This window comes from Taudactylus pleione, unplaced genomic scaffold (genome assembly GCF_031769625.1).
Source record: "Taudactylus pleione unplaced genomic scaffold, aTauple2 ptg000199l, whole genome shotgun sequence".
NCBI classification, from domain to species: Eukaryota; Metazoa; Chordata; class Amphibia; order Anura; family Myobatrachidae; genus Taudactylus; species Taudactylus pleione.
The window spans coordinates 9,132,011-9,204,099 of record NW_028284601.1 but is presented as its reverse complement, the minus strand read 5'-3'; the positions used below and the strand labels follow the sequence as shown (position 1 = coordinate 9,204,099).

At 44.0% G+C, this 72,089-nt stretch overlaps 2 protein-coding genes and 1 pseudogene across 2 annotated transcripts; 2 read left to right on the top strand and 1 right to left on the bottom strand.

The window, feature by feature from the left end:
• The first annotated feature begins 1,823 nt into the window (after window positions 1–1,823).
• On the top strand, window positions 1,824–12,605 carry LOC148518769 (protein kinase C delta type-like). The gene is made up of 9 exons (XM_088477141.1): window positions 1,824–2,304; window positions 3,414–3,520; window positions 4,871–5,041; window positions 6,332–6,423; window positions 7,079–7,141; window positions 7,880–8,018; window positions 8,504–8,695; window positions 10,514–10,642; window positions 12,456–12,605. Exons 1-9 carry the CDS (start codon window positions 1,824–1,826, stop codon window positions 12,603–12,605), a joined length of 1,524 nt encoding a protein of 507 aa, XP_088333267.1.
• A 15,068-nt stretch (window positions 12,606–27,673) lies between these two features.
• Window positions 27,674–49,850, top strand: LOC148518767 (olfactomedin-4-like). The gene is made up of 7 exons (XM_088477140.1): window positions 27,674–27,826; window positions 38,720–38,766; window positions 39,182–39,212; window positions 42,176–42,325; window positions 44,437–44,649; window positions 45,799–45,961; window positions 49,018–49,850. Exons 1-7 carry the CDS (start codon window positions 27,674–27,676, stop codon window positions 49,848–49,850), a joined length of 1,590 nt encoding a protein of 529 aa, XP_088333266.1.
• Window positions 29,702–29,824, bottom strand: LOC148518768 (5S ribosomal RNA; annotated as a pseudogene).
• Window positions 49,851–72,089: the final 22,239 nt, after the last annotated feature.

Below are 72,089 nucleotides of genomic sequence, written 5' to 3'. Positions count from 1 at the left end.
TGGGTCAAGATGATGCTATTGCACGGTCACGCCCCCGCTCTAGCCCCAGTTCAGCAACATGTCCCCTGCCACACACCCCTATGCTACATCACGCCCCCCGCTATGCCGACCCACACTTCCCCTCTATCCCAACCCAGAGGGGGCAGCCAGAATGTCAGCAAGTATGGCCAGCTCTGAGGTTCATCACACTTTGATAAATAACCCCCATAATATTTGTTTTAACATAGTTTATATACTGCATTGTTTTAAGGGGCCCATTTTAATTTTTCATTTGGGGCCCTCTCAAAAATTAAGGTTCACCCCTGGATGAAGGTCCTGGGCTTTTCCCTGCTGCATGACTAGAGTTTATAATGGAGTGGTGCAGTTGATGTAGTGTCCCTCCCTTTATTGTACATTATTATTGTGCAGCAATTTGTATCGTTGTATTGTGCTGGGTGGGGAAGGGGGGTGGGGTCACTGATTTATAGTATGGTGATTGGGCCAGAATATTATCCCGCTAGAGAACAAAGTGTCCCTTAGTCACCAGCAGATGCAACATGTACAGGGAGGTGATGAATCTGTCATTGAATCAGCCACACAATGAGGGATCGGGAAGCAGGGCAGGCTCGAGGAATGTTCGACTAGTGCGGTCGAACAGGGGCGCCACCCCATAGGGGGCACACCCCTCTCAACATCCTGATTTCAGCACTGTCCCGCTGTTCCACCCGTGGGCCGAAGTGTCCCACGGGTGGCCTGCTCGGGAGGTTGGGCAGCCCCACCGCCGCAGCAGTGTGGCAACGCAGGACCCTGGAGTAGCTGAATGGAAGCTGCGCGCATGCGCATGGAATCCATTCTGTGCAGGGAGAGGGCTGTGGGAAGTGCTGGGCTCTCCCCCAGCCTGACGTTACACCGGAGGCATGCCATGCGGGCAAGTCCACAAATATCATAATTTAGGGGCGTGGTCTATGGTAATTAGGCCACACCCCATTTTCGGTTGCGCTTGGCGAAGCCGTGCACGACTAGGTGCGACGATAACCAATGCTGCACAGGGCGTGGCTACCCCTGTCGGGAAGGGAGAGAGAATGGATACTTTTAAGCTACTCCCTGGTACCAATATGCAGATATGCAGCTCTGTTACTGGGCCAGTCGCATTCGGGAACACCATTCACATGGCAGTCCATTGGGTCAATTCTTCATTCACATTATTTATTATAAATAACAGCAGCCAGTAGACACAGACAGATATCACCTTATTTTTGGGTGATTTGGTGAAGGGTTATACTTTCAGATTGTATGGGATGCACAATACACTATTGGGATACCAATGAGAACAAGCCAAACGAGCCTGGTTAATCACTCTAGACTGACACTGTTTCAAAAGAACACTTTTATTCTAGTACACTTATGATATCACATATGACAGATGTTCCCAAACTCTGCCATTACAGTACAGGTTTTAAGGATATCCATGCTTTAGCACAGGTGACCTAATTAGCACCTCAGTCAATTTGATTTAACCTGCTGGGCTCAACCATGGATATCCTCAAACCAGGACTATAGTGGCAAGTTTGGGGAACATCTGACATATAGCATTTTTTCATTTGTTGTATGTGAGTGTGTGTGTATATAATATATATACATATATTAGACACAGCCCCAAGGATTCTCAACCCTTAGAACCAAGAGTGTTAGGGACAGTGATGTCACAAACTGCTTTGTGATGTCACCTGGCTGCTGGCTCAGTGACTTATCAACATAATTTCCCTCTTTGTACCTTCACCATTTCCAGTGGTAAGGTGCTTTTCTTGTGCTTAGCGAGCTTGTGTTTATATATAATATATAACATGAGAACAAAAAAGAGAAAGCGCCCAAAGAAGAACAGGTGCGCTGCAGAGGAGCTAGGAGCTCCTAGCGGGAGGAATAAGGAGGATATACGTGAGGTGAGAGGAGACCTTCCCAATATCCTAGAGGAAGGAGGCACTCAGGTGAGCGAGGAGAACCGGGCAGCGGAGACGGCCTCAAAGACTCTCCAAAAGAAGAGCAAAAAGGGTCAGACTAGATCTAAGAAGCCGTCAGATGAGGCCCCAAATAAGAGGAGGAAGGTGGATAAGACCAGCAGTAACAGAGCGGCCATTAAGAGGCCCCTAGACAAGATGGGGGACAGCGGGAGGAATAAAAAAAAGAAAAAAGAGGAGCCAGAAGATCCAGGTGAAGGACCCAGCGCACCCATCAGTACAGCCATAGCTGTGTCACACCGGAGGGGCAATAAGCGGTCTCACACAACTGAGGGCAATGTCGGTAAAAAGAAATTTAAGACAACAGCAGGTAAATTCTTTTTTTTAAAAATATGAAATGTATTCTAAATTTTAATGTAGAAGTAAGTGAGGTGTCAGGTACAGTACCTCTTTATTATATAATAATTACTATTCTATAGCACCTGTCACTTTGTTGTTCTATTGTCCTATCCAATATTGTAGTCAGGATGATGTACCCCTTATTAATCTGTCGCACTCCAAGAACATATGATACAGCCACGTAATAATATACTGACTGGGTACTACAGAAAACCAGCATTAATACTGTACCTAATGGTTCATAACACATTACCCCAGTTTTATACTTCTCTCTTTCTGGGCAGGATATATCATGCATCGCATTTTGGATGTCATACATTGCACCACTAGTCACATACAGTAGTGCGGTATGCATGTACAACTGCGATTATAAATGTAAAGGACAGTTCTTCCAATAAGAACCGGTGTGCAGACTTCCAGGTTTATGACCCAGGAGTCCTTCTGCGCATGCGAGTCTGTTGGCCAGCACAAGTTATGGGGGACACTGGGAAGGATCCTATTGGATCCCTGTCGGGGAATTATGCGGTAAGAAGACAATAAGCTTCTATTAGGCTATGGGGTACAAGCTCCACAAAGTTTTGCTTTTCTGAGCTTGGGGCATATGGGGAATGTGATCAAACCTCAGAAAACAGCAGTTGTCGGGGTTTTGACCGCATTTTGGGCTTGATGAATCCTGCCCCCTATGCTATAATTATCTGTAACATTTAAAAAGTTACATTGGCAGAAAAAAACTCAGAGCTGTAACTAGACTTTTTGGTGCCCTGTGCCAGAAAATCATAGGCGTCCCCCCCCCTTCATTTTTCAAATTGGGACATAAGAAAGTGTACCCAAAAAAGGGCCATGGCCTCATGGGAATGGGTCAGGAAAGAGATAGGGGAGGCCAGGAGATGCTGGGGATAAAAGAAGAGGAAGCTACAAGTGAGAATTATAAATAAATAGGGAAATTGACAGGCCCAAACAGCGCCCCCTGTCCTGCGGTGCCCTGTGCCATGGCATTGGTCACACTACCCTAGTTACAGCCCTGAAAAAAACACAAAGTTAATTTCAATAAAAAATGCTTATTTCTATTTATATCACAAGGTGGAAGTAAGAACCCCCCAGCCAGCTCCCCTGAGACATCGGCTGCCTCTCACCTGATGGAAAGTTTAACCTTCCATGCCAAGATCGGAGAGGGCAGTTTCGGGAAGGTAAGTGATCAGTACGGATTTTCCTGACTTCCCTGTAAACACTGCAGCAAACAGAACAGACCGTCTGGTGACATAAGAACCTTACTTGCTGCATCATATTATTTATCAGCCATTATATACACAATGGGCGCTCTCCATTAAAAATACAATGGGGTCCATTTGAAAACGCAACTCTGAAGGAAACAGCAGCGTATTCCTTGTTCTTCCTCCATATTTGCTTTTGGACTGCTCCTGCTTGGCTGGATTAAGATTTGTAGGGGCCTCAGGGCAGCTAACTTGTGGGGGCCCCTACCCAATAAAATGATGAATAAAATATGTTGGCGATGTTATTAAAAAGTATAATGTGAAAATATTCACAGCACCACAAATGTGTTAAGTCCACTGTAATGCCCCAGTTCCCATTATGCCACACAGAAACCTCAGTTCACATATGCCATAGTGCTCCCCCATGCTATCGCTATGTGTAGGGGGTCCCCAGTGTGGGGGAGTGGTCTCTTGCAGTGACAGGCAGCACTTTCTGATGTTAGTGTATGTGGGGTGCGATGACTGACAGTCAGATTACAGATGGCACAGGGGGGGTGGGGGGGCGCTTTCTCACCTTGTTCTGAAGAACGCTGTGGTCACTTTGTCTTGTCACCTTCTGTTTGTACAATGATCTCTGGGAGTGTTGGCTCTGCAGGCTCCGCAGCTGAGGTCTCTGAGCCTGATTCAGGTTGGATTGCAGTGCTGCCATTGTACGCAGCCGGCTGATGTTTGCATTCTGCGCATGTGTATAAGACACAGTGCGCGTGCGCGAACCAGGCGCTGTGATCTGGAAGCGATCACAGTTAGCACGCAGTCCCATCGCACATTGATCAACAGGAAGTGACTGTATGGGGGTGGTCGGCGGAAAGCAGGCATGCCTGTGCGTTTGAATGGCATTACAGGGGCATGCATAATGAAGCCACTGCAATAGCATACGCTGGCAGAGATCTAGATGGCGACAGGAAGTTTAGCAGTCTGTGAGGTAGGGTCAGGTCAACTACAACTGTGCGTATGGGTTCAATGTTACTCGATGTTACCGATGTTTGCGCTGAATTGTGGATTTATGTAATGGGAAGTGGGCGGCTTAATACAGCGGTTGCCGTCTTGGTATAGTGTTGCAGTTGCCGTGTGATCGCATTCATTAGTATATTTTCGAAGCGAACGGGCACGTGTGTATGCAGCCTTGCGTTCTGTGCTAAATCAGGCCCACTGTGCATTGCTTCTGTCCCTTAGTAGTTAGTACCAGTGTTGTAACGTCGCCCCCGGCCTGCATTACATACTACACCGTTCCCTGGGGTCCCAGTCCTCACTCTCTGTCTCATCCAGGTGTTGCTGGCTTCCCATACCATCACCAGACAGCGGCTGGCTGTGAAAATGGTACAAAAGAGGACATTAGTGAGCAGCTTTAGGAACTCCATGTTCATAGAGAGAGACATCCTGGAAATAACTGGGGAGAGCGCGTTCTTCACGCATGGATATGCCGCGCTGCAGACACCGGTAAGAGTCTCTGTCACAATGACGACTAACGTCTTATTACACCGAGTAACAGCTTTGCTTAATAAAAATAAAATATTTATTGTATCTCATCGGTTCCTTATAACAGTTCTTGTTCTCAGACACTTGTATGTATCACCTTCCTCCTATAGGTCACAGCCAGACTATCCAATGCCATAGCTTGCTGGCTATGTTATTGCAAATATATATTATGTAAATGAACTGAATAATGTGTATGAGGAACAAGGTAATAACACATAACACAACCGTTCTTGCTGTGGTAACGGTAACACTTTTCCTATCAGGTTACCGTTCCACCAGAGTACACTATGCCCCTCCCCCTTTACCTGTCAGCAGCAGCAGTCTGTGTCTCCCCAGCCCAGCAGACCCTGATGTATGCTGGGCTGCGGTGGGACCAGGGAGGCTGACCAGCAGCAGCAGTCTTCTCTGGATCAGTGGAGGGAAGAGGAGCGATTACACTGATTGTATGCCCCCCTGGAGTTGCCTGGCTAAGGGGCACACGACTTTGCCCTGTGCCACAAATACAATTTTTTTCTTTTCATTTTTTTTGTTAGGATGTGTGGCCATGGTCGGCATAGCGGGGGGCATGGTGCGGCATAGGAAAAGGAGTGGCTGGGACATGATGCGGCATTGGAGTGAAGACGTGATCACATCATCATGACCCGGCCCTTCGCTACACAATGCTGGAGATTACATGAATTGCCAGCCCCCCCCTCCCCCAGACCAACCTCAAGTAGACGGTTGCAGATAGAGTGCAGTGGGGTGCAGGGGTGTTGGGTTGGCATCTGGCCCTGGAATCTCACCCACTTTTTCAGGTGGACGGGAGCTCCACCCGATTTCTTAAGTCTGCCTTCCATTTTGGGATAGTAGGCAAGCATGGTGACATACCTCCCAACTGTCCCGCATTCAGCGGGAACAGTCTCATTTTTCTGGGACTGTCCCGCTGTCCTACCCACGGGCCGCAGTGTCCCGCGGTGGGGGGGAAGTTGGGGGGAAGCATACACTCAGAGCAGAGCAGAGGGTATGCAAAGCGAGAATAGTTGATGTGCGCATGCGCACAGCATCTATTCACAGTACGGGGGGAATCCCGGGGGCAGCCCAGTATCTCGGAGATGCTGGGCACGCCCCTTAGTGATGCAAATGGGGGCGTGCCATTTGGCCACACCCACTTCAGCACACAGAAGTCCCGATTTGCCTAAGACAAATTGTCTGCTGTGTGTCAGAGTAATGCCCATAATGTAACTGATGCCATGTTCTCTGTCTCTTACACAGGACCATGTAGTTTTCATCATGGAGTACCTGAATGGGGGAGACCTGACCCAATTCATAGATTCCAGAGCCCCTTTTGACATCAGTACTACAAGGTAAGAGTGACAATGGGTACATTCGGTGCTGAGGCCGGTGTCTGGCTGTGGTGTACGATTAGCCCAAATTTCCACTGTTTCTCCCACTAGGCTCCTTTCATTGTTGCCCCATAGCCGCTCCCCTATCTCCACATCTTGGTGCCCATCCCCCATAGCATCCTTTCAGTATAACAGCAATACATGGAAATAATTCAGCCTATCTGGCCCAACGTTTATAATATGTAAATATCATTATTAATATGAGAGATAGTAACAGCACCTCTGTACATCTAATGCAGTAGGGCTCGGCCCATGCAGCCTAAAGCTGGGTACACACTTGCCAATGTGTACCCGGACGATATGTCGGCCGACCAGATGATATCTCTAACTGTTATTCCGTTTTGTGTCGTAACAATAGAGCATTCAATAGATCTCATAGTGTGCACCCAGCATAACAAATCCAGGCCGGACCATTATAGGTTTCCATGGTGACAGGTCTGTGTATAATAAAGAGTCTCCTGGACTTAGGGCTCCAGTGTGTTACTTAGCCATATAGGAAGCCTGTGTGACAATGTTACCCGCGACGATATCAGGGGGAATGTGTCATCTCATTATTATCAGTCATCTCACTTTCACAATATTTCTACTGATAATTATTTTCTTTCTTCCCCATCAGATTTATAGCAGCAGAACTTGTATGTGGGCTGCGCTTCCTGCACACGAGGGGAATCATTCACAGGTAACGTATTATTTCTAATGATCACATATAGTAACCCCCTCATAGAGTTACAGTGTAGCTGTTATGTCCTTGTCATTCATTTCTGGGTACCATCATGATATTTGGGGTAAGACTGTTATGACCGCTCCACGCACCATCTTATCTCCCCCTTCATCCCACCCCATGGATAGTAACTGTATGCAGCTGTTCTCCGCAGCGACTGTCATCCTAGTGACCACATCTCATGTTACAGGTCCCTTCATCGCACTGTGGGCGGGATGCAGGACGCAGTGCATGCAATGCATCCCGCCACTCACCGCAAGCATAACATTATTTATTAACGCCGTATGCTTGAAAAAAATCAAAGGACAGCTCTCCCAGTAAGGGCTGTCTTTTGCGATAGTAGAACCCCAGGTTTATTACCCAGAAGTCCTTCTGCGCATGCGTTGAGTGACGCACGCACCTCGGGGAGTGAAGGGAGGTATCCCTCTCAGGGGGAGTTCCGAATACAAACCCATAGGCTTCTATTGGACAAAGCCATCTAAACATGGCATTACCCACTACATTCAAGCCCCGGAATGTATGGAATTCCGGAGCTTGGAGCATACACGGTGAGCTGCATTCTGCATTGCTGCATCCAGTACTGTGACACTCTAATGGTTTTTAAGATGTCACTCTGGGGACCTTTCTCCACAACAATCCAAGTTCTACAGCTGGTAGTTCTCTGACAAACAGAACTTACACTCACTCTCCTCACAGGGACATGAAACCAGACAACATTCTCCTGGATGCAGCCGGCCATGTGAAGATTGCCGATTTCGGCCTGGCAGTGAAGGATATCCAAGGCCATAAAATGATCAGCGAGTGTGTGGGGACCCCAGGTTACATGGCCCCAGAGGTAAGTAACACAGTCTTCCCCTACAGGCTTCTCATGTCGTCATTTTCATATTTATCCCACCATATCCTGGTCCCAGTGACGTCACAAGGGGGTGCAGGGGGTGTGGGCCGCACCCGGGTGTCACCTGCCAAGGCGTCTTTAGAGAGGAGGGGGCCCATGTGCATCCCCCGTCAAAGGCCCCCTCCTCTCACTTCGGCGGCCGGCCACTAACTGATTTGGCTGGCCGGCCACCGCAGAATCAATAGACTCTGGGCACTAGCGTGTGCCTGGAGTCTATTGCGCATGCGCAGATCACTGAGGAAATGGCGCGGCTGCCATTTTTCCAATGATTTTCTCACAGCGTATGCGCAAAACACCAGAAAAATGGCTGCGGCTTTCGTAGCAGCGTGCACGTTAGGACCAGTATGTACAAATAACAGCCTAACTCGGTGCCTCCTGCCAGGATGGACAATGTACTAACTGTTTGTTTCTCCGTGTTGTCACAGATACTTTGTGATTTACCATATAACAGCATGGTGGACATCTTCTCATTTGGGGTAATTTTCTATCAGATGGCCACTGGGTCCTACCCATTTTATGCCGGTGAGGAGTCCATCAAGATTGAGTATTCTGTTATGTATGACGCCCCGACATATCCAAAGAACCTCGATCCAGAGATCCGGAACATCCTTCATAGAGTGAGTATAAACACGTGTATAACTGGGTTCGGAGAACATGGAGTCACAGAGGAAATAAGACCTAGATTATAACTAAGCACACACTAAATCAGGGGTGGGGAACCTTTTTGCTGCCGAGGGCCATTTTGATATATATAACATTATTTGCGGGCCTGGTGCAGGCCACGCCCCCTCCGTGTGAAGTCACACGGGGGCGCGGGTCACAATTGCCGGTGATTACAGCAGCGAGGAGCTGTAAGGGCAGTGGTGTGACTGTCTGAAGTGTCCTAAGGATGTTCCAGGTGGCACTGCTGCATAGATTATGTCTGCAGGGTGCCATTCTAGGCACACTGATAGCCAGATGAGGCTAGCAGAAAAAAGCTACGAGGGGCAGACCAAATGATTCCGCGGGCCTTATATGGCCCCCGGGCCTGAGGTTCCCCATCCCTGCACTAAATGCATAGGCTGTAAGAGGTATAATAATTACTAAAGTGCAGGGTTTTAGAAGTGGAGATGTTGTCCATAGCCACCAATCAGAATTTAGCTATTATTTTCTATAGGGTGCTAGATAAATGTTAAATAGGATCTGATTGGTTGCTGTGGGCAACATTTCCACTTCTAAAAACCCGCACCTTAGTAAATATACCCCTAAGTGTCTACAGTCACAGCATTCCCACCTAGTTATAGGCATACCCCTCAAATGTAACTGCAGCAGCAAGGCAGCAATGTGTAATACCACTTTTCCACCAAAAACCCGTCTCCAACCTGTGACACTGAGCACGGCTCGCAGCCAGGTTTTACCCCTTTTACACTGGCAGCTGGACCTGGGTTATTTTCTGGGTCTAGCTGTTCACAACGGACTTGGCTCTTCCGTGACCCAGGTCTTCCAATGTTACAGTGGATGATTGTAGATGATGTCAACTCCAGACGCTACTGAAGCCAACCAATTCGTTGGTTTGAGGCATGCCCCTGGTCACCGTGACCCGAGTCAAGCTGTTTACACTGCACCAAAACCCCGGTCCTTCAGTGACCAGGGTTGGATTCCCGGGTCACAAGACCTGGGTTATTTTTCAAGGACCCTTTTACACCGAGCCGTGACCCGGATACATCCGGCAATAACCCGGGTTATTGTGCCAGTGGCGAAAGGGTATTCGAGGGCTGGGTGAGGTTTGCTCTGAGAAGACTGCCCCATTTACAGGGCAGCTATCATGAAGCTTCAGTTGGAATAGGCTTTGGATAATATTATTACATACCTTCTATTTGTCACTATTAGCTAGGCATAAAGTAAGGCATACAGGAGACCTGGCTGCATTGGCGTCGGATCAGCAGTGGCAGGAAAAGGGTCAGATCTTTAGTTATACATATTACTTGCCATATTGTGTCCTCTTTTGGAGGACTCACTTTCTGATAAATACTAGTAAATACAATATAGAATAATGATACAGTCACGGCCATAACAGGGCAAGAATTCGCACTTTGCCAGCCCTGACCCCCAAACATGTGCTGTCATGACATCGTGAAGAGGTGGCAGGACAACTGGTACCAGGATAAAGCTAAATGCCGGGAATGTCCTAACTAAGGAAGATCCAGGCGGCTCGGTAGCAGCTCTACGGCTGCTGGGTGCTGTTCCACAGACAATTAACGTCACAAATATTATTTTACTAGAAGAACAGCATTTACATTGAATAAGCCTCCAGCAACTGTAGTTGAATAACAAAGGTAAAGGATTTATACATGTCATCCTGAGAATAAAGTGCCATAAGGAATAAGGATGAAATTGGTCTAATGGTGCTTGTCTGCCATTAACAGCCTATACGTTTCTGTTTATCTCTACGATAGCTCCTAAGCAAGTCCCCAAAGAAGAGACAGGTGATGTGCAGCAATCTGAGAGGTCATCCATTTTTCTGCCCAATCAACTGGGAGGAATTGGAGGCTGGAAGAACAACTCCCCCATTTACATTGCAGCCTGTAAGTATATGAATAAGATGGGCGTTTATGCCATGTGTGCACTATCATGCAGTCACATTATCCCATAGACTACTGGGTGCAGTGATGGATGATGATGTGGAGAGATAAGTGACCTTGTAGGAAATTGTCACACAAAAGCGAATCTTCTGGCAGAATATTCTGTGTCACAGATTTGCGAAGTCCTGCTGATACAATGGCGTTCCTCACTTTATTGGTAAATTCAGATTAGATGAATACCTAGGAGCATATTTATCAATTATCGGTTATCAGCAAAAAAAGATTAACATTCCCTGCGATGTGTTATGAGTGAAGTGCATACACGGGGGGGTGATTTGATGCATTGTGATGTTGAATAGCGCTGGAAGGGAGCTCCTGGAGCTATTTAATACACAGCAATATTTAACTTTGTTGGGAAGCAGTTAAGACGGAGAATGCCAGTTTCCACGACTTAACCTGGGTGTTTAGCCGCGAGAACCATCATTCTCCGACTAATGTGCCGGCCATGAGGCTGTTAGCGCTGTGCTAAGCCGGATAACAGCCTTGCGGCTGGCACTTTTAGTCGGATGTCTCCTCGCACCCTCCTGGGGCTGTTCAGCATCGTGCTGAATTGAATCCCTGAGATGGGGTACAGCACCCGATACCACACACAATGTGCCATTTACATGCCAGCTTGTGCAGCAAAGGGGTCTATTCAGATGCCTTCAGCTTGTTACTTACCTCCGGTGGCTCCGGGCTGTCACAGGCTTCCTCCTCAGGTCCTCTTGTGCTCGCCTGCAGGGGGAAGCTTGTGCAGCTACAGAACAGCAGCGGCCACGGGGGAGCCGGATCGCACATGGGATGGGGGTGGAGAGGGGGCCAGCAGGATAAGATTCTAACGGCCATGGTGGTGGGAGGGGTGAACCGCTGTGAGGGGAGAGCCGGATCAGACACTGGCAGGGGGTGGAAGTGTGCAAGACCACTGTCTCAGCTCACCGTACTGACTGGGATGGGCAGGGGGGGACATTCAGCAGTGAGGAAATCCTTCTGGATACTTCAGCTGCCGGGGAAAAGTATAACTTTTCCGAAAAGCTGACTTCGCAGAAAGCGCAGCTTTTCAGAAGTGATACTTTTGTTACGGAGGCATGATGAATGCCTCCAAAATATTTTTTAAACTTGCATCAAGTTTAAAACAGAGTTGTCACTAGTGATAATTATGTAATGATGAATAGGCCCCTTAGTCTTTTGTGGCCAAATGCAAATTGAGGAGAATATTTTATGGAATGTTTTTGAAATTCCATTAAACTCTAACGATTGGGCATTCGCTCTTCCTCCTCACCCCTGCTGGCCAACATGAGGAATTGCAGAGCCGTGACAGGCTGCAAGCACACTGGTTTTTTCAATGATTCTTAGAGCACTTATATAACCTCTCATAGTTAGTACTTCAATTGCAAAAAAACAGACAAAATATCACTTTATTTGTTTATGTTACTTTCTACAAATTTACTGTCATTTTTTCCTTTCAAATGTTTTCATAATGTATAAAGGAAAACCAGCCCTACAATGTAATAACTCGAAAATCAGCCAGGTATCTTGTCAATTCGGTTACATATCTCTGTCACGTCATTTTCTCATTTCTGGTAGTAGCTCTGCATTAATATATTGATGTGTTATGTTATCATGCAGCATATAGAATAGCATAACATAGAATAGCGGGAAGAGCTTGAACAGTATCTAGTTATTATTCTCCGTTATGACACATACAGTGACAAATTGCCCAATTAGCTCGGCATTTACCTGTCTATTATGTGACCAATCTGATTCATCTTCTTTGTAGACCCCAGTTACAATCAGGGAAAATGTACCCCTGGATGAGCTGCTGTCACCACCAGAAGCAAAGGAGCCACCGATGTCTATGAAGGAGAACCGCCTGTTCCGTGGGTTCTCATTTACAAGTGACAGGTGGAAGACAATGCAGACTCCATAATGCACTGCAGATAACATCTCACCCAGTACATCACATCAGAGGACACTGGCTCCATCCTCATTCTGCTACCAACTATCTCAGCTGTAACATCTGCTGTGTCCTCCACATGTCATCAGTGTGTCATCTGCTGTGTCCTCCATGTGTCATCTGCTGTGCCCTCCACATGTCATCTGCTGTGCCCTCCACATGTCATCTACTGTCATCTGCTGTGCCCCCAAGTGTGTCATCTTCTATGTCCTCCACATCATCGGTGTGTCATCTGCTGTGCCCTCCATATCATCAGTGTGTCATCTTCTTTGCCCTCCACATGGCATCAGTGTGTCATCTGCTGTGCCCACCAGTGTGTCATCTGCTGTGTCCTCCACATCATCAGTGTGTCATCTGCTGTGCCCTCCACATGGCATCAGTGTGTCATCTGCTGTACCCTCCACAAGTCATCTGCTGTCATCTGCTGTGCCCTCCAGTGTGTCATCTGCTGTGTCCTCCACATCATCAGTGTGTCATCTGCTGTGCCCTCCACATCATCAGTGTGTCATCTGCTGTGCCCTCCATATGGCATCAGTGTGTCATCTGCTGTGCCCTCCACAAGTCATCTGCTGTCATCTGCTGTGTCCTCCACATCAGTGTGTCATCTGCTGTGCCCTCCACATCATCAGTGTGTCATCTGCTGTGCCCTCCATATGGCATCAGTGTGTCATCTCATGTGCCCTCCAGTGTGTCATCTTCTGTGCCCTCCTCATCATCAGTTTGTCATCTGCTGTGCCCTCCACATCAGTGTGTCATCTGCTGTGCCCTCCACATCATCAGTGTGTCATCTGCTGTGCCCTCCACATCATCAGTGTGTCATCTGCTGTGCCCTCCACATCATCAGTGTGTCATCTGCTGTGCCCTCCATATGGCATCAGTGTGTCATCTGCTGTGCCCTCCACAAGTCATCTACTGTCATCTGCTGTGTCCTCCACATCAGTGTGTCATCTGCTGTGCCCTCCACATCATCAGTGTGTCATCTGCTGTGCCCTCCACATCATCAGTGTGTCATCTGCTGTGCCTTCCACATCATCAGTGTGTCATCTGCTGTGCCTTCCATATGGCATCAGTGTGTCATCTCATGTGCCCTCCAGTGTGTCATCTTCTGTGCCCTCCACATCATCAGTTTGTCATCTGCTGTGCCCTCCACATCAGTGTGTCATCTTCTGTGCCCTTCACATCATCAGTGTGTCATCTGCTGTGCCCTCCACATCATCAGTGTGTCATCTGCTGTGCCCTCCACATGTCATCAGCTGTGTCCTCCACATGTCATCTGCTGTGCCCTCCACATGTCATCTACTGTGTTATCTGCTGAGCCCTCCACATGTCATCTACTGTGTTATCCGATGTGCCCTCCACATGTTATTACTGTCCTCCAAGTGTCAGTAATAACATCTTCTGGATCCTCAAGTCAGCAATATCATCAGTAAAGTGCTGCAGAATGTGTATGAGGTGTAACTATTAATAAAATAATATATTTTTCTACCTCTATGTATGAGAAACATGATTGACTCACCTATTCCTTTAATGCATATAAGAAACCCATCCACTCATTATGCTCTATACCATACAGCGTGATTTATACTACACGGAATGCTGTATGTCAGCAAGCATTACCTCCTGCACGCCCCACGGATAGGGCCTGATTCACAGATGTATGCTGATGCTGAACTGAGACACCGGAGACATTATTATTACTTACGGGATCGCAGTTGCAGGCAGAGACATGCCCCCGGTAAAGGTCACGACACGCCTGCATTTGAGTCACCACCTCCCTTATTGCCGCCCACAAACTGTCCCTGCCTGTCAGTCACTTTGAGAATAGATTCTCACTGCGAGTGACAATGAAAATTGCGCACGTGCAGTGTGACTCAGACACATGCACAGATTACTGATAATCATTAAAACTATGGAAGCAGCGGCGTTGCGTCCATCTCTAAATCAGGCCCATGGTCTCATCACCATTCCACCCTGATGGCATTTTAGATGGGGCAGCCGGCTCCTCTACAAACTCATGGGTCACCAAAGTTACTATTTGTTCCCATGATCTGTAGCCTCTTACAGTATATGCTGAATAATAACTGTAATTTACATTAACATTGTAGAATCATTTGCTGGGCACACAATTCTTATTTGCTGGGGTCAGGGCCGGTGCAAGGTTTCTTGGCACCCTAGGCATAGCTTCAGCCTAGCGCCACCCCCTTCCCTCAGATAGCTACACAAGCCTTTATACAGTGCCCCCAGTAGTGGTCCCCCCTATGTAGTGCCCCCCATTAGTGGTCTCCCCTAATCAGTGCCCCCAGTAGTGGTACCCCTATGCCATGCCCCTTATACAGTGCCCCCCAGTAGTGGTCCCCCTATGCAGTGTCCCTTATACAGTGCCCCCAGTAGTGCCCCTTATACAGTGCCCTCAGTAGTGCCCTTTATACAATGCCCCCAGTGGTGGTCCCCCTATGCTGTGCCCCCCAGTAGTGGTTTCCCTATGCAGTACCCCTTATACAGTGCCACCAGTAGTGTCCCTTATACAGTTCCCTCAGTAGTGCCTCTTATACAGTGCCCTTAGTATTGCCCCTTATAAAGTGACCTCAGTAGTGCACAGTGCCCCCAGTAGTGGTCCCCCTATACAGTGGCCCCAAGTAGTGCCCCTTATACAGTACACTTAGTAGTGCCCCTTATACAGTGCTTCTTATACAGTGCTCCCCAGTAGTGCCCCTTATACAGTGCCCCCAGTAGTGGCCCTCCCTATGCAGTGTCCCCAGTAGTGGCCCTCCTTATGGAGTGCCCCCAGTAGTTGGCACCACCTATGCAGTGTCCCTTATACAGTCCCCTTCCAGTAGTGGTCCCCCCTATGCAGTGCCCCGTACACATAAAACAGACAGACATTAAACATTATACTTACCTGAATCCCCGCTCCTGTGACCGCCGCCATCAGCTCCTCTGTTCTCCTGCTCTGCACAGTGGGAGAGACGTCATGACATCTCTCCCTTCACCCACTGTGGGAGCCGGTTGGCGGAGCTCATGAGTGAGCTCCAGCCGGCTCCGGCAGTGGGCGCAGCAGCCAATAAGAGTCTGTCTGACTCTCACCGGCTGCTAAAACAAAAACACAGCCGGCGGCGGTGTGTTTGTTACTGTTAGTGTGGACCGCACTACACTTAATGAAGCCAGCGGTGCTCTCCAGTGGCCAGCGCTCCAGGCAGCTGCCTAATGGTAGCGCCGGCCCTGGTTGGGGTCCCCCACTCCCCACCTCTCCAGTGCCCCATACCGCCTGCACATCCGTTATCACACCCTCTGGTTCTACCACCATTACCATGTAATTTATGTGTGTAATGTGTAGGAATGTGCTCTGGACCCCATTTTTCCTGGATTTGGATTTGGCTCTGATCGTCGTCTGGTTTTGGATTTGCCAAACCTGCCGTGACTGGCATTGGATTTGGATTTTTTACAAAAATGAACAAGAAAAGCTAAAATCTCATAATTTGGGCTTTTTAATTAATTCATTTCCAGTCATTTACAGTCAATTTAGACCACCTCACAGCTTATAATATTGTTTTCACCATTATTGGCCAAAGGTTGCAGTGAGCTGACTGGTTACTAAGCGACAGAGCAGCGCAGCGGCACCACAGTTTAAAGCACATCTATGAAACTTTGCTACACAGCAATGGCAGAAATGAAAGGTAGTGCAAGATGGAATTGTCCTTGGGAAGTGGGGTACGGCCAGCAGAGTCACATTGCTTATATACACAGTGAGCTATGGCCCAAGTATTCATAGTACTTGTATAGACAGAGGGGTACTGCCCTAGGAGTCACGGTGCTTGTATACACAGTGAGCTAAGGCCCAAGGAGTTATGGTGCTTTTATACACAGAGGGCTACTGTCTAAGGAGTCATGGTACTTTTATACACAGAGGGTTACTGCCCAAGGAGTCATAGTACTTTTATAGACAGAGGGCTACTGTCTAAGGAGTCATGGTACTTTTATACACAGAGGGCTACTGTCTAAGGAGTCACGGTACTTTTATACACAGAGAGCTACTGTCTAAGGAGTCACGGTACTTTTATACACAGAGGGCTACTGTCTAAGGAGTCACAGTACTTTTATACACAGAGGGCTACTGTCTAAGGAGTCACGGTACTTTTATACACAGAGGGCTACTGCCCAAGGAATCACAGTGCTTGTATACACAGTGGGCTAAGGCCCAAGAAGTTACGGTGCTTGTATACACAGAGGGCTACGGTCCAAGGAGTCACGGTGCTTTTATACACAGAGGGCTAAGGCCCAAGGAGTCACGGTGCTTGTATACATAGAGGGCTAAGGCCCAAGGAGTCATGGTGATTTTATACACAGAGGGCTAAGGCCCAAGTAGTCATGGTGCCTGTATACACCACCAGCACCAAAAAATAAGTTTTTTTTTTTTTTTTTACTTCCTTGAAAGTTTAGTTTACTTTTTTAAATTTTTTTTTGTACACACTTGTGAGTCTCGACACTTTGATCAGCAGAGAATAGTGCAGCATACATTAGCGTGCAGTGTGCTCCCTATACAGTCACTTTACAAGCACAGCTATTTGTGAGTCTCTGGACACAGCCACTTAATCAGCAGAGTATAGCGCAGCATACATCAGCGTGCAGTATGCCCCCTATACACAGTTACATTGCCAGCAGAGCCACTTATGAGTGCCAGTACATAGCCAGTATCAGAAGATAATATTATTATTATTAATATTATTATTAATAATAATACGTTAATAATAATAATAATAATAATAATAATAATACCTTAACAATCAAAAATTACTATGATAACTGTCTAGCTTCCCCACCAGGGCTGTGAAATTTTTGCATCAGGGAAGGCTTATCTAACACTCAAAAAGGTTTTACAAGCTATTTTTCACAAGAGTTCTCTGCCTGGCTGATTGCAATTCAGTCCTGATGAAACACAATAAATAAAGTATTTTTTACCATCTGGAAATGTAAGTTATTTTATTTAAAAAAAAATGCCTTTCTTATAGAGGACTGAAATGATTTTGCTTCGTACTAACAGATGCCTGAATTTGCTAATGCAGAATGATTGAAAGGAAAAGTCAAATTTAAGGGCTATAGACTATAACACAGACTATAACCTGTGCTGAGGGCCGCAACTAGGGGGGGGCTGGAGGTGCACGTGCACCGGGTGAGCCGCTGTACCTGGTGCCAGTGACCTCCAGCCCGGCGCTGCAGAGAGGCTCCAAGCCGGACGTCCGCTGGTAATATTTATTACCAGCGGGCGCCCGGCTCCTTCTCTGCAGCGACGTGGTGTAGCCGGAGCCGGAGGCTGGAGTTCTCTCCCGAACTCCAGCTTCCGGCTCTCCCCACGGGCACTATGGGGGAGACGTCATGACATCTCCCCCATAGTTCCAAGGAGCAGCCGGCGGACCAGACGCGACGCTGGATGCAGGAGCGGGGTTCAAGGTAAGTATTTTTTTTTTTAATAAGCTGCACTACAGGGGCATTATTATGGGGGCAGGGGCATTACCACAGGGGCATTACTATGGGGGCATAGGCAATAAGGGGCATTAATAATGGGGCATGAGCACTACAGGGGCATTACTATTGGGGCATGGGCACTACAGAGGCATTACCACAGCTGCATTACTGTGGGGGCATGAGCACTACAGGGGCATTACTGTAAGGGCACTACAGGGATATTACTATGGGGGCATGGGCAATACAGGGGCATTACTATGAGAGCATGGGCACTACAGGGGCATTACTATGAAAGCATGGGCACTACAGGGGCATTAATATGGGAGCATGGGCACTACAGGGGCATTACTGTATGGTGGGCACTACAGGGGCATTACTACATTACTATGGGGGTATTAACATATGGGCATTACTATGGGGGCATTACAATATGGGCACTACTGCAGGGGGAATTACATGGGGGGCGCCAAATTACTGTCTTGCCCCTGGTGACAAAAATCCTAGTTTCGGCCCTGCTGTGCTAATATATTTCCATTAAAATTCATAGACAGTATATGGCAGTCAAGGAAATGGATGGAATCACAAAATGACTAGTAAGTTACATGTTGACTAATGCCTGTTAAGCGGCCTTGATTCCGATGTATCAGGACTGACGCCAGCTGGATTTGACAAATGGGAGTTTCCTGAATGCTTAAAACCGAAACTTTAAATGTACAGTTTTATAGATGACATCGTATTGCTTTTGAATTTTGCTGAATTATGTGAATAATACATTTTTAAAAAGTGTATAAACAAGATATGATTAGGTTATTGCTTAAACACTGGCCACCCCTAATATAATGGAAACAATATATATACTGTATATATATATATATATATATAATTATATATATATGTATACATATACTGTATATATATATATATATATATATATATATATATGAATAACAGTCCGGCACTCTCCTACATAGTATCAACAGCCCTGGTGCCACAGTCAACCAAGGGTTCAATATATAAAAAACAAAGAAAAGGGCACTCAATATGGACTTGCGCAGCAAATATAAATGAATTAGGCAGAGCTAGAAATAGCTGTCAACGTTTCAGCAAATTGATGCTTTTATCAAGACATACACATAGTGAAGAAACAGTACAATATATAGCAGATAACTCACCCATGTGCTGTCACCTCCACGATCCCCAGCCGCGGCTCAAGCTGATGACGTCATCAGAGAGGACACCAGCGCGCGTGTTGGCCTGGGGGGCGTGGTCAGAAAACATCCAGTACCATCACCATAGCAACCTGATAACAGAGCAGGGAAAATGACTCACAGGATTAGCTAAGCGGTGTAAAGTTACCGCAATAATGCTGATAAAACCTAAGTATAAACAATGTACAGCTGAAAGTAAACTGGAGTGGAGTATCTATAGGCAACCAACCCACAGCTGCATGTATACAATAGTGCAGGCATAACAAAGCACAACGGATACTAGCCAGAGCATATAGAATACAGTAAGAGCATCCTTTAAAGTAGACACAGCATGGTTACATAAAACATGTCAGGGATAGATTTTCATTCAGACCAAAAGGCTGTACGGTCTGCAGAATATGGATCCATTTCGCCTCTTTCTGTAGCAAAATGCGACCCCTATCTCCACCCCTAATGCTAGGGGGCACCCAATCAATCATTTTATATCTGATGCTAGACAGATTATGTTTGAACTGTAGAAAGTGGCGTGCGACCGGCTGGTCACAAATCTTGCCATCCAATGCCGCCCTGATATTGGAGCGGTGCAACGCCATGCGTTCTATTAACTGGCGTGTCGTCTTCCCTATATAAAGCAAACTGCAAGGGCACTTAATGTAATATATTACATATGTACTCGAGCAAGTCAGTGCATATTTAATTTGAAATACTTTACCTGATCTAGGGTGGGTGAATTTGTCACCTATTTCTAAAAAGCTGCACGTCGTGCAACCTGTGCATCTATAGTTGCCTGGCTTGCGAGTAAGAAAGTGGCTCGGCTGGTTGACTGAAAAATGACTAATGTCATAATGTACCACCCTATCTCTAATGCTTCTCCCCCGTTTGAAGGACGGCAAGATGGAGCATCCCATTACCGAAGGGATCTGTTTATCAGTGGCTACTATTGGCCACATAGCCTTAGCTGTTTGCATAAGGGGTTAACTATCATCCATATACGTTTGTGTCCAAACTATGCTGTTCTCTAATTTTTTTGCTAAAACGGGTACCAGTGCATCTTTACGACTGACTGTCAGTCATAAAGATGCACTGGTACCCGTTTTAGCAAAAAAATTTGTTATGCCTGCACTACTGTATACATGCAGCTGTGGGTTGGTTGCCTATAGATACTCCACTCCAGTTTACTTTCGGATGTACATTGTTTATACTTAGGTTTTATCAGCATTATTGCGGTAACTTTACACCGCTTAGCTAATCCTGTGAGTCATTTTCCCTGCTCTGTTATCAGGTTGCTATGGTGATGGTACTGGATGTTTTCTGACCACGCCCCCCAGGCCAACACGCGCGCTGGTGTCCTCTCTGATGACGTCATCAGCTTGAGCCGCGGCTGGGGATCGTGGAGGTGACAGCACATGGGTGTGTTATCTGCTATATATTGTACTGTTTCTTCATATGTCTTGATAAAAGCATCAATTTGCTGAAACGTTGACAGCTATTTCTGGCTCTGCCTAATTCATTTATATTTGCTGCACAAGTCCCATTGAGTGCCCTTTTCTTTGTTTCATATTTATATAAATATATATATATATATATATATATATATATATATATATATATATATGTTAGGGGTGTGCACCGGCCACTTTTCGTGTTTTGTGTTTTGGTTTTGGATCTGGATCTTTCTTCGTGTTTTGGATCTGGATTGGTTTTGCCAAAACCACCCTTCCGTATTTTGGGTTCTGGGTTTTGTGTTTTGGATCTGTATTTTTTTTTTAAAAAGCATAAAAACAGCTAAAATCACAGAATTTTGTGTGTTTTTCTGCTCCTATGCTATTATTAACCTCAATAACCTTAATTTCCACTCATTTCCAGTCTATTCTGAACACCTCACACCTCACAATAGTGTTTTTATGTCCAAAAGGTTGCACCGAGGTAGCTGGATGACTATGCTAAGAGATACGAGTGGGCGGCACAAACACGTGGCCCATCTAGGAGTGACACTGCAGTGGCAGACAGGATGGCAGTTTGAAAAACTAGGCCCCAAACAGTACATAATGCAAAGAAAAAAAAGAGGTGCAAGATGGAATTGTCCTTGGGCCCTCCCACCCACCCTGGCAATTAATCTGTCCCTGCACAAACTGGCTATACGGAGGCAAGATGTCGTCCTTATCCTCCTCATCCACCGATTCCTCACCCTCTTTAGTGTTGTGTACATCCTCATCCTCACAGAGTATTAATTCTTCCCCGCTGTAATCCACAACCACAGGTCCCTCTGTACGTTCTGGAGGCTGGTCTCCCTGGAAGAGTTGATAATTCATTTTATGAACATCATCTTCTCCACATTTTGTGGAAGCAACCTCCTACGCCTTTCGCTGACAAGGTTCCCGGCTGCACTAAACACTCTTTCGGAGTACACACTGGAGGGGGGGCAACTCAGGTAAAATAGAGCCAGTTTGTACAGGGACCTCCAAATTGCCTCTTTTTCCTGCCAGTACAGGTACGGACTGTCTGACATGCCTACTTGGATGCTGTCACCGATGTAATCCTTTAACAGACAGACGCATGCTTGTCGCTGCTGCTTTGAGGATGCAGGTGCGGCTACTCCGCATACATTTCACACACAAACACAGAAAAAATGAAGATTATTTTATTTTGTTGGAGCGCACTTTGGGGGTAACACCACCCTTTAACAGACAGACGCACGCTTGTCGCTGCTGCTTTGAGGATGCTGGTGCGGCTACAGCCCACACAATTCACAAAGACAGAAAAAAAAAGAAGATTTTTTTATTTTTTGTGGAGCGCACTTTGAGGGTTACACCACCCTTTAACAGACAGACGCACGCTTGTCACTGCTGCTTTGAGGATGCAGGTGGAATCTAGACGGGATTTGGAACCGGGGACACACTACCTCCATCAATTGTCTAAATCCCACTGCACTAATGGCGGATACCGGATGCACGTCTAACACCAACATAGCAGTCAAGGCCTCAGTTATACGTTTTGCTTCAGGATGACTGCTGTCGTACTTCATCCTCCTCGCTAGGGACTGTTGGAGGGTCAATTGTTTAGTAAAAGTAGTGGTGTTCCTACTTCCTCTCTGGGATGATGAACAACTCCCAGCAGCAGCAACAGCACTAGGAGGAAGTGGTTCTTGATCTTTCCCTATTTTATTTTTATCGGAGAAAGTTTGGTCCTCCATTTATGTTATATTGATATATACGTGCGGCTAAGGCGTACACAAATGCAGAAAATATTCTTTTATTTTTGCTGGAGAGTAGTGCACTTTGTGGGTTACACCACCCTTTAAGAAATGAGCCAGCCGGCCCTTTACTTATGGGACACAGGCGCAAGCTTGGCGCTGCTCCTTTGTTGATGCACGTGCAGCCACAGTGCACACAATTCACAAACACAGAAAAAAATTTTTTATTTTGTTTGGAGTGCCCTTTGGGGGTTACAGCACCCTTTAGCGGTCAATCCAGCTGGCCCTTTATTTATGGGACACAGGCGCACGCTTGGCACTACTTTGTTGATGCACGTGCGGCTACTGCGCACACAATTCACAAACACAAAAAAATAATTTTTTTTATTTAGTTTGAAGTGCCCTTTGGGGGTTACAGCACCCTTTAGCGGTCAATCCAGCTGGCCCTTTATTTAAGGGACACAGGCGCACGCTTGGCACTACTTTGTTGATGCACGTGCGGCTACTGTGCACACAATTCACAAACACAAAAAAATATATTTTTAATTTTGTTTGGAGTGACCTTTGGGGGTTACAGCACCCTTTAGTGGTCAATCCAGCCGGCCCTTTATTTATGGGACACAGGCCCACGCTTGGCACTACTTTGTTGATGCACGTGCGGCTACTGCGCACACAATTCACAAACACAAAAAAATATTTTTTTTTATTTTGTTTGGAGTGCCCTTTGGGGGTTACAGCACCCTTTAACGGTCAAGCCAGCCGGGCCTTTACTTATGACACAGGCGCATGCTTGGCACTACTTTGTTGATGCACGTGCGGCTACTGTGCACACAATTCACAAACACAGAAAATATTTTATTTTTTTGCACTTGGGGGGAGCACCCCTGATGGACAGAGCACCCCCTGGACAACACTACTGCACCCCTTTAGGACAGGGACTGCACAGGACTTTGGAGTGGACACAGCCCCTATGGACAACTGACTGCACAACACAGTCCAGCCAGCCCCTATGGACTTTGGAGGAGTGGACACAGCCCCTATGGACAACAGCAGCACAGCACAACACAGCCAGCCCCTATGGACTTTGGAGGAGTGGACACAGCCCCTATGGACAACAGCAGCACAGCACAACACAGCCAGCCCCTATGGACTTTGGAGGAGTGGACACAGCCCCTATGGACAACAGCAGCACAGCACAACACAGCCAGCCCCTATGGACTTTGGAGGAGTGGACACAGCCCCTATGGACAACAGCAGCACAGCACAACACAGCCAGCCCCTATGGACTTTGGAGGAGTGGACACAGCCCCTATGGACAACAGCAGCACAGCACAACACAGCCAGCCCCTATGGACTTTGGAGGAGTGGACACAGCCCCTATGGACAACAGCAGCACAGCACAACACAGCCAGCCCCTATGGACTTTGGAGGAGTGGACACAGCCCCTATGGACAACAGCAGCACAGCACAACACAGCCAGCCCCTATGGACTTTGTAGGAGTGGACACAGCCCTTACGGACAACAGCAGCACAGCGCAGCACAGCACAACACTACACTGCACTGCACTACACTACACTACACAGCCCAGCCAGCCCTAACTCCCACCCTCCCTCTTCACTGTCCACAGCCGAGTGAGAAAATGGCGCCGACGCGGGTACCTTATATAGGATCCAAAACCCGCGAGACCCGGAAGGCGGGATGATGACGTTTTGCCTCGATTTCAGATCCGAGTCAGGCGGGAAAAGTCGAGCCTGACTCGGATCTGCCTCGGATCGGGGGGGCTCGGGGGGGTTCTGATTTCAGAAATCCGAACCCGCTCACCCCTAGTTTCAACCCAGGTCAGCCACAGGTCAGACCCCGTTTACACTGGACCTTCGATCCAGGTTATTCCTGCAATAACCACGTTCACACTGAACCCTGGTCTGCCCTGCTAAACTTGTGAGGTCACAAAAAGTAGGAGGTGACTGGTCCACAGCCACCAGTCAGCTAATTTTAGGCATAACCCGGGTCGCACCATTTATATTGCACCATTACCCTGGGTTGGGTTCCCAGGTCACTTGACCAGGGTTATTTTTCAGGGAAGACCCAGCAATAACCTGGGTTGTTGCAACAGTGAAAAACTGCTCTTCTATCGACTGATCCATATCAACTCACAGCGCTCCTAGTATAAGGGTAGTACCCTAATTAAATTATATTTTTAGCACACAAGTTTTATCATTTAATTTTTTTATAACCGTGCCTAAACACACAACACAGTGCCTAACAGCACCGCTAGTAATAGAGGCACCCTAATAACATTTTATTTTTTAGCACATAAGTGTTATCATTTTAATTTTTGATAACAGTACTTGAACACACAACACAGTACCTTACAGCGCCACTTTTAATGGTGACACTCTAATGATGTTATATGTTTTTAGCACACAAGTTTTATACTGCATTATTAAAATGTTTTAAAAGTGCCTGAAGGCCCTGAGCACACAACAAACTGCCTCACAGCACCCTAGTATAAGCCGGGTATAAGCCGGGTGACACCCTAATGACAAATAATTTTTTAACACACAAGTTTTATATTATTAAAAAATGTTAACTGTGCACCTGAACACACAACAAACTGGCTCACAGCGCCCCTAGTATAAGCCGGGTGCCACCCTAATAAAATAAAATAATAAAAAAGTTCCCCAGTATTAAGTTTTTTAAGTAACACAGTGCTGCATTCCACTCCTATGGAGATATTTGTGCCTCACAGTGCTGCGGCAGAACACAGTGGGCATGATTCAGCTGGGATCGCAGTTGCTAATAGGCACACAATCGGCCGATTGTTGTGTTCTGCGCATGTGTACGTATCGCGGGGTGCATGCGCAAACCAGCCACTGCGATCGGGACTGCGATTGCAGAGGCTACACAGACCCATTACAGAGTGATTGACAGGAAGTGCCATTTGTTGGTGGTTACAGGGGGGTGGTCGGCCGAACGCAGGCGTGCCAGTGCGTTCGCATGCTGGTTCAGGGGTGTGCATAAATTATCCACTGTGTGGTCATACGCAGCCCGAGGTCTCACAGCGTGACCTGCAGTTAGCAATTTCTGAGTGAGGTCTGACCTTGTGTAAGTGTGCTTGAGGCTGCAATGGTACTCGATTGTACCGATGGTTTCGCTATTCTGTTAAGTATTACGGATGTGCGTATGGTGAAGTTGGCGTCTTTATGTAGTACTAAGTTTGCATTACGATTGCAGTGGTTTGGTTTGCTATCACAGTTGAACTGCGTGCGTATGCAATGTAGCGATCCGTAGTAAATCAGGCCCAGTGCCTCCACAGCGCCCATTAAACACAGTGCTCCTAATCTTTTTATTTTTATTTTTAGAAAATAAGGTTCCCAGTAGGCTTTTTTTTAGTAACAAACAACAGCACAGTGCTGGAGTATACTCCTATGGCATTTTCTTTTGTGCCTCACAGAGTTCTGCAGCCAGCCTCTGCCTTTAGTGCTCTTAATCATTTTTTATTTAGTACAAACTAAGTACCCCTATACTACCCACTCCTTCTGCCTCCTGTCTCCAGTGTGAAATGACACTAAATCACGAGGGAGGAACTGTAATATTCAATCCAAAACATGCATGATCTGGTGCCGCAGAGATGACGTTTTGCCTTGTTTTGTGATCCAAATTTGGTGGGTAGACCCAATCTCGGGGCTTAGGGCCTGATTCAGAGCCGCTCGTAAGCGGCCGCTCGTTCGTTCTGAGCGATGTTTGCCCAACTGCGCATGCGTACGGATCCTAATACGCATGCGCGAACCAGTCAGTGCGGCCGAAAATCGTTTGTTCGCTAAATACCAAATGCCTGCTATTTTGAGTGACGGGAGGAGGCGTATGTGGGTGGTAACAGGGGAAGGTGCTTGAAAACGGGGAGTGAAGATCAGAACGCAGGCGTGCTTAAAGGTCAAAACGGGCGTTTTATGGCTGTGCATAATTAATACAGCAGCGTCATTGACCACGTCACTGGGTTATTTTATAACCAGAACTGCTCGCAAAATTGTGGTAGCAAAAACCAACCACAAGAATAGCGAGCAGTTCATACGCTGGTCGATGTACTCGATTAATCTAATAAATAGGGGACATGACGTAGGATGCGAGCAGCCAGGGGGCGTATTTTTCCAAAAAACGACCGCAAGTTTTGTTCGCTCGTTCAGACCTAGAGGCGTGAACAGACCGCAAAGAGCGAACGGTTCATTTGAATAGCCACCCCTATTTTCTGGACGAGCGAGCGGTAATTGCGTCCGCCTCTGAATCAGGCCCATAGTTTGACTCGTAACCCCTATGTTCGGGTGTGTTCGTATTCCAGGAATGCAAACCCGCACATCTCTAGTATAGACGATAATAATTTATAATTACAGTTCTATCTTCATACACTGTTCCTCAAGTTGTGGCAAACAGCCCCTCTCTGAGTACCAGATCCCAGGTGAACCGGCCACACTGAGCATCATTCAGTGTGCATCTTATTTGCATAAATAAAACAACTGGAAGCGACTAAACTATTTAGCTTGATTCCACGGATCATTTTGATGTGCAACATTTGTACATCTGTCTGCGACCGAGTCTGATTCTTTATACAGGCCGAGACTTGTTCTCCTGGCAAAGTTTCTTTGTGCTTCATCTGCGACTTTGCTAACCTGTATTTATACCTATATAATTCTCACAGTAATATTCTAGAGGTGTGCGGTTCGGTTCTCCGAATCCACGCGAATTTCGTGAATCCGAGTAAATCTGAGTCACGGTTCTAATCTCCTGAGGAGATCCAGGTAAATCCAGGTCGCGGTTCTGATCGTTTTGCGGTTCGGAATTCGGATATTAAATCCGAATTTCAGGTTTTGGATTGCATAAATTACATTTTAGCTGTTTTGAAAACTTTTTATCTATTTTTTATTTAGAAAATCCAGATCCAAAACCAAAACCAAAACACTTGAGGGTGTTTTGCAAAACCAAATGCAGATCCAAAATCTTGAAGGAGATACAGATCCAAAACCAAAACCAAAACACGGGGGTCGGTGCACATCCCTATAATATTCCCACAATTAGCTAGATATAATTGTGCAGATAACTTGTGTCAATTTTCACTGGACTTCAACAGGTTTTACAACCATTGTCTTTCAAATTTTGGTAGTGCACCAAGAGATTATTGATATCGATGCGAGGTGATGGTAAAGTGGGCGTGGCAACAGGTGGCCTACTGTATAAAATAGATCGTTGTGAGGCTTCAGGTACAGAAGAAAAGAAGGGCATCATGTTCACCTTACTCATTTTGCTTCTGGTCATCTGCCAGTATCAGGCCATCAGTCTGGTAAGTTATTTTCTAAATTCCAAATTACTATAAGGGAATTTGCAGCAAAATTAGCTTATTATTTCTGGCCACAGTCTAATATGTTTTCCTTTTGGAAATAGTTATACATATATGGAATGTGACCAGAGTCATTACCAGATCAATAACCCATTGACCAAATATGATGCAATATAACGTGCATGCATAATAAATATTTAATAGTAAATAAGGAGATCTAGTGTCAGGGGCACCCGGGCTACTGCCCTTTGTCCTTATGTGCCTCTGTAACTGCTCGCTCTTTGTAATTTCATCATTCCTGGCAGTCATGCGCCAATCAATGCAACAAAGCGGTACCTCCCACCACCAGCTATCTAAGCCAATCACACTGCGATCTTACAGTGGACTGAGGGCCTGATTCAGAGCCGGACGCTCTGACAAGAGCGCTCGCTCTGAATCAAGGCCGTCCTAACTATTATTGGAGCAGCCTCCTGTCCGCTCGCATAGCTGTGGGTGTCCACATAAAGTGCCATTAAAAGAAAGGTCTCTGGTTGTCACAAGTCCCATATGATTACAGGTTAAAAATAGATGACAAACGGCCAAAAAGAAAAAAAAATATATAAAAAAAGGGGGGGAAAATATAAAAGAAAAAATGAAAAAAGGGTTTAAAAATGGAAACAGCAAAATGGTTTAGTAACAAAACAATGTCCTGGGGTGCGCGCTCCTTGCTCCGTATCTACTTATCCAGCAGGTAATGGGGATGCTTTCAATAGTCAGATGTAGACCCGATCGTCACACCGCTGCTGCAGTTGATTCTCATGCTGCATCTCCCATGCTGGTGAGTTCCTGTGTTCAGTGAATGACATCCATGTCTGAAGTGCAGGCAGCATGTAACGGCAGGGAGTTGGTATCGGCGGCTAAGCGGTAGAGGCAGTCCCGTCTGGCAGAGCTCTTGCCTTACGGCTGTCCTCTCTGCTTCCGCAATTACTGGTATGGTCTCTAGTTCAGTGGTGAAGTGAGGACAAATGCTGAGTAAGTGTGTGGTGGGTGTGACCAACACGTTTCTCCCGGTCGGGTTTCGTCAGGGACAGTGATTCATGCTGTAGATATTCTTCAATTAAATGGTTGTCTTAAATTGCGTCCAGCTGGTAATCCTTGGCTCCTAATTAAGAGAGCCTGGTCTTTATATTGCTGCAGTTCCTGAGAAATGAGTGTATTTTATTACGTGAGTCCAGCTGGTAATCTTTGGCTCCTAGTTAAAGGAGGCTGGTCTTTGTGTTGCTATAGTTCCTAAAAATGGGTGTATTTTATAGGTTTCTATCTAAAGACGGGACACCCAAAAACGGAATTGGTCAAAGAAAAAATAAGGAGTGTATATGTTTGGCTTATAACAAGTCATATAAATATGCATCGCTTCTTAATGTTAAAAAGGTAGGAAAGGGGGTGTGATGGTAAAAAGGAATATGGATTTAAACGTTATAAGAATTCTCTTGTATTCATGTTAATTATAAAAGAAAATGATTTTGATTAAAAAGAGAAAGTGTCCTTAATGTGTATTAGAAATATTTTGAATAAAGAAAGAGGGAGAAGAGAATGCCCTTATTGACTATTGGAACTGTTTGAAGTAATATTGGTGATTAAACACATAGCTTGTGTAAATAATTTCACATGAAAGACTTTTGTGCTTATGGGCAATAGGGAGGTAAATCCCTAGCCTAGGTCTTCTATCTAAGGGAAGGGCTCTTACTTAGTCTTGAGGATTATTGCTTGTTGCATTGCATTGTCAAAAAATTCCTTGTAAGTTGTCCAAAATCTGAAGTTGGGATCCCAAAGTGTCATTCCAGAGGGACAGGGCGACAGGTCCGCACGGGTCCGCTCCGGATGGCGGAGATATGTTGTTCCTTACAGTACCTGTATTTCCTGGGAGGTCTCCCATCCCAGTACTACCCAGGCCCAGCCCTCCTTTGCTTCCAAGTTCTGATGGTATTTATTGGGCGTATCTAGGGTGGTATGACTGTAAAAATCTCTCCATCCGTCGCAACTTCAAACGAACCCAGTCACCCCTGACCCCGTGCATGTCAATCAGGAGCCCTCGTTCAAAAATTTGGAAAGCTCAAAATCTATGTTATGGCCGTTAGGTGTTAAAGTCTTCATTTCGAATATCCATTTGCTTTCTTCTCTTGACATGGATTTAATATAATTATCTCCTCTCCAGGATGGTTTAACTAGAGATATGGCTTGAAATGAAAGTAAGGAGGAATCTTTGTTATAATACTGATTAAAATGCTCGGACACACTATGTGTCCTAAGTCCATTTTCAATATTTCTCATATGTTCTCCGTGGCGTGTACTGAGTTTCCGAATGGTTCAGCAGATGTACTGAAGTCCACAGGGACATGAGAGCAAATAGATGGTACCCTTAGAATCACAGCTTAATTTGTCTTTCATCCTATATCCTTTTTTTGTAGTGAAGGAGACAAAGTTCGTGATAGAAGTAGTTGTTTTTCTATTTGTGGTTTTACATGCTCTACAATGGTTGCAATAGAAAAAACCTTTTTTCCTATCAATAAGCCAATTGTGGTTATTGGCTTCAAGATTTTTACTTGGCGACAGATGGCTTCTCACAAGTTTTTGCTTAATGCTAGAGGCTCTCCTGTAGACAAATGTTGGTTTGTAACTCAATAAGATGTGCCAATTTTTATTTAAAATCTGTTCCAAATCCCTATGTTGATTGCTGTATTGAGTAATGAATAAAGATTGTTGTTGATCTAGGCCAGCTCCGACGTGCGCATGCCCAGTGGGCAAACATCGACCCGGTTGTGAGCGCTCAGCACTTGCGACCGGGTCTGAATGAGACCCTATGGGCTGATACATGTAAATGATTCATTATATTTCCAAGGTGATCACTGTGCATTCAGAGATGACTGGCTAGTAGCACAGACACGGTTATGTTAATGCTAGTCCAAAATGATATACCCCAGTAGGGTCCCTGGATTACAGGCATAGGGTCAGCAGAACCCCAAGAATATAATACAGTAGTTTATGGCATAACCAACCTGTGCTATCTATTATATTATATCATGACCACAATAGCTTATTAGAGCTGAGGCCACAACATGCAGTATAAGGGATAGAACTGAGCTGTTTTATATGCCCAGCAGAGCCGTAACTAGACTTTTTGGTGCCCTGTGCGAGAAAGAGCATTGGCGCCCCCCTCATTTTTCAAAGGGACATAATGCACCCAAAAAAGGGCAATGGCCTCATGGGGAAGGGCCAGGGAAGAGAAAGGAGAGGCCAGGAGATGCTGGGGATGAAATAAGAGGAAGCTACAAGCAAGAATGATAATAAACAGAAATTTGATAGGCCCAAACAGCACTCCCTGCCCTGTGGTGCCCTGTGCGATGGCACCGGCCGCACTACCCTAGCTACGGCCCTGATGCCCAGCGACAGCAGTTTTTTTCCTACCAAGTCTGCTGTGTGTGTGGGATGCACCCACTACTCCATTACCGCACCATATCAAAATATAGGGGTCTATGTATTAGGCAGTGGCATCACAAGGGAGGTGCGGGATGCACCTGTTTATCACCCGCCGAGGGGTGACACTAAGGTGCAGACTCCCCCTCATTGACAGGAGCCTGGTGCTGCACTGTAGCATTAAGTGCAGCACTCGGCTCCTGACACTGTGAGGGAGCCGGCACTGCACACAGGACAGTCCGCACCTCCGGCACTCCCCACCCCCTCAGTAATAAGCATGGGGGTTCAGGCCACAAGGTCACGTCCCCTGTCCATGTGGCCATGCCCCCGTTTTGGCGTCACGCACAGCATCCCTCCCCGCACCGGGTGACACTGCGGGGAGGGATGCCACTGGTATTAAGCCTTTTGAAAGTGATAAAGTGGAGAGAAATAAAGTACCAACCAATCAGCTCCTAAATGTCACATTTTAGACTTCGTTGGAACAATGACAGGAGCTGATTGATTGGTACTTTATATCTGTCCACTTTATCTCTCTACAAGGCTTAGTACATAGATCCCATAGCTTGTTAAGTACTAATTAACCCCCCTTTAGAAATCCTGCTTTTGCCCCTCTGCGGCCCACACCCCTTTTGCTACCCCATTATAAGCGCTAGCTCTGGGTGAATCAGTGCCATTCTAGTTGCCTTCAGTAGATGGCTGGAACAAAGAAAAAAGAGTGACCAACCCTATACTAATCACAGCCTACCCCATAACTGAAACTTACATGGCCTCTTCCAGGCCACCTTGTGTCAGCAGTCTATAGGAAAACAAATGAGACCACCCAAGAAGCAGCAACATTGCAGTCTTTTAGGGTACCTGTTTAGCAGACATGGGGTTTACATAATTTATCACACAGCAGCCTCTGTCTCCACCTATTTCAGCTTGCTACCATAATTTACAAACCTACAATATGGGGACCCCACCCCAGTCACAATGGCTATCCCTTGGGCTTCTCATTGCTGGGGTGCTTTATTTTAGTGGCTGGAACATCTTCAAATCAAAACCAAATCCACCTGAAATAATAAAAGCAGTGCAGTGATGACTAGAGGTGGCAAGTGTATAATAACCTTTATTATAGAGAAAGGTGATATACTTTTCCATGTTATAGGAAGGAATTTGGATGACTTCAATTTACTGTATTACTTATTGCTTTAGAATAAATAGTTATATCATTCTAGCTTCACAAACTACTGTACTGTACATATCTCCAACTCAGGGCATGACTCAGAGATGGACGCTATTTAGTTTCTCACGCAGATCGAGCTATTCATTGCCATCGTGCATGCGAATAAGCCGTACTGCGCATGTGGAGCGATGGAGGACGCACCTAGGAATCCACCGCAGAGTGAGTGACAGGTTGTCAGCGTTTCAGTGTGAAAACAGGGAGGGTCAGAAAACCACAGGCGTGCCTGTCCGTTACATGGGCGTGCATAAATTAGCCACTGCGGTGCATACGCAGCTCTGCATGTCAGGAGAGCTCCCAAATCAGCGGCAGGTCAGATCTTCCGTATGAGAAACATGGGTGCCGATGTGCGACGATGTTACCGATATTTACGCAGGTATGTGTCGTCGCATGCAGAAGGCAGCAGTGGGTGTCTCTATGCTCAGGTGATCTTTGCAGACATTAGCATATTTTCGCAGCTCCGTTCTGTGAGAAATCACAGTTGCGATCGCATTAGTGCCCATCTCTGAATCTGGCCCATGAATTTTACATCTTATGTCATATCTGCTCACTTCAGCTACAGTATAACAATATGATCCATTGAGGTTTGTTTGCTTTACTTATTTGTGATTTGTTCAGTTCATAATTCATAAGGGGTATAAAACATGGATGTGATTGTAGTAAGGTGCATAGCTTCATATATCTGATGAGGTGGCTGCTCCATTGCTGATTTGGGGGCCTATTCATTAAACATTAAAATTCTCTGGAGATAATTAGCTTTAGAACTCTCATGGAGTTCTAGCTAATTATAGGTGGAATTCATCATTCCACCTCTCCATAACTATCTATTCCGAAAAGCTGTCATTTTTGCGATGACAGCTTTTCGGGAAATAGATACTTTTCCCTCTCTACACTACCTTATCGCATCTGGAAACAGTGCTGCGCATGCGCTGTTACATCTGTAAAACCAGCGCATGCGCAGCACTGCCTACAGATGCGTTAAATTTCGTACCCCCCCGATCCTCCCCCACCCCCCTCCGCTCACCTTCCCCCCCCCGACTTACCTGTCCGTGCAGCAGCCTCCGGCTCCGTCCTGCTGGTCAGTCATGTGGTTTCCCAGCAGACCACATGACAGATTAGAAAAAAAATTTTTTTTTTTCTTTTTCTAAACTTTCTTGTGCTCTGCTGGGGAGCACACATGTCCGACCAGCCTCCTGAGCCTGAGGACGGAGCAGAGCGCCGGAGGGACTCGTCGGGGGACCTGCACACGCTGATACAGGTAAGTGGATTCTGCTATTCGCCACCTCACAGTGGCGAATAGTAACTGCATCAAATTCCGAAAATTTCTAATTTTCGGAATTTGATGAATACCACAATTTCCACATCCCCATACTAATGTATGGGGAGTGTGGAAATTAACGCAGGGGAACTTAGCAAGGAGATATCTGTGATATCTCCTGTGTTAAGTCTGTTCATGAATACCAAAATAATGTTATTTAAGTAAAATGTCCTTAAAAACGTTATTTTAGTGTTGATGAATAGGCCCCATTGTGTATGCGATAACACAAGCATTCATATTTGACACTTTGGTGATGATATTATTAAATAGAGTCTCTATGGCCCATGTGTTACAGTATATGAAGTATAGTGCCATTGCATTTATGACCATGAGACAAGTAATCATCAACAGGTGTATTAGTTATTTATTATGTGTCTGCAAACATTCATGCTTGTATTTAGCACCCGTCCTGTTCCTCCTACACACAGCCCCCGGTCAGTGGGATATCTGCTACACAATATTAGGTAGATGGAAGTTGGAATCTTGTTGTCTGCTAGAATTAAGGAACTTTCCTTTTAAACATGGTATATTTCTTTTAATTCCCCCTCCTTGCAAACATACAGTATTATACAGTGGAGAACCCAAATAAGTTGTAAAGGCAGGTCTGACATACGTTTAGTGCTGTAGTATAAAACATGGAACTTCTGGCAGCTATGTTTTCCAAATTTGTGGATGGCGCTGGTGGAAAGACTAGGAATAATTCCTTTAGGAAAATATATTTGTGCCTAAAATACAGAAATGTTGCTCCAGGAATACTTATAACAATATAAGATAAACTACTGTAAAACAAGATTCAGGGGTCTAGTTACTAAGCAGTATTAGGACTAGGGGTGAGCGGGTTCGGATTTCTGAAATCCGAACCCCCCCGAGCCCCCCCGATCCGAGTCCGATCCGAGTCAGGCTCGACTTTTCCCGCCTGACTCGGATCTGAAATCGAGGCAAAACGTCATCATCCCGCCTTCCGAGTCTCGAGGGTTTTGGATCCTATATAAGGTACCCGCGTCGGCGCCATTTTCTCACTCGGCTGTGGACAGTGTGGACACTGTGGCTGTGGGAGGGTGGGAGTTAGGGCTGTGTAGTGTAGTGTAGTGTAGTGCTGCTGTTGTCCACTACTTCAAAGTCCATAGGGGCTGGCTGTGTTGTGCTGTGCTGCTGTTGTTAATAGGGGCTGTGTCCACTACTTCAAAGTCCATAGGGGCTGGCTGGACTGTGTTGTGCAGTCAGTTCTCCATAGGGGCTGTGTCCACTCCAAAGTCCTGTGCAGTGTCCCAGTCCTAAAGGGGTGCTGTAGTGTTGTCCAGGGGGTGCTCTGTCCATCAGGGGTGCTCCCCCCAAGTGCTAAAAAAATAATATATTTTCTGTGTTTGTGAATTGTGTGCACAGTAGCCGCACGTGCATCAACAAAGTAGTGCCAAGCGTGCGCCTGTGTCATAAGTAAAGGGCCGGCTGGCTTGACCGTTAAGGGTGCTGTAACCCCCGAAAGTACACTCCAGTCCAAACCAAAACAAAAATATTTTCTGTGTTTGTGAATTGTGTGCGCAGTAGCCGCACGTGCATCAACAAAGTAGTGCCAAGCGTGCGCCTGTGTCATAAGTAAAGGGCCGGCTGGCTTGACCGTTAAGGGTGCTGTAACCCCCGAAAGTACACTCCAGTCCAAACCAAAAAAAAAATTATTTTCTGTGTTTGTGAATTGTGTGCGCAGTAGCCGCACGTGCATCAACAAAGTAGTGCCAAGCGTGCGCCTGTGTCATAAGTAAAGGGCCGGCTGGCTTGACCGTTAAAGGGTGCTGTAACCCCCAAAGTACACTCCAGTCCAAACCAAAAAAAAAATTATTTTCTGTGTTTGTGAATTGTGTGCGCAGTAGCCGCACGTGCATCAACAAAGTAGTGCCAAGCGTGCGCCTGTGTCATAAGTAAAGGGCCGGCTGGCTTGACCGTTAAAGGGTGCTGTAACCCCCGAAAGTACACTCCAGTCCAAACCAAAAAAAAAATTATTTTCTGTGTTTGTGAATTGTGTGCGCAGTAGCCGCACGTGCATCAACAAAGTAGTGCCAAGCGTGCGCCTGTGTCATAAGTAAAGGGCCGGCTGGCTTGACCGTTAAAGGGTGCTCTAACCCCCGAAAGAACACTCCAGTCCAAACCAAAAAAAAATTATTTTCTGTGTTTGTGAATTGTGTGCGCAGTAGCCGCACGTGCATCAACAAAGTAGTGCCAAGCGTGCGCCTGTGTCATAAGTAAAGGGCCGGCTGGCTTGACCGTTAAAGGGTGCTGTAACCCCCAAAGTACACTCCAGTCCAAACCAAAAAAAAAATTATTTTCTGTGTTTGTGAATTGTGTGCGCAGTAGCCGCACGTGCATCAACAAAGTAGTGCCAAGCGTGCGCCTGTGTCATAAGTAAAGGGCTGGCTGGCTTGACCGTTAAAGGGTGCTGTAACCCCCGAAAGTACACTCCAGTCCAAACCAAAAAAAAATTATTTTCTGTGTTTGTGAATTGTGTGCGCAGTAGCCGCACGTGCATCAACAAAGTAGTGCCAAGCGTGCGCCTGTGTCATAAGTAAAGGGCCGGCTGGCTTGACCGTTAAAGGGTGCTGTAACCCCCGAAAGTACACTCCAGTCCAAACCAAAAAAAAATTATTTTCTGTGTTTGTGAATTGTGTGCGCAGTAGCCGCACGTGCATCAACAAAGTAGTGCCAAGCGTGCGCCTGTGTCATAAGTAAAGGGCTGGCTGGCTTGACCGTTAAAGGGTGCTGTAACCCCCGAAAGTACACTCCAGTCCAAACCAAAAAAAAATTATTTTCTGTGTTTGTGAATTGTGTGCGCAGTAGCCGCACGTGCATCAACAAAGTAGTGCCAAGCGTGCGCCTGTGTCATAAGTAAAGGGCCGGCTGGCTTGACCGTTAAAGGGTGCTGTAACCCCCGAAAGTACACTCCAGTCCAAACCAAAAAAAAATTATTTTCTGTGTTTGTGAATTGTGTGCGCAGTAGCCGCACGTGCATCAACAAAGTAGTGCCAAGCGTGCGCCTGTGTCATAAGTAAAGGCCCGGCTGGCTTGACCGTTAAAGGGTGCTGTAACCCCTGAAAGTACACTCCAGTCCAAACCAAAAAAAAATTATTTTCTGTGTTTGTGAATTGTGTGCGCAGTAGCCGCACGTGCATCAACAAAGTAGTGCCAAGCGTGCGCCTGTGTCATAAGTAAAGGGCCGGCTGGCTTGACCGTTAAAGGGTGCTGGAACCCCCGAAAGTACACTGCAGTCCAAACAAAAAAAAATTATTTTCTGTGTTTGTGAATTGTGTGCGCAGTAGCCGCACGTGCATCAACAAAGTAGTGCCAAGCGTGCGCCTGTGTCATAAGTAAAGGGCCGGCTGGCTTGACCGTTAAGGGTGCTGTAACCCCCAAAAGTACACTCCAGTCCAAACCAAAAAAAAAATTATTTTCTGTGTTTATGAATTGTGTGCGCAGTAGCCGCACGTGCATCAACAAAGTAGTGCCAAGCGTGCGCCTGTGTCATAAGTAAAGGGCCGGCTGGCTTGACCATTAAGGGTGCTGTAACCCCCGAAAGTACACTCCAGTCCAAACCAAAAAAAAAATATTTTCTGTGTTTGTGAATTGTGTGCGCAGTAGCCGCACGTGCATCAACAAAGTAGTGCCAAGCGTGCGCCTGTGTCATAAGTAAAGGGCCGGCTGGCTTGACCGTTAAGGGTGCTGTAACCCCCGAAAGTACACTCCAGTCCAAACCAAAAAAAAAATTATTTTCTATGTTTAGCCGCACGTATATATCAAATCGATATAACATAAATGGAGGACCAAACTTTCTCCGATAAAAATAAAATAGAGAAAGATCAAGAACCACTTCCTCCTAGTGCAGAAGCTGCTGCCACTAGTCATGACATAGACGATAACATGCCATCAACGTCGTCTGCCAAGGCCGATGCCCAATGTCATAGTAGAGGGCACATACAATCCTAAATGGCAAAGTTCAGGAAAATGACCTTGAAAAAGACATTTAAATCAGCTGAAGAGAAACGTAAACTTGCCAATATGCCATTTACGACATGGAGTGGCAAGGAATGGCTAAGGTCGATCCCTAGTATGTTCATGACTAGTGGTTCAGCTTCACATGACGATGGAAGCCCTCCTCCCACTAAAAAAATCAAAAGAGTTAAGCTGGCAAAAGCACAGCGAAGAACTGTGCTTTCTAAGAAGATATCACAAATCCCCAAGGAGAGTCCAAGTGTGGTGGTGGTTGCGATGCCTGACCTTCCCAGCACTGGACGGGAAGAGGTGGCTCTTTCCACCATTTGCACGCCCCCTGCAAGTGCTGAAAGGAGCACCCACAGTCCACTTGCTGATATGCAAATTGAAGATGTCACTGTTGAAGTACAACAGGATGAGGATACTGGTGTAGCTGGCGCTGAGGAGGAAGTTGGCGAGGAGGATTCTGATGGTGATGTGGTTTGTTTAAATCAGGCTCCGGGGGAGACAGTTGTTGTCCGTGGGATGAAAAAGCCCATCACGGTCATGCCTGGGCAGAAGACCAAACATTCCACCTCTTTGGTCTGGCAATATTTCTATCCAAATCCGGACAACAACTGTCTTGCCATATGTACCATATGTAAAGGTGAAATTAGTAGGGGTAGGGACGTCAACCACCTAGGAACATCCTCCCTTATACGGCACCTGCAGCGCGTTCATAAAAAGTTACTGTCAAGTTCAGAAACTTTGGCTAAGACCGTAAGCAGTCCAGGGACACCTAAATCCCGTTGTCCTGTTGTATCCAAGCGCCTGCAAACCACACCGTCAACTCCCTCCTCGTCAATTTCCTCCTTAGTCAGGATCGGAAGTAGTCCTGCAGGCCATGTCACTGGCATGACTGACTCTCCTATCCGGGATTCCTCTGGAGGATCCTGCATTGCTACGCCTACTGCTGCCGCTGCTGCTGTTGCTGCTGCTGGGAGTCGTTCATCATCCCAGAGAGGAAGTAGGAACACCACTACTTTTACTAAACAATTGACCCTCCAACAGTCCTTAGCGAGGAGGATGAAGTACGACAGCAGTCATCCTGAAGCAAAACGTATAACTGAGGCCTTGACTGCTATGTTGGTGTTAGACGTGCGTCCGGTATCCGCCATTAGTGCAGTGGGATTTAGACAATTGATGGAGGTAGTGTGTCCCCGGTTCCAAATCCCGTCTAGATTCCACTTCACTAGGCAGGCGATACCGAGACTGTACAGAAACGTCAGAAAAAGTGTCCTCAGTGTCCTGAAAAATGCCGTTGTACCCAATGTCCACTTAACCACGGACATGTGGACAAGTGGAACAGGGCAGACTAAGGACTATATGACTGTGACAGCCCACTGGGTAGATGTATCACCTTACGCAGCAACAGCAGCAGCGTCACCAGTAGCAGCATCTCAGAAACGCCAGCTCGTTACAAGGCAGGCTACGCTGTGTATCACCGGTTTCAGTAAGAGGCACACTGCCAACAACTTCTTAGAGAAACTGAGGGAAATCATCGCCCAGTGGCTTACCCCACTTAGACTCTCCTGGGGATTTGTGATATCTGACAACGCCACCAATATTGTGCGGGCATTACATCTGGGCAAATTCCAGCACGTCCCATGTTTTGCTCACACAATAAACTTGGTGGTGCAGAATTTTCTGAAAAGCGACAGGGGCGTGCAGGAGATGCTTTGGGTGGCCCGAAAAATTTCTGGCCACTTTCGCCATTCAGCGACTGCGTGCTGAAGACTGGAGCGCCAGCAAACACTCTTGAACCTGCCCCGCCATCACCTGAAGCAAGAGGTTGTGACGCGGTGGAACTCAACCCTCTATATGCTTCAGAGGATGGAGGAGCAGCAAAAGGCCATACAAGCCTATACATCCACCTATGACATAGGCAAAGGAGGGGGTATGCACCTGACTCAAGCGCAGTGGAGAATGATTTCCATGTTGTGCAAGGTTCTCCAGCCCTTCGAACTTGCCACACGTGAAGTCAGCTCAGACACAGCCAGCTTGAGTCAGGTCATTCCCCTCATCAGGCTTTTGCAGAAGCAGCTGGAGAAAGTGAAGGAGGAGCTAAGACGGAGCGATTCCGCTCGGCATGTGGGACTTGTGGATGAAGCCCTTCATTCGCTTTGCCAGGATTCCAGGGTGGTCAATCTGTTGAAATCAGACCACTACATTTTGGCCACCGTGCTTGATCCTAGGTTTAAAGCCTATGTGGTGTCTCTCTTTCTGGCCGACACAAGCCTGCAGAGGTGCAAAGACCTGCTGGTGAACACACTGTCAGCTGAAGCGGAACGTGACACGTCAACGGCTCCTTCTTCATTTTCTCCCGCAACTGGGGCTGCCAGGAAAAAACTTAGGTATCCTAAGCAACCCGCTGGCGGTGATGCAGGGCAGGCAGGACCAAGTTTGGACATCTGGTCCGGACTGAAGGACCTGGCAACAATTTCTGACATGTCTACTGTCACTGCATATGATACTGTCACCATTGACAGAATGGTGGAGGATTACATCGGTGACAGCATCCAAGTAGGCATGTCAGACAGTCCATACCTGTACTGGCAGGAAAAAGAGGCAATTTGGAGGCCCCTGTACAAGCTGGCTCTATTTTACCTGAGTTGCCCCCCCTCCAGTGTGTACTCCGAAAGAGTGTTTAGTGCAGCCGGGAACCTTGTCAGCGAAAGGCGTAGGAGGTTGCTTCCACAGAATGTGGAGAAGATGATGTTCATCAAAATGAATTATCAGCTCTTCCAGGGAGACCAGCCTCCAGAAGGTACAGAGGGACCTGTGGTGGTGGATTCAAGTGGGGACGAGTTAATACTTTGTGAGGATGAGGATGTACACACTGAAGAGGGTGAGGAATCGGTGGATGAGGAGGATGAGGATGACATCTTGCCTCCGTAGAGCCAGTTTGTGCAGGGACACATTAATTGCCAGCTTGTTTTGTGGAGGCCCAAACGAACCAATCATTTCAGCCACAGTTGTGTGGCAGACCCTGGCGCTGAAATGATTGATTTGTTAAAGTGTGCATGTCCTGTTTATACAACATAAGGGTGGGTGGGAGGGCCCAAGGACAATTCCATCTTGCACTTCTTTTTTTTCTTTGCATTATGTACAGTTTGGGGCCTAGTTTTTCTAACTGCCATCCTGTCTGCCACTGCAGTGTCACTCCTAGATGGGTCACGTGTTTGTGCCGCCCACTCGTGTCGCTTAGCATAGTCATCCAGCTACCTCGGTGCAACCTTTTGGACATAAAAATACTATTGTGAGGTGTGAGGTGTTCAGAATAGACTGGAAATGAGTGGCAATTAAGGTTATTGAGGTTAATAATAGCATAGGAGCAGAGAAACCAACAAATTCTGTGATTTTAGCTGTTTTTATGCTTTTTTAAAAAAAAATACAGATCCAAAACACAAAACCCAGAACCCAAAACACGGAAGGGTGGTTTTGGCAAAACCAATCCAGATCCAAAACACGAAGAAAGATCCAGATCCAAAACCAAAACACAAAACACGAAAAGTGGCCGGTGCACACCCCTAATTAGGACACAGAGTGAAAAGTGATGTCTGTGATAAGGTGCCAGCCAATCAGCTACCAACTGTCATTTTTCAAACACAGCCTGTGAGATGACAGTTGGGAGCTGGCACCTTATCACAGACTTATCACTTTTCACTCTGTGTCCTAACACTGCTTAGTAAATAGACCCCAAAGTCTAGCACAATGCTTTGTGGGCCCAATTCAGTACCAATCGCAAGCGCAGCTACGGACGCAGATCGAGCATTTGGTTGCCATTGAGCATGCGTATAAGATGCATTGTGTGAGCGCTGCGATTGGACACACAGAGGAATCCATCGCAGAGTGGGTGACAGGATGTCAGCGTTTGGAGGTGGTGATGGGGGAGTGGTTGGAAAAGTGTAGGTGGGTCTGTCCATTTGAACTCTGTTGCTTGAGCGTGCATAAATTAGCCACTGTGATTGCATAAGCAGCTTGAGAGCCCACTGCGTGCGAGGAGAATTGCAGTGTTTGCGGCAGGTCAAACCAGCTGTAAATGCTGTGAGTGGCCGATGCGCATCGATGGTACCGACGTTTACACGGAAGAGCGACATTGGATGGATGTGAGAAAGCAGTTGTGGGCGTCTTCATGCTGGCCGAGTTTTGGAAAGCATTAGCATATTTTCACTGCTGCGTTCCATACGAAATAGCTGTTGCAATCGCAATTGCGATCCGTACAGAATCGTCCTTGTGTACACATTGAAATGTATGTATATCTGTGGGTTATCTGGGTTTATGTACCAAATAATCACGGTAAACACGTCTCGATATAAAATACTGATGTGTTGATCTTCAACAGATTCAAAACTCAACAGGGTCTTTGGATGAGAACGGGGTCTGTCACTGCTCCGTCGTCCTCCCAGACACCACGTTTCCTGCAAATCGATTGGAGATCCTGGAGATAACCAACCGCAACCTGAGTATCACTGTCCAGAAGGAGATCACTAAGGTATCGGGAGTATTTCAGATAATCATAGAGTTTTGGTCAGTTTTAAACCCGAAAAGCACTTACTAGTGTCAGTGGGGGATTTATATTCTTCATATTTGAAGGACACAAACATGACTTGCTAAACCAACAACACTAAAAGTACATCAAGAGCATGGTCCATTTTCGTAATGTACAGAATAAACATAAAGAAACAGGAAATCATCAACCATGCACAATCAGGCTACAGGGGAAAGGCAGAGGTGAGGGTTTGGAGAGGAGGGGGGGAGCAGACAGGGGGCCTGATTCAGACCCACTCGCAAGCGCTATGCGCTCGCAAGCGGGTCGATTCTCTCACTCCAGGGCTCACTGCAAACGGGGCGGCTGTCGATGTTGATCGACAGCTCGCCCCGTTTTGTAGGCGGGGAGGGGGGTGGCTGGAAAGAACGCCTGCCGGAAAGAACGCCTGCCGTTTGGAGGTGGCCCTACTGACATCACACGTGATGTCAGTAGTGAGCTTCCAGCTCTATTAGAGCCGGAAGCTCACTTGGGCTTGCGGGAACAAGACCTTAACACCAGGGTCTCTTCGCAAGCCCGATGGTCGCAATGTTCGCGACCATCACCTGGCCGCCCGCAAAAGCTGTGGGTGGTCACCCACAGCTTAGCGAGCGGCCAGGAGGCCGGACAAAAAAAAAAGTGGCCGCCCTGATTCAGAGCGAGCGCTCGCTTTTTGTGAGCGCCTCTGAATCAGGCCCAGGGACCGAACCACAGGTGATAATACTGTAGGTGGGGAAGGGAAGTTAGCCTCACTGAAAGGGGAAGAGGAGCCATTATGAAGGGAGAAAGAGAAAGCTTGAAAGTAGTGCAAGCAGTTTTCTCTGAAAAGCCAGGGGTTCCACATTGTGGGAAGAGATCAGGTCTGTCATGCAAGTAATAGGTCATCTTTTTCCATGCATGAGACGTGACAGATGCAGTTCTTGACAGCTGTAATGGGGTGTGGTTCCAGCTATTTCCAGTGGAGTGCTATCATAGCTCTGGCAGCTGATAATATATGATAGACAAGTTTTATTGAACGTCTTAGAAGGTTTTGAGGTGAGTAGAAAAAGGAGAAAGACCCAACAGATCTTTAGGTTTCATCATTGAGTTAAGAAGTCTGTGAATTTTTGTCCTGATATCGTAAAACCTTAGGGCAGGTCCACCAAATATGAGAAAAGTTCCCCTGTGACCACAATTTCTCCGACAGCTGGAATCTGCTGAAGGGAAAATACTATATAGTCTGTGTATATGTTTTACGCTGTTCCATTAATAAACCTGGAAATCGAAGAGCATCAGGAAAAGAAGGTCAGCCGGGGAAATAAGACATTCGGAAACACTGGGCTGTATGTACTCCATGTACGTCCATCCCGCACTCTTCCCTTGTCACATATGACTTCACACTTTGCCCTTGTAACATAGGTCCACAACCTCAAATACCTTCTCACATATAACCCCTACCATTTGTATATTGTCATATTATCTCCCTTCTTCCATTTATCACATATGCCTCGCTGTCCACTTGTCACTTATGCTCATACACCATTCCCCTCCCTTCCTGTCACATATTCCCCCACTGTCCACATGTCACATATTCTTCCTCCATTCCCTTTTGTTCATGTATTTCATACACCCTCTCAATATCTACACACATCCCACATTTCACCACTGCCACCAACACCATGTCGTATCTCCCAGTCTCCAGCCCCACAGGTTCCTTCCTGCTGTAATGTCCTGTGGGTGGGGGGTTCAGTGTTCCTAACAACAATTATGCCACTACTACTCCTCCATGTAGGGGATGGAACATATAACAAGATTGTGAAGGTACAATGTGACTAATTTAGGCAGTTACAGAAAGATTCACAATTTTACACATATACATAACAGGGCACATCTGTGTTCTTTACCCAATATTCTAGAAAGTCTCCCGGACATTCTGGGACGATAGGCATCTGTGTCTTAAAGTATACACAGTTATACTTTTTTATATGCCTGCATTTTGATGCAAATTTGGCCAACTCTCAGTGAGCTTTAGGGTGTTTAACCACTTTCTGTGTTATTATGTTGGTACTACACTATGCAAATGTGGACTCTCCCTGCAGATCCACAGCTATCAGAGTATAGTGATTGTGTATATCGAGAAGCTGAAGAACCTGACCATACGTGTGGAGCATATGGAGAAGGGTGATGTCTCTTACACCGAGCTGGACTTTGAGCTGGTGAAGTTGGAGATCAGAGAGATGGAGACAATCATCCTGCAGCTGAAATCCTCACTAAATGGCTCCAATGTCTTGGTGGAAACTCTCTACCTGGAGGTGAGACTAGATATACTGAAAGGAAGATTATGCATATAGGCTATGTACAGTACAGTATAACAATTTTTTTTTTAACCTGCCATTCTTAATAGAGTTACTTATAGGGCCTTCCTCGATGCTTGCTGCTGCATAGGCATATTCTCTTTCCTAGCCTAGCCTAGCTTTGGACATACAGTATGGTCACACATAGGGGCTGAGAGTTGCTATCATCAGCTGGCACCAGATTCTAATGGCATGCTCAGTGGAAGTACAAAAGTTTGCCCATCACTGCATTAAATTGATCCATGTTGCCACTGTCAGTTTGACATCTCAAGATACATACAGCTCTCTAAACCAGTAGCATTTGCTTTAGGCATAGAAGTGTGTATGTTTACGCCACATGAGAACGTACGTACAGTGTAAAGATGTGCTTTTTTGACAGTGTAGTAATAGTAATTGCTAAAGTCACATTACCTCATTGTAATTATGGAATGCACTGTTATGCGCATAAATTAGATTAATGAATTGAGATAAATTAAGAAACGCAAAATCAAATGGGAATCCTCTTTCCTGCAGTAGTTCAAATGGAAATGCCAAATAATACCAAAGGATATATACAACTTTATATAATATAGCTGCAGCACTATTGACTAAAGTACTGGTGGGGTCAATCATCCAATCACAGGTTAGACAGTGCTGCTTACAGTCACCACCATCATCGTATATCCTTGCACCATCCCTTCATGACTCGCAAGCTATACAGTATGAATCCTCAAAGTCATATCTGCTGATTAATTGTCTAATTGTGGTATAAGAAGACGCAAATCAGCAATGCAGGAAAAAAAAATCTATCACGAAAAAGTCCCTATATATTAATTTTTAGATTTTAGCAGAGCATCAGGGTGACATCAGGCTGGGTATGACCTGATAAGAGAGTAGACTGTCACTATAATGCACAAGCGAATTGTGCTGAGAGCAGTAGTCCTCCAGTTAATTGTTCAATCAAGGTATAATGTGCTTGCCTAAGATGCATGTGGTATTAACGTAAGTATGTAACACAGTTGTTGGTGCTGGTGGCAGTATTATGACTATCGACATTCCTAATGTTGACATAATGACTACATACCGGATTAAAGACCATTCCACCAGTCTTTCATTTTTTCTTTCTAGATCCGGAACATTTCCATTATGGTGAACCAGCTGGAGGTCTATGATAAGAACAATGTTTTGGCAATTAGAAGGGAAATTGTGGCCCTGCAGAAACGACTGGAAGACTGTGAGAAGAACAATACAAAACCAAATCCTCAGCCTCCTATGCCCCCCGTGGACTATGGTAGGTCATTACGATATCTGCTGGTAAACAGACTAAGGAGTCTATTTACTAAGCCTTAGATGGAGATAAAGTGGACAGAGATAAAGTACCAACCAACCAGCTCCTAAATACCATTTTTCAAACACAGCTTGTGACATTGGCAGTTAGGAGCTTTATCTCAGTTCACTTTATCTCCATCCAAGGCTTAGTAAATAGACCCCATTAACATTGTAGTGAGTCAATTCAAAGACCAGGCATTCTTTGGGTAGAGAGATCGAAAACAAAGAAGATAAATACTAAACTGCAGCACATTTCTGAGTTTTTTTGTTTTTAAGTATTTTTAAATAATGAGATTTATTAGAAAAAGACTACAGTTATTAATACCTCCATCCCATTTTTTCTTTTTTACATTTTAACACTACAGCTTGTGAGATTATTCTCAGGCACAGTTTCACAAGCCACAAGAAACCTCAGTAGGAATTACAGATAGCGAAATAAGACGGTGACGGGCTAAATTAAGCGACAGTATTTTGCCTATCAACATGTGTTAAAAAAAATTTAAACTACCCTTTGCCTTCAATAATGGGCTGTGCTACTTAGCATCAGTGCCAGTAGTGCTTCTCTAATTCATTCCTCAGGACACACTAACAGTGCATGTTTTCCATATCTCCTTGCTGGAATACAGGTGTATTCATTATTGACTGACATATTTGAAAAAATCCACAGGTGGTCTTGATCATTTCACTTGAGAAAACATGCACTGTAATACCCCTTTTACACCGGATCTAAAACCCGGGTTATTGCAGGGTTAACCCGGGCAGCTCCCTGGTGTAAAAGGGGAGAGGGTTGGACCGCCGGGTCGAGTGACCTGGCAATCCAACCCAGGTAAACAGCAGGGTTTAACACGGGCTTAGCCCGTGAAACCCTGCTGTGAGAACAGCGCACTTCGGGTCCGGCTTCAGTGGCACTTGGAGATGTCATCTCCAAGCGTCCACTTTCACGCCGGGAAAGCCGGGTCTATGCAGACCCGACTCCAGTGTGAGCGGCGCTGACTCGGGAATATCCCGAGTCGGCGCCGGCTAAATTCCGGGTCTGATCCGCATAGGAACTCTGTTCCAACTCCGGGTCAGACACGGAATTTTGGTGGAAAAGGGGTATTAGTGTGACCCATGGATTGGATTTGAGAATCACTTATGTAGTGGGCATCATGACCAAGTTTTGGGTCCTACACCTAGGGATGCCCAACCCAGTGTAAAATATCATTGGCTCCCTCCAGATATCCCTGGTTGGTGGGTATCAGGAAAATAAATTAAACAGTGCCTCCATCTTTTTCCATAAAACAATAGTTTCCCCATAACGTCAATGACGATCATTGTCCTGTGTCTTCAGCAATAATCATTGCCCCTTATGAATTGTGCTTCAGTAAATGTTTTTTTAATAAATAGAACTCATGTAGAGCTCTTTGTCAATAGGGGGACACCATTGCTGCACACACTGAACTCAGAATAGGACAAAATGTGTGCAGGACGCCCCTCCCATACCCGCTGCCATTGCCCACCTTTTGGGTGATATATTAGAAAAAATGGTGCACGTTGCCAGAGGTGGGGAGCAGCATGGGCAAAGTCTTGGAGGCGGGAGTGGGAGGAAGTAATCAGTTGGCATGAGAGCCGGTGTGCATTTGTTGAACGAAGAGGGTGGACAGGAGAGTGAAGGGAGATGAGGTTAGAGATGTAAATGGGAGAGGAGTGTGTGAGGGCTTTGTAAGCGAGTGTGAGAACCTTGAATTGGGTTCGGAAGGGGAAGGGGAGCCAGTGGAGGGCTAGTAGGAGAGGGGAGGCAGATGTAGAGCATTTGGAGAGGAAGATAAGCCGTGAAAAAGCATCCTAATGAATAGTGCTTCTGTATAATGCATCCTAATAAATAGTGCTTCTGTAAAATGCTTCCTAATAAATAGTGTTCCTGTATAATGCTTCCTAATGAATAGTTCTCCTGTATAATGTATCCTAATGAATAGTGTTTCTGTATAACGCTTCCTCAATAGTGCTCCTGTATAATGCGTCCTAATCAATAATTCTCATGTATAAAGCCTTGTATTGAATAATGCCCCTAGAAAACTCTGCTTAATGAATAATGCCATCATAAAATGCTGCCTAAGGCATAGTGCCCTTGTATAATGCTGCATAATGCTTAATTAATAATACCTCTTTATATATAAATGTACAGTAACTGATACCTTTGTTGATTTTTAATGGAAAAAAATAAATCACATAATTCTTTTATAATTTTTTCACCTATTTTCCATTGTGTTTTGGCATATTCATTACTTATTCATATTCTTTTTCTTCTCTTGATCTGCTGCAATTCATGTTTTATATTACTAATGGTGGTTTAATTAAATCACATGCAATTTCAAGGTTTGAAGGCAGTGCACATTGGCATATTTGAGTTTTTATTATCCAAATTGCGTCTTGGAGCGCAATATCCCTGGAAATGTACAGAGATCTGTGGCGGTTTCAAAATCACCAACAATTTGACTTCTTAATAGATTTTCCTCTGGGAGTCACTTTAACTGTCCTGAACTGTAGGTTCTTTGAAATACTCTCTAGAGAGCAGTAGATTACAACAGGCCAAGGGGTTTTTTTTTTTTTTCTGCTCATAAAAATTCCACTACATGAAGGCCCGGAATATTTTTAGAATATGGACAACAAGATCAGAGCTTTGAAAAGTTTCAGAATGAAGTAGATTGCTATGGTTAGAAATTGCGTAGGTTCAGATTTATCACTTAGGCATGGATTAGAGTTGAGAATGGAGGTTGCTAATATGTTACACAGAGTGAAAGATTCCATACAAAGACTAATCAATACAACCTATTGCTGTTCCACTTTTTGGTCCATATTAGTAGCAGCTTAGTAATTTACTTCTGGCTGTGTGATGTGATTTTGTTTTTATTCTCTGTTGGATGAGAAAAAGATTAAAAAATAAATACATACTCATACACTAAACCTTAAAAAGCTGCATTTTGCCTTAATTTTTTATTAGTAAATATCACATTTATATTTAATTCTTTCATTGTACAGGCAATTGCAAGCATGGAAAAATCATGAGTATCAGCAAACCGTTTGTAGTACAGTTGAACTGGCTGGGATTCAGCTACAAATATGGAGGATGGGGAAGGGATTCACTACCAGGAGCTGATCAGAGCATTCAATGGGTATCCCCTCTAAATACAGATGCAAGAATAATGACCACCCAACGCTTCTACTCTTCCTATAATAATCTCCTGATCTACTCAAACTATATAGAAAAGGTCCTCCTCAAGGGTAATGATTATACCAATACTGGACAAGGAGGAGGGATGATCATGTACAACAACACAATGTACTATAACTGCTACAACACAAGAAACCTCTGCAAATTTAACACACAGACCAACGTGGTGGAGCGCAGAGTTCTCAATGATGCCACCTACAATAACCGATTCTCGTATTCATCATCAGCTTACCAGGACATTGACCTGGCCAGTGATGAAGATGGTCTTTGGGTCATTTATGCAACTGAACAGATGGGTGGTAACATTATCATTAGTAAACTTGATGCCACTTCTCTTGCGGTAGTGCAAACCTGGTCCACTTCCCTGTACAAACGTGGAGTCACCAATGCATTCATGGTGTGCGGGGTTTTATATGCTACTAGAACCCTCACCACAAGACAAGAGGAGATTTTCTATATGTACGACACTAAAACCAGTAAAGATGAGCATCTGCGTATCCAGTTAGACAAGATGCTGGAGAATGTGCAGAGTCTGTCCTACAACCCCAATGATCACAAGCTCTACATGTACAACGATGGCTATCTGGTCACCTATGACCTAACTTTCATGTCCCTCCAAGGAAAAGAGCCTAACATATAATTTCTCACATTCAAGAATCAATCAATGCTATAAGAACCATGTGGCTCAAGCAGCCTCTAGTATCTATTAAGCCAAATTTTAAAGAGCTTTAGCAATAGAAAATACACAGTGATTACACTAGAACTTAAGTAGTTTCTTATTTGACTTTTTGATTGCTTTACAATATACACTAAGAAGTAAAATTAAAATAAATGCATAAAGTAAATAAAATATGTTATTGTATTTAAAAGTTTGTGTTTTTCATGAAAGGTTACTATAGAAAATGAAAGGAATACATTTCTTTTACTCATCTAGTGAAGCAATAGACTCTCACCAAGCATTAGCAGATAAACAATTTCATTATCCATTATACTGTATTTAGTCTACACTTTCTATAACTTTAATAATTTGATATTCTGTTAAATCACTTAATAGCTTTATACCATATAAAGGGGCATATTTATTAATTATAACTAGAGATCAGAGGTTCGGTTCTACTCGGTTACGTTTGGATCTGAAAAACAGTATCTTATTACCTATCTGGTTCTCACGTGTTTTGGATAGCCAATATGATAAATCCGAAGTTACACTAATTTGGTATAAAGAACCAAGTAGAAACGAACCACTCATCTCTAAATATAACAACAATGAAAAATGAAAGATTGCTAACCTTTACCAATTTTCACATCCAGGGACAGGGGCTCAGATAGGAGCCTGTCCCTGTGATGTGATAGAAATAAAATTACCTCCAATTTTCAGAGCATATCTCGCAAATACTGTTTAGTAAATATGTCTCAAAATCACAAATCTTTGGCCCTGTACTTGTAAATGGTGATAACTGTTATGCTGGCTAACATCCCCTTAATCTATATAATAAGTGAGAAGTGTGTGTGTGTCTGCTTGTCCTTTATGCACGGCCAGTGTTTTGTACCTAGCGCCACCAAATTACCATGGTTGTGTAGTTTGACCAGGATTATATTTTTGCCTTGATTTGAACTTTGTCAGGGCCACACACTGTCACACACTCCCATAAAACTATGACACTCTTAAATTACACAGGTTTTGGGGCTGAAAAGTTGGCTTCATACACACACTGTCAAATCTCGTCTCTTCCAAAGTGCTGTGTTATATAATATTTCCAACAGCCACATACAAAAAACACAGAGCTAGTCAGCCCTCTGTGTTTGCATGATAAACTTTAACATAAAACAGTGTGCATTATTAGCATTTTACTCAGTCTCATCTTAAAGCAGCCACCCAGGGGGTATTAGCAGAGTGCCTGGCAGGCTCGGCATTCGATACATTCAGACTGTGGCAAACAGCATAATCAATCATTTATCCTGGCAAATATTAGCATACATAGATTACAAACAGCAGGGGAGATTGATCGCAGCCACACAGCGCAGGCCCCCTTCTGTCCGGGAATAGGATTCCAGTCATTGCATTCCCCCAGTGGAAAGGCCATGATCTCCACCAGCTGATGGAGATTTTCTAACCTCTTTTACACATCTGTAATGGCCGGCTTGCTTGACCCCATGGTCACTCAGCTGACCAAAGGGATTGCAGATGATCCAATGCTGAGTCAAATCAGTAATGCATGTTAGGATCAGTAATGCATGCAGGAGGCATGACGCCTTCTGCTGCATTACCATATTACAGTGTTTAGGTGCTTAATGATGGTCCACACATGGCTTTCAAGTAAAATAAAAGAGATGGTGCTTTACTTCCAGCAGGGAAAAACAGGTACGACACAAAGGAACAAAAAATAATAAACAACCTAGCCCCTGTTTAGAGCATCCAACTCATTTCTTGAGCCCTCTCTAATGTGGTGCAGCTAGCCTGCCAACAAAGTGTCTGATTGGCTGGCACCTTATCACTTTTCACTCTTCACTTTTCATTTCTCCTAACACTGCCTAGTAAATAGACCCCTGAGTCACATTCTCATTACTCTGAACACCAGGCAACAAGAGAGTCTCATCCTTTGAAGCCATCACTATCTTCGTAGAATTTTGTACATCCTGTACCTTTACTTCACAGGTCATTCGATCACCATCTTTATAAGTCAATTCTTTATTATCAACTTCGGACACAGTTTTGCAATCTGGACCTGTGCCCCTTTCGGAGAACTTCATACCCTCAGCTATCACTCTAAGCTGAAAGTCACTGCAAGGAATCTCATCCACTTTTCAAAGACGGACCTTTAGGGAATTTCCCAAGTCCAATACTTCTGTCCCTTTTTGTACACTGGTATCATTAATGAGGACATCTCTATGGTCCCATTGCAGCTGAAAGACATAACTGTGGAACATTTTACTTAGTTCCCGCAATTCACTGTTTGTCCGCTGCTCATCACACATGACACTCTGTACTGGTAGCTTATAACTTTGCGTGCCAGCCTTTTCAGGATCAATCTGTAACAATTGCTGCTTGTGTTTATGAACTTTTGCCACACTGGGTTCAGCGAAGACATCGGATGCCATTTTAGGTCCAGAATTCAACTTCAGAATGTTATTTAACTTCTTTTCCTCTTGTGATTTTCCCAGTACCATGTGCTTCTGAGACATAGAAAGCTGCTCTTCCAGCTAGGCAATTTTCACCATGGCGCTTTCCAACTTGCTCTCAGATTGCAGCAGATTGTACTCCACAACTTCATGTTCAGCAAGTCTCAACTATTGTACATTTATTTCAGATTGCCACGTTTAATTCATTTTGCAACTCCAGTTCTTTGGTATTCCTCTCTACTTGGAATCTTTGCAACTGGTTCTGTGTACTTAGCAGACACTTCTCAAGGTTCTCACTCTGTTCTTACAACTTCCAAGTACTGCCATGGGCAAGGTTAAGCTCTCTCTCCGAAGATTCACTTTGCTTGGCGGCTTTATGCAGACTTTCCTCCAGGAATACATTTCTTTCCGTCAGACATTCTGAAACTACTCTAGCTACAGCTAAATTGGATTGGAGAGTTTGTACTTGCTCCTTACAGCTGACTTTAAGATGGACCATCTCCATCTCTTTTACTTCATGGTCAGTTTCCCACTGAGCGCAAGTCTACAGCATCTGGAGATACTTCTCTTTTACTTCACAAAACTTTTTAGCCAGAGAAATTTTCTCCAGTTCACAATCTTTAAGCTTTACATGAGTGGACACAATTAAAGAGTCTTTTCCTTTTAACACCAGAGTCAGATCCACCAATTTCACTTGCGTGCGCTCTGCATCACTCTGATGTCTCTGAACACCTTCTTTCAATTCCTCCACTTCCTGCTGAAGTACCACACACTTTTGCTGCAACTCAACAACATCTTGCTCTAATAAGTCATTATTTGCTAGGAGCACATCATTCTCATACTTTGTAACACATTTGAAAAGTTTAGCTTCCTCAAGATGTTCAGACATAGCTGCCAATTTGAGGTCTGTCTCTTTAAGAACTTCACTTTTTTTATTTCTTCCTGCTCAATGCCATTTTCAAAGAGGACAATTCACTCTATAATTTCTTTTCAGCTTGCTCATGAAAATTTCTCTCATCAGCCAATTGTTCCATTAAGTCATCAACCTTCCCAGCATAATACATATTACTTTCATTCAAAACTTTACGCACTGTCAAATTCTTCCAGGCTAATATAGTCCTTTCTGGACAGACCTCTCACCATACACTGACCACAAACACTGACATCTTTATTCTGCTTTGTAAATGTCTCTTTCAATGTAATAACACTGTTTACCCCATCAATTTGAAAGGATTCACCACAGAGGATTTCAAACAGATTTAAATCCCTTCCATGTAACCAACTTTCTTCACATTCAGACTGTAAACTCCAGCCTGGGTTTTCTATCTCTCTAGACTGAGAATGAACCTTTGTAGGAAGAATTCTGCCTTTAGAATTTTTCTTTTCATTTCCCATGATTCTTGGCACAAAATACACAGGAACAACTTGGTTTTGTTTTCACTATATCACACTTTGTCTTCAAAAGTATTTTTAACACAGCAAAACATTTTGCTTCATGTGGCACTACAATTACCAGCATGTATCAAACAGTATCAATAGCCTTTCAATAAGAACCTCTGCTCTCTCAGTACCACACCTTGACTTAATGAGCATGAGCAATTCACCAGGATAAACCACACAATTTATTTTAGCCCTTCTAATGCTGAGGAAGTGCACATTTCTCTTCACAGACAATATACTTGCACTTTTCACTTTTGCAAAACACTTGAATACTTTACTTCTGTTTCTGGCAAACTTTGCCTCTCCCATAAGCAAACAATTCTCCAGCAACTTGTGTAACACTTTTTTCACTTCCTTTCCAATGAAAAGATGTACACTGCAGCAATAGTGCACATTTGCAGACAATTTTTTTGTTTAAACAATACTTCATAATAGACTTATCTTCCCTCACCAGCCTGATGAGCATTGCACTGTTGAGTCCACTATGCAGGTGCAGTAAACATCCATATTTCCATTAGCTGCTGTAATCCACTTTCTGCACAGATCTTGTTGTGTAGACCTATGTGCGTAGAATCTTTGAGCCCGCATTCACCACCAAATGTGATATCTTGGGGGTAATTAGCTTGGCTGAGGGTGGATTGGTGCAGTGTTTAGTTGCTTAATAAGGGTCCACACATGGCTTTCAAGTAAAATAAAGGTGATGGTGCTTTACTTCCAGCAGCAAAAAACAGGTACAACACAAAGGAACAGAAAATAATAAACAACCTACGGCACCTAACTCATTTCTTGAGCGCTCTCTAACGTGGTGCAGCTAGTCTGCCAACAAAGTGTCTGCCTGCTTCTTGCAGGTCTATCGCCGGCTCCAGCCTGGCTTGGCTTGGCTGCCACAGCTTACACAAACGCAGTCAGTCCTGGTGGCCTTCCCTGTATCATACAGATATAGGCCCTGGCTTCTTCAGCCTGCAGTTTCACTGCTTTAATGTCACACAGTCTGAGAGTTTGTGGTCCCCCTTGCCTCCTGCAAGGTCCAGACACAGGCCTCCTGGCCCCCAATGGCTCACTCAGCTTCACTGGGCTCTCTGGCTGCCACAATCCCACATAGGCTGCTTCCCACGGCAGCCTGACTGGTCTGCCTTCTCATCAGCCCACACCTGAGCTCTATCCACAAGGCAGCAATTGGGAATCTTCCCATAATGCTTTTCTAGTCTGTGTGGGCGGATCTCCCCTGCCCCACACAGAGGGCTTCATTCAGGAGCAGCCGTACAGTCTACGAACACACGGATGCCTCGATGTTTGTCCAGTGCGCATGCGCACGAGGGAGCCGGCTCCTTCGTGCGCATGCGTGAGACCCGCTACAACCGACAACGCCGGTCGTAGTGGGTCTCTTTCCAAAGGGGGCGAGCTGTCAATGTTGATGGCAGCCCAAACAGAGGCATTCCCATGGGAATGCCTGCCGTTTGGGGGAGGCCCCACTGACATCACTAGTGATGTCAGTGGAGAGCTTCCGGCTCTGACAGAGCCAGAAGCTCTCCGGGGCTTACGACAAGTGAGACCCTACCCGATGGTCATGATGGTCTTGACCATCACGACCATCACCCTTGTCGGTCGTTAGAGCTGTGGGTGTTAACCCACAGCCTAACGACCATCATGGAGGCGGCCGTTCAGGATGCAAGCGGCCGCCCTGTTTCTGAATGACCGCTTGCATCCTACGACCACCTCTGAATGAGGCCCAGAATCTGCTGCTCACCAGTGCCACCTCTGGTGATACTGTCACTATATATATATATATATATATATTATAAGGGCACTGTCATATTAAGGCTGAATCAAATTAACGGAATTATGGAGAGGGGGCATGGTGTTTAAGGGGCTACATCTCAAAAGCTATTAAACATATTGAGCTGAGATTTCAGGGAAAAAAAATAAAAAATGAGGACTTGGGAGTAATCTAATATTTTAACTGTTAGTTTTTTTTTCTGCCACTTTCAGTTAGGACCACTTTTCTGCTTTAGTCTATGAGGGATTTTTGGGAAGGCGTAACTCAGGCCATAGAAGGAATTAGGACTTGGGGTTTGTTTTATTAGGTAGCACTTGTTCAAATGTAGGTGCTTTTGGGGTTCAGGTAATTGAGAAAGTTAGCTTTTAAACTATTCACCCACAAATGCCCCATTATATAGATATGGAGCTTCAACTTGTTACGCAGCCTCAGTCGGTGGCCTACTGCAGGGGGTGTACTATGGCTTCACTTGGGTGCACAAAGATGGCTGTCCATTGTGGGTATCAGTGGAGGTGAGACCTGGCTCAGGTAGCGGGCGTTATCAGCGTCAGGGACCCGATGGCGGTGCAAGAATTGGAGGCGGGAATTGGTGGCGGTGCTGTGCTGGTGGCAGGCTTGGATCTGAGAGGATCCAGTTCCTGCCAGCCATTCTCCAGAGTTCAGCAGTGTGCCCATTTCAAAAATGGCGCTTTAGGGCCATTTTTAAAATTCACATTTGACCGCCTTGAGCCAATCACGGTTCATGACATTGCAGAGTTTGAGAGCAGTGCCCATTTATAAAATGGTGCACCAGCAGCATTTTTAAAATTCAAAGATTGTTGCACGAGCCAACCATGGCCCATGACGTCATTACCCAGCCCCCTCGGCTGGCTTATATAAGCCAGCGTGAGGTAGCTGCATGGCAGTCCGCAGGTGAGGAGGGAGCAGTGAAGAGTGACAAAAGCCCTGGCAGGTTGACGCCCACCAGGTGAGGACAACAGAAGCCCTGGTGGGTTGGCACCCACAAGACGAGGACAACGGAAGGGATAACGGGTTGGCACCCACCAGGCACAGACAACAGAAACCCTGTCAGGTTGGTACCCACCAGGAGAAAACAATGGAAACCCTGGTGGGTTGGCGTCCACCAGGCAAAGAAATCGGAAGCACTGGCGGGTTGGCGGCCATGCAAAAGAGCTAATTGGCTGCCACCCACCAGATGAAGATGGTGGAAGCCCTGGCGGGTTGGTGCCCAGCAGGTGAAGATGATGGAAGTCCTAGGGTGGCGGCAGCCCTGTAAAAGAGCTTAAAGGAGGCTGCCGCCTCCAGGTGAAGATGCAGTACAATAAACTGCTTTTAAATATTAAAGTATATTGTGTTTATTTTAATATTTTCTTTAAAGGTGGACTACAGGAGCCAGTGGGTCCATAATGCCCTGCATGCTGGTACTTGTGGTTTTCCAACTACCTGTATGCTTGGGGAGGCTTGCTGGGACCTGTATTTCACCTGCAAAATATATATTTTTTTTACACCACACTTTTACACAATCAACCCAGCACCCACTGCCAAATTTCTGCCACTCTAACTAAAAAAAGTAATGAAATTCCGATAATTAAGGCTGATGCCTTAATGAACGTGTTCCTTGAGCAATACATATATGGAATGCCATCACGCCCTGTGGTTAACTGCAGATTCAGCAGAGATTGCTGTCACTGGTGAAGCTGCTTGTTAACAGAATTGTGTGCTCTTTGGAATACACACACGCAGTCTATGCTACTGAGGTCTGAGCAGAAGATAGAGCTGCACAGATGGGATAAGTGTGGATGGGGGGAGGAGACAGAGTGGTATGGATGGGGGAGACAGAAAGGCGCGGAGGGGATAGATTAAGCAATGCAAATGGGGAAACCTAAGTGATGCAGATGGGTTTTTAAAACAGTGGTGCGGACTGTGGTGGGGGTGAACAAAGTGATGCAGATGGGTGGTAAACAGTGGTGTGGAGGCGTGGAGATAGAGTAGCATGGTTTGGAGGACAGAGCGACGTGGATGGGGGGTACAGAGTGGACATGAGAAGACAGCAGCACAGCTGGGTAAAGACAGATTGGTACAGATGAGGGAATATGGGAGAACACACAACAGTAGGGATTGGGGAAGACCGATTGGTGTGGATGGGAGAAAGGAAAAAGAAAGAGTAGTGCAGTGGGGGGGGAGACAGAGTGGCATGGTTGGGGAGGACAGAGTGGTGCAGATGGAGAAAGAAAGAGTGGAACAGATGAGGGGAAGACAGAGTGGTGTGGCTCGGTGGAAGGCAGTGGTGCAGATGGAAGGAAACAGCTTTTGCCCTTCTGCTCCATGGGAGGTTTCTGTCCTCCCTGAGCTCGGATGCAGGAAGCCTGTGCAGGAAGGGTCGACCCACCTCCCGAGTCTCTCCCCCCCACCTCTCTCACCCACCACCACACCCACCTTGTTGCCTGGGACTATATAGGAGAAGCACTGTGATTACTGAAAATAGAACCATTTACTTCCACCTTGTGTCCGCCTCTGTCATTCCTTTGCTCAATACTTTGTTAATGCACCTTTGGCAGCAATTACAGCCTCAAGTCTTTTTGAATATGATGCCACAAGCTTGGCACACCTGTCTTTGGGCAGTTTTGCCCATTCCTCTTTGCAGCACCCCTCAAGCTCCATGAGGTTGGATGGGAAGCGTCGGTGCACAACCATTTTCAGATCTCTCCAGAGATGTTCAATCGGATTCAAGTGTGGGCTCTGGCTGGGCCACTCAAGCACATTCACAGAGTTGTTCTGAAGCCACTCCTTTGATATCTTGGCTGTGTGCTTAGGGCCGTTGTTCTGCTGAAAGATGAACCGTCTGAGGTCAAGAGCTCTCTGGAGCATGTTTTCATCTAGGATGTCTCTGTACATTGCTGCATTCATCTGTCCCTCTATCCTGACTAGTCTCCCTGTTCCTGCCGCTGAAAAACATCCCCACAGCATGATGCTGCCATCACCATGCTTCACTGTAGGGATGGTATTTGTCCTGGTGATGAGCAGTGCCTGGTTTGCTCCAAACATAACGCCTGGCATTCACGCCAAAGAGTTCAATCTTTGTCTCATCAGACCAGAGAGTCCTTCAAGTGCATTTTGGCAAACTCCAGGTGAGCTGCCATGTGCTTTTTACTAAGGAGTGTCTTCCGTCTGGCCACTCTACCATACAGGCCTGATTGGTGGATTGCTGCAGAGATGGTTGTCCTTCTGGAAGGTTCTCCTCTCTCCACAGAGGAATGCTGCAGCTCTGACAGAGTGACCATTGGGTTCTTGGTCACCTCCCTGACTAGGCCCTTTTCCCCCTATCGCTCAGTTTAGACTGCTGGCCAACTCTAGGAAGAGTCCTGGTGGTTCCGAACTTTTTCCATTTACAGATGATGGAGGCCACTGTGCCCATTGGGACCTTCAAAGCAGCAGATATTTTTCTGTACCCTTCCCCAGATTTGTGCCTCGATACAATCCTGCTTGGTTTGTGCTCTGACATGCACTGTCAAATGTGGGACCTTATATAGACAGGTGTATGCCTTTCAAAATCATGTCCAATCAACTGAATTTACCACAGACCTGAAACCTTGGCATAATGTTTGACCATCTGCTTATATGCCGCGGGTATTCCTGGTAACAATGGATTGAGAGCTGTACCTGCTCAACAATTACCTTTGCAACAAAATACATTAATATATATGATATCACACACCCACCCGCAGCACACTGAAATGAAGGGGTGTTACAGATTAAACAACCTCCATTGTAGAATGCCAAGCCATATTCTAGGTTGCAACTCATAGGCTAGCACAAATTCAAGAACATTTTCTTGGGTGGGATTAACTTTACAGTAAATTGTGAAATCATCATTCCACTGTCAGAAAACGGTTGTGACATCACTAGATATGGGTGTAACCTTTGGTGCTGAGTATGGTCAAGTGGTCAAGCAACCTATTTTATCCCAGTATACGGAAGCAGCATGCTGGGTGGTAAGATACAGTATATACACAAAGATTGCACTCCACTGTAATTTGCAATTCTACTGTAGTCCCACAACAGATTGTATTTAAAGAGAAGAGGCTGTAAAACTTATCAGAGGCAACTCTATTCCACTTTAAATATATAAGGAACTGTTAACATCCTAAGATCATGGTATCACTATAGTAAATCTCACCCACTGGCCATTCACTCTAATGTTTATGGATAAATGATCCTATTTGTTAAGTCTCCCTGTGGTATATCTTGTTTAGTATCACTGATCTTCAATGGTGATAATAATAGTACATTATGACCATGGGTAAGCTATTTCCTGGCAATAAACAGTGATGAACAAATTACAGTTTATGCCGCAATAACTGTTGTTTAGCTAACATTTATTTATGTGAACCAGCATTTTCAGAAATAGCTACAATTAGCTTAATAAATAGGCTACAAATATCAAAAATGAGTTGTTGTTTTTTAAACTGGGGAACATTAGCTCAATTGTTCAGCATCAGCTGTCACTGAACATTCTGCTATGTCACCTGACAGATCTAGATGATACTCTGTAGATTGTATAGGGAGATAAGTACATGCTTTAGGAAGGTGAGCTGTGTAACTGATTAATCAAACGCTTGATAAGAAAATCATGTAGTAAGACATATTCATTTATCTATTACGTATTTTTTAAACCTTTGAAAACATATTTTTCAATAAGTCAGTTCCTGTTCTAGGATTTCCATATAAGGTAAACGTCTTCTCTTATCTTTTATTGTACAGGTGTAATGTCGTTCAAAACCAACAAGTGAATTTAATGTTAAGAATTGTTAGAATGGAAAAAAATGAAATGAACACCCCTTCATAGTAGCGTGTCAATCCACATTCTGGGTTCCAACACATAGGATTTTTTTTTTCAGGTACACCCCTATGGATTACTTCGGATACTAGGTGAGTATGTGTGATTGTGAGTGTGCATGTATGTTTTATTAAAATTGTACATTCACGGTGTATGTTTGTTTATTTACGTATTTCTTTAGTTGTGGAACTACAAGTGCCAGCGGGCCCGTAATGCCCCGCATGCTGGTATTTGTGGTTCTCCAAATACCAGCACGCAGGGGAGGCTTGCTGGTACTTGTGGTTCTACAAATAAAGACAATATGGAAAATTTATTTTAACACTTTACACTAACACTATCAACCCGGCACCCACGGGCATAGGGTGCCGGGGATAGCCCTGGGCTATCAGTCTAGGCCTGGGGTGCCCTGGAGAGGGGTACCCCTTTACTGTGGGGGTGCCCTACTCCCCAGGGATCCCCGGCCTGGACTTACTAGCGGTCAGGGATAATGCTTTGGCCGGGGAAACCGGTGAAAGGTTTTCCCTGGCTGTGGCATTATCCCCCCGCTAGAAAGAGTTCGGTGCTGGTTCTGGAATTTTCAGGGGACCCCTACTCGTTTTGTCCCCTGATTTTCCAGAACCAGGACTAGCTCAACAACGCCCTGTGCTGGTTCTTAATATACAGGGGCCCCCTACACATTTTGGCCCCTGTATTTTTAGAACCAGAACAGGCTTTATAAAGCCCGGGGCTGGTTATGCTTTTGGGGAGGGGGTGCACGTCATTTTTTTTTTATTTAAAAACATTTAACATAAGTACACACAGAAACATGTACATATCTCATGGATATGTGCATGTTTCTGTGTTAATCTGACCTGCTCAGGATGTACTCGCTAGCCTGAAGCAGGTCTATTATTTGGGGACTTTTGGTAATCTTTTTTTAGCGAGTCTGAAACAGACACTCTATTACATTGGGCGAGTTGATTGTTTTCAATGTGAAAACATCTGGATGCGAGTTTGAGAATGGAGAGTTTTAGTAACTCTGAAAAATGCGAGTTTTAGTGAACAGACACCCTATTACATTGGAGAGTTGTAAAAAATTGCGAGTTTAGCACCAAATTCGCAATTTACCAAAACAGACTACCTATTACATTTGGCCCGATGTATTTTTTTCAGATCCATGTATAGCTAAGAATGTTTTAGCCTTCTATCGGTACATTGACGACTTAGTCATCGTGTGGGGAGGAACTCAGTACTCTTTTGTGGAGTTGATTGAAAAACACAATGAGTTAAACAGCCCTGTAAAATTCACATATACCATTGACATCCATAGTGTAATTTTTTTGGATGTAACAGTGACTAAGTGTGAAAGGAAATTGTTACCCTCATTGTTTTCTAAACCTACAGATAAAGGTAATATACTATTGGCAAATATTGCACATCCTGCCCCCCTAAAAAAATGCTTTACCCTTCTCAGTTTTTGCGGGCTCTGAGAATTTCTAAAAGTAGGTCAGAAGCCATTGAACAATTAAGAGTGGTGTATGAAAAATTCATTCAGAGAGGATACAACAAAGTAGATCTTGATCGTGTGAAAGCTAAAGCTTTGGACATTCCTCCCGAGCAACTATGTTTAATGACAACAAAAAAGATAAGCGGGTTGTATATTTGGGTTAACAAATTTAACCATATGAGCGCTATCATTAATCGACAAATCAAAGCTACTGTATGTTGCCTATTACAACTTCTGACAAAGATTTAAAACCTCTGCATAACACTAGTAATTTGTTACTTGCTAATATGTATTTAGGCTTTAAAGTAATTTTGCTAACAGGGACATAGTATGTATCTCTGTATTCCTAATTGTGTGTGTTCTGTATGTCATTGTTAGTATTGGCATGGCAACAGGGGGTTTGCATCACTTCTTGTCTCCTTGACTTCTGTTTTTGGAACCAGGAACTGGCATGTCAGGGCATGGTGACTAGCTGCTATATCTATGTGGTAAGTGTCATTTTTATTGTATATGTTGGCTTGACAAAAGCGCGCATTAAAGCGGCTGAAACATTGCACTATGAGCTAAAGTGATTGGAGTCTTTTTTAATATGGAGTGCCGCCTTGTGGAGTCTATTTACAGATTACCTCGGCAGTGAGGATTATTGTGGAAGACACCCGGCTGATTTATGCTGCGACCTCATGACTGCTGGATCATGGCTGTATATATATATATATATATATATATATATTACAACAAATGCCCTTATTTTGCGCTTAAAGATAAAAGCAGCACCTCAAATTGAACCCCTGTTAGTGGGTACAAAAATAAAACACACACAAATAAATTTAGAGGGCGCATACACCAATAAATCTTATTTGTAAAAGGTAAGTCCTCAGCAATATGAATATTGCACCATTAAAAAGTCCAATAAAGATGTAATCTTGGATTTCTTAGGTTCTCCTTTCTCAACTTTATTCAGAGGTAGACTTCCAAACACTTGATAGGTGAATCCATAAATCCTAACTGGATTTCTAAAAAAGACCCTCTCACCAAAAGAACACCCCAAAAATGGTCCAACGGCCAACCATTAGATAAAATAAACAAATAATTTGACAAATATTTTATTAAAATGGTTTATGACATAAAATTTAGTAACATAAAATGCTTACACAATAATTGTCTTAACATAGGAAGATGATGACAATTTTCTCTGCCATTACCCTTAATGGGCCAGATTTTAAAGCAGAATCCTCCCTTCTAATCAAAGAATAACACCCGAAGCGTTTCGTCCCTTAGGACTTCTTCAGGGGTTTTTGACAATCTTAAATCAAAAAATGCATTCATTAATGGTGAGGACCTTATAAAAACAATAATAAATTTATGCAAATGGTTCCATACATACCTGGTGGTTATGTAAGAACCACAAAAGAACTTGCAAACTGTATCCTTAAATTGGACCTATGTATTAACAAAATGGTTATCTCATAATGTGATCAAAGACATAATACAAAAAGTCAAACACTTTTTTTAAAAGGAAATTCCTTTGGATCATTTTGTAACCAATAATAATCATCAAAAAATGCCTAATGTTTAACCCATATAGCATACACATAGTGCATATACCTTATTTATATAAATGGCCCACTTAAATTACATAATATTATAACACCTAATAGAATATATATATATATATATATATATATATATATATATATATATATAATTAAAAAGTACTAACACCCTTTAAATTACAGGTTTAAACACCCAATATATCATCAAATACAATTTGTAAACCATAGCCAAGATTGTAATGAAAAATGTCATCCTACTTACAAGCTGTGCTATCAATATGTGATGTGCTCTAGTCCCAGTCCAAAAGCTGCAATGAACTGCTCATTAAAGCACTCTCTTAAATACCCCTAGGTATGTGACATCACTTCCTATCCCAATTTTTTTATTATTATTTGAAGTCCAATTTACTTCTATTTAATCTTCACAGATATATTTCTCAGTCCTCCAAAATTAGCTGTCACTCTCCATATAATAAATATAGTGAAAAAAACACCTCTAAATAGTGATAAAGTAATTTAATTAGCGTGACACACTGTTTAACAAGTCATCACATAAATCCACCATATCCGGTAAATACTTATTAACCAGAGGCTTGAAACGCATGCGCCAGTCACTTGGAACACAAGCGCCAGTTACCTGGAACACAAGTATTAGATGAACACGCTGTTTGGTTCCTCTCCAAACAGCTTGTCAGAAATCTGAAGGGAGCCACCCCCAACACATCCCGTGTATGTCTACAGGCACAGTCACCCGGGAGCCGCGCATGCACTCCGATGCGTTCCAGCGGCCATATTGCCCACTTGGAACGCAAACATCAACCACCTGCAGTGCTCTAATGCATCCAAGGCCATCCTGTACCGCTACAATTCATTCCAATTTGATTCTATTTAATCTTCACAGACATATTTCTCAGTCCTCCCAAAATTAGCTGTCACTCTCCATATCTTAAATATAGTGAAAAAAATACCTCTAAATAGTGATAGAATACTTTAATTAGCGTGACACACTGTTTAACGAGTCATCACATAAATCCACCATATCCGGTGAATACTTATTTACCAGAGGCTTGGAACGCATGCGCCAGTCACTTGGAACACAAGCGCCAGTTACCTGGAACACAAGCGTCAGATGATCACGCTGTTTGGTTCCTCTCCAAACAGCTTGTCAAAAATCTAAAGGGAGCCACCACCAACATGTCCCGTTTATATCTACAGGCATCCCTATAGACATAGTATCCGGAAGCCGCGCATGCGCTCCGATGCATTTCAGTGGCCATATTACACCAATACGACCTGCTTGGAATGCAAACATTAACCACCTGCCGCGCATGCGCTCTAATGCATTCCAGCAGCCATGCTATAATGCTACATTTCAACATTTTTTACTTTAATTACTAAGAAAGCAAGCATTCCTATAACTCTTATAAATCAGCGACACTAAATTAACCTATATCATTTAACCAATCCCCCCAATTATAGTGTTATACTTCAAAAACCTTTCAGTACATTCATGGCTTTACATAATTAATAACATTCAAGCTTTCAGTATAATCATAACAAAATAGACAATTATTTATAAGAATGACACTATATCAAAGTTTTCATTAAGGCCATTGGGAACTAAAGTATTTAATGTATAGATCCAATAAGTTTCCCTCATTGAAAGGGATCGCTCCCTACTGCCCCCTCTAAAATCTTTTTGTACATGTTCAAGAATTGTAAAAGAAAAATTTTTAACATTTGAATTATGAACTTCAGAAAAATGGCGCGGTAGGCTATGTGTTTTTCGCTTGTTTTTTTATATTGCGCATATGCTCTTGAATGCATATTTTTAAACATCTCTTAGTTTTCCCTACATAATGCAAATTACAACCACATGTAATTCTATAGCTCACAAATTCCGTATTACATGTAATGATTCCTTTAACAGAATATATTGTATTATTTTCAGATTTCCAACTGAAACTTTTCTTTTCCATGAACTTACAACAAATGCAACGATTGCAGGGATAACAGCCACTCCTTTTATTTAGAATACCACCAGTATTCCCATTTACCAAAGCTTTATCATTGTCTAATGTTATAGTTTTAATCTACTAGGGGCTAAAATATTTTTTTAATTATTGGCCCTTTTGAAAATGAGGTTTGGTCTTGGTGGAAGATGTGGACCGAACACTGGATCCTTCAGAAGAATACCCCAATGATGCTCTAATACCTTCCTAAAAAGTGAACTTTCTCTATTATATTCGGTAATAAAGGGCCTACTAGACCACTTTTTGTCCAACTCAGGTTTTTCTTCTCTAGTGTTTTCAACCAATAGTTCACCTCTATCCCTTATTAGAGCTTTAGTTCTTGCATTTTCAATTTTAACCACATCATAACCTCTATTCACAAATCTGTCCTTTAAAAGGGCAGATTGATCACAAAAATCTTCCAAATTGCTACAGTTCTTCCTTATCCTCAAAAATTGTGCATAAGGGACATTATTTACCCACACTGGATAATGGCAACTTTTAGCAGGAATAAAACTATTTGCATCAACCTCTTTAAAGAAAGTGCAAGTTTTAATGACTTCACCAACTTTACCTTCAAGGACTAAGTCCAAATAATCCATTTTGAAATGCTCAGACTTATAGGTAATTTTTAAATTAAATTAATTGGAATTAATGTGTGATATAAAATCTAAAACACTAAGATCATCACCCTTCCAAATAAAAATCAAATCATCTATATACCTTCTATAGAATTTGATATAATCAGATTCAAAATGTGTGTTATAAACGAAAAGTTCTTCACATTCTCCCATTAACAAATTGGCATATGTTGGGGCAAATTTCATCCCCATCGCAGTCCCCTGTTTTTGAAGGAATACTTCCCATCAAATTCAAAATAGTTATGATCCAAGATGAACCTTATGCTTTTAATAATAATAGCTATCTCAATGGGACTTTTGCCAGGGTCCATCATCAACACTTTTTCTACTGCCTCAAGGCCTCTTACATGTGGAATAGAGGAGTAGAGTAGAGGGCTTGGACATCAATCGTTAACCAACTGAACTCAACCTAAATCCTTAACTTCTCTCAAAAGACTAGAGGAATCTTTCAAGTGAGATTTCTTAAGTGTCACATAAGGTTGTAATTTCAAATCAATAAAATGGGATAGATTCGCTGTCAGAGAATCTACCACAGAGATGATTGGTCTTCCGGACTGGCTATTTCTATCCTTATGGACTTTTGGAATGTGGTAAAAAATTGGTAGTTTAGGAAACTTAACATATAAATATTCAACCTCTTTATCACAGATTACATTATCCCTTTTAGCTTCATACAGGAGATTGTATAACTCTTCTTGATATATACTTATCAGATCTTCCTTCAATTCAACATAGGTGGAGGGGTCATTCAGGATTTTATAGGCCTCATTAAGATAGATTTGTCTATTCTGAACTACCACGGCTCCCCCCTTATTGGCTGACTTTATAACTATATTAGTATCTTTTTTTCAACAAATTTAAAGCTTGTATCTCATCCATACCTAAATTGCCATATTTAATATTTTTATGATTTTGTACTTTAATTGACCTAAAATCATCTCTAACTACCTGATAGAAAATATCTAAATTACTACCCCGAGATTCAACAGGATAAAACTTAGATGGAGGGGCAACTAAAGGTTTGTTTTGTGGAGTATAAGCTAATTTTGATATAGGATTTTTCAAAAAATGTCTCTGTATGGTCAAGTTGCGTATATATTTATTTAGATCTACAAATAAATCAAACTTATTCAAGTGTTGATCAGGTGCAAACTTAAGCCCTTTCTCTAATAAAGAGACCTGTGTGGCAGATAATTCCATTTTTGAATTGTTGATGACCCCTGATTAGGGTTGTCCTGCAGGAATGATAGGGGCTTTCTTTTTTTGCTGGACTTTATCACTATTTAGAGGTTTTTTTTCACTATATTTATTATATGGAGAGTGACAGCTAATTTTGGAGGACTGAGAGATATGTATGTGAAAATTAAATAGAAGTAAATTGGACTTTACATAAACATTTTTAAAAAAAATTGGGATAGGAAGTGATGCCACATACCTAGGGGTATTTAAGAGAGTTCATTGCAGCTTTTGGACTGGGACTAGAGCACATCACATATTGAAAGCACAGCTTGAAAGTAGGATGAAATTTTTCATTACAATCTTGGCTATGATTTACAAATTGTATTTGATGATATATTGGGTGTTTAAACCTGTAATTTAAAGGGTGTTAGTACTTTTTAATTATTATACATACTTCTATTAGGTGTTATAATATTATGTAATTTAAGTTGGCCATTTATATAAATAAGGTATATGCACTATGTTATCTGACATATGTATGCTATATGGGTTAAACATTAGGCATTTTTAATGATTATTATTGGTTACAAAATGATCCAAAGGAATTTCCTTTTAAAAAAAGTGTTTGAATTTTTGTATTATGTCTTTGATCACATTTTGTTAATACATAGGTCCAATTTAAGGATACAGTTTGAAAGTTCTCTTGTGGTTCTTACATAACCACCAGGTATGTATGGAACCATTTGCATAAATTTATTATTGTTTTTATAAGGCCCTCACCATTAATGAATGCATTTTTTGATTTAAGATTGTCAAAAACCCCTGAATGAAGTCCTAAGGGATGAAAGGCGTCGAGTGTTCTTTGATTAGAAGGGAGGATTCTGCTTTAAAATCTGGCCCATTAAGGGTAATGGCAGAGAAAATTTTCATCATCTCCCTATGTTAAGACAATTATTGTGTAAGCATTTTATGTTACTAAATTTTATGTCATAAACCATTTTAATAAAATATTTGTCAAACTATTTGTTTATTTTATCTAATGGTTGGCAGTTGGGCCATTTTTTGGGTGTTCTTTTGGTGAGAGGTTCATTTTTAGAAAATCCATTTAGGATTTATGGATTCACCTATCAAGTGTTTGGAAGTCTACCTCTGAAAAAAGTTGAGAAAGGAGAACCTAAGAAATCCAAGATTACATCTTTATTGGACTTTTTAATGGTGCAATATTCATATTGCTGAGGACTTACCTTTTATAAATAAGATTTATTGGTGTACGCGCCCTCTAAATTTATTTGTGTATATATATATATATATATATATATACACTTTGTGCACGAAACAGTGGTGAACAAATAATGTTTTTTACCACAATGACTGTTGCTTAATTTGCTTAATTAATATTTATTTACATGCAGCATCATTTTCAGCATAGCTACAATTAGTTTAATAGCTATGCCACAAACATACAAATATCAAAAATATGCAATTTAAGAAATGAAAAACTGGGGAACATTAAATCAGTCATGCAACATCAGCTGTCTATGGTATTCTGTTATGTTTCTTTTTTGCCATCATTAGTATTCATTGAGTTTACAAATATATATTGAAGAAAAATAGGCATGGGTGGGGGATACAGAAAAAGAACTAGGTAGGGGAAGGGGAAATATAAATCTGGGTAACAGACAAAAATCAATAATTAAACATTCATAAAAGGATAGGGGAAACATATGATAAGTCATGTATAGAGTCATAATAGAAATAAGTGTGTCACCGCTAAGATATTTGGGGGAAGGCAGACATAAACCATCAGGGGAATCCTATTATGTTTCGATAAAAGTCAGTTCTTGTAATAGGACTACATACATACATACTTTAGTTTACATACATACATACTTTACCTGGGGCGTTTTAAGAGAGGAGGGGGCCTGTGTGTAGCCTCTGTTTGGGCCCCCTCCTCTCTGTCAGCGCACTGAGCGCTATAGATTCTGGCTTCATGCCAGAATCTGCTGCGCATGCATGAGTCTCTGATAAAATGGTGCCCGCGCCTACTCTCCCGGGGACATCTTTTCTGCACATGCACAGATCACTGGGAAAATGGCCACTGCCGCCGATAGAGACAAGTAAATTTTTCAAGAAGAGCACTTGTCAGTCACGTAACTGATCAGTCACTAGTCTGATAAGAAATTTATATAAGACACATTCCTTTACTTATTACTTATTTTTTTAACCTTTGAAAACTTGTTTTTCAATAGAAGTCAGTTCCTGTTCTAGGATTTACATATAAGGTAAAAGTCTTCCCTTATCTGTTACTGCACAGATGTAATATCGTTCAACATAAAAACTCAAATTTAAGAAAAAAATCTTTGTCATGTGTCATAATATAAACCAGTGATTACATCCTATAACTTATGTGGCAATGATTTAATAATGGCATTTATTTATAAGATTCACATGGAATACTTCAAGTTTTCTTTCTGAGATTTGTAAAATATATGTTTGCACCAGTTACATAACTAAAAAGTAGAGATGTGCTGTTCAGTTCTCCAGAAATCCACATCCACCTGAATTTCGTAAATCTGGACACATCCAAGTCGCGGTTCTGATCTTTCCACGGATCGGAATTCAGATTTTAAATTCTAATTTTGAGTTTTGATGGTGCAATAAAGGTGCTTCAGCCGCGTCTCGCTCCACAATGTTGGGGCTTTATTTACTCTTTGATAAAGTCCCAACATTGTGGAGCGAAACCGGTGAGAGGTATCCTTCCAGGACACATTGGGACTCATTTAAACACATTGGTGGTGTTCAGCAGCTGGGACGTGGATTTCAGCGACCCCGGAGGACGTTTGCTGGCAGTCAGAATAGAGGCTGGGATTGAGACACGGCTGAAGCACCTTTATTGCACCATCAGGTGAGCCGCGCACTGTCTCTCCGTGGATGCAGCCTCCTCCGGCAATTACCTGGCTTTACTTACCTGGAAATAGACATTATTTAATCTACTTAAATGGAGCTGTACATTAGATGCCTCCCAGGATTCCTAATAATATGGAGCTGGCTGTCTGATATTACATATGATCAACGCTTTGGTGAGAGCATTGCAGCGGGATGACACGTTTAGTGTGAAACATTCCAATATTTTCCCTGTGAACTGGATGATTGATTTTTGCTTTTTGTTTTTTATCTCTTATATTGAGACTATCTATGAGAGACATTTAATATAGGACACCTATTGCATATTATATGTTTTTTTATGTTTTGGATTCACCTCTCTCAGCAATACATTTTTGTGATAGTGTATCTAAGAATTGTATAAACTATAATATGGTGACTTTTACATTGTATATTGACCGGTCAATTTGTTATTGTTATATTATATTTTCTTATAAGTAAAGATTTATAAATAATGATAGCAGTGTGGTAATTGCCAGTTCATCCATATCAACCCTTATGCATATTAATTAGCGCAGGAGTTCCTTCACATATTTTGTCTGTCCAACACACCCAATTCACAGGTGTGTAACTGTGTTACCACTAGCACATTTTTAATCTCTGCTGCTTTATATAACAATTTTAGCAACACACAGGTAATTTGAGTTTATATATTTAAATTTAGTCCAATTAGCGCTGGATGGTTGTTTTTAATAAAATAAAATTGGCCTTATTCTCTCCACTATGCTCTTAGACCTTTTCAATGCAATTCTGCAAGGTCGTACATTTATTGTTGCTGTTATGAGATGACCAGTAACTTTAATTAATAAAAAAATGTACGAACATTATGTATGATAATAGATGGTAATATGAACAGCTAGATATCGCAGTGATGTCCAGCAGCTGATTAAAAATAATTTAACCCCCCCCCATATGTATTATTAACACTATAAATAATATTTGTTCTATGTTCAAGAACCCTAGTTTTATAAATGTGTGTAGATCTCCCCACATGTTGCATATGACAACCATACTCTAGGTGCTATAACATGTTTTTGTGTTTATGAATCAAATATTTATTTTAGATATTCTGTGTAATGTATGACTGAAGTTTTATTTGTCTATGTCAGGGATGGGGAACTTTCGGCCTGGGGGCCGTACAAGGCCCTTGGAACCATTAGGTATGGCCCTCTGAGCTTTTTTCTGCTAGTCTCATCTGTCTAGCAGGGTGCCTAGAATGGAACCTGCAGTCAGAATCTATGCAGTAGTGCTGCCTGGTGCGTCCTTAGGATGCTTCAGACAGTCACACCGCTGCCCTTATAGCTCCTTGGAGCATCCTCTGCAATTGTGACCCCCGCCCTTATGTGATGTCACACAGAGGGGCTTGTCCTGCAAGCGGCCCGCAAATAATGTTATATGTATCAGAATGGCCTCGGCAGAAAAAAGGTTCCCCACCCCTGGTCTATGTTAAATACAGACAAAGAACAGAGTTGCAGATGCACTATGCGATCATTACTTTATACATTTAAATGTATTATATAGAATTTCAGAGGTAGTTTGCATATCAATGGCCACTGATACGGGCCTGCCCACCAGCGTCAAGGTCACCTCTTTGAGCAGGTCCCTAACTCTGGGGTTCACATATGGGACGCAGGGCACCCCAAAAGTCAGCCCAGCCAAAGACCTCCCCAGGCATCACACGAAAAAAAGGGTGACAGTGAAGTGTTAAAGTATCAGTTGTGTAAAAGTAATTAACAAGTGTTACAATAATGATATGGGTAGAATGTGTGTGAAAAAATACATGAATAATAAACAAACATGAGGGTGATATACAAAGTGACTATATGTATTAAATGGTGATGCCCTGGAGAGGTCCAGCCAAAACAGCTCAGGGGGCCCCACGCCCAAACGC

Excerpts from the sequence above, each read along its gene's own strand:
- LOC148518769 (XM_088477141.1), top strand. The coding sequence starts at position 1,824 with ATGAGAACAAAAAAGAGAAAGCGCCCAAAGAAGAACAGGTGCGCTGCA. Across the intron at positions 5,042-6,331 it reads ATGCCGCGCTGCAGACACCG|GACCATGTAGTTTTCATCAT; the intron begins GTAAGAGTCTCT and ends TCTCTTACACAG. Across the intron at positions 8,019-8,503 it reads CAGGTTACATGGCCCCAGAG|ATACTTTGTGATTTACCATA; the intron begins GTAAGTAACACA and ends GTGTTGTCACAG.
- LOC148518767 (XM_088477140.1), top strand. The coding sequence starts at position 27,674 with ATGCGAGGTGATGGTAAAGTGGGCGTGGCAACAGGTGGCCTACTGTAT. Across the intron at positions 38,767-39,181 it reads CCGCTGCTGCTGTTGCTGCT|ATGTATCACCTTACGCAGCA; the intron begins GCTGGGAGTCGT and ends CCCACTGGGTAG. Across the intron at positions 39,213-42,175 it reads TACGCAGCAACAGCAGCAGC|ATTCAAAACTCAACAGGGTC; the intron begins GTCACCAGTAGC and ends GATCTTCAACAG.